The sequence below is a fragment of the Hylobates moloch genome, unplaced genomic scaffold (assembly GCF_009828535.3).
Source record: "Hylobates moloch isolate HMO894 unplaced genomic scaffold, HMol_V3 SCAFFOLD_5, whole genome shotgun sequence".
NCBI classification, from domain to species: domain Eukaryota; kingdom Metazoa; phylum Chordata; class Mammalia; order Primates; family Hylobatidae; genus Hylobates; species Hylobates moloch.
In genome coordinates, this window is record NW_026652280.1 from 92,533,009 (window position 1) to 92,604,351 (window position 71,343).

A 71,343-nucleotide genomic window follows, 5' to 3' on the forward strand; every position below is an offset into this window, starting at 1 on the left:
CTGTGAATGTACCACTGCACTCCAGCCTGGGTGACAGAGTGAGACTTGGTCTCAAAAAAAAAACCAAACCCTCAAAACCCATCAGTTCCCAATTATTTTTCTACCTCTTACTATTATCAATGCTCTTGAAGTTATTTACATATAGTGTATCTGTATGGTAGAAATATCACATAGTGGTGTGCTACTGTGCATGTCTTTCCAGCTACACATTAGTGATTTCACAATGGTAGCTTGAAATTAGTCATAGCGTGTGCATTTACATCATGGAAATTGACAAACACTATAAATTGGAGCTTGATTTTTTGTTTTGTTGATTGTCTAAACCCTAGGCTTAAGAAAGGGATGGAGAAAACGTTAATAATGCAGATTAAACATTAAGGTATGTCCTGTCTGTGGCCATTACATTGTGAATGGAAAAAAAGGAAATGTCCTTCCAGTATTGAAAAACTGTTACCTGATTCAGCAAAGAAGTCATTCATGTCACTGCGATTGAGTGGAGTTTTGACTGTGTCTTCATTGTTTCACTTTCATCTTATTCATTAATATAAATGAAAACATCAACCAATGTTCATGACAAAACTACACTCACTCATTTGATGACCTGAGAGACCTCTTCGCTAAATGGGAAACTAAGCAACCACATATTCACAGTCTACTTTTGTCAAATCATGGTTAAATTGCAACTACAGGTTGGCTAATTCAAGAAGCTGGCAAAAATGAGTGAAAGTATGCTGTAGGCCAAGTGGCTGTGTGGAATTTACAGTGGGTATTGTATATCTTATTACTATTTAAATTTTAAGATGTGTATTCAATACCAGTAAAACATAACCCATTTATGTATGTACAGACAAGTATACATTTTTTTTTCTGGAGAGTTAATTGACAAACATTTCTCAGCCCAGCACTGGTGGAGACAGATAGAGGACAATCAGTGAGTTAAGAGCAAGCCTCAGGGTACCCACAAAGTCCTGCGGGAGTGGAGGGGCATGGTTTCTGGCTCACACCGGAAGGGTCTGAATGGGGTGATTTCTGACCTGGGTTTTGCTCTCAATGACATTGGGAGGATGTGGTAAGACACTGGTCCTCGACATCACCCTGTCCCTGGTCTGGTCACCAGCCAGCCCCATGCTGGGCCTCCTTGGATTTGGTTGAGGAAGGAGGCATTTGGAGAACAGCATCAGTCATGGTGTTCCCTTTGCTGCTCCCTGTCTGAGTCCTGGTTCCAGCACCCTCCACAGCCCTAGAGATGCGGGCCCCGCCCCTGAGGCAGCAAGCCCTCCCACAGTGTCAGGACCTCTTGCAAAGGAAGAGGGCAGTGCAGTCAAGGAGAGCACAGGGAAAGACAGCAGCTAAAAGGGCGGAAGCAGTCCCTGCTGAGCCAGGCTCCCTGCTGCACACTGGATCTGCATCTTCTCATTTCATCCTCACAACAACCCGGTGGGGCATCTCTCTTAACAGCCTCATTTTACAGAGGACATCGGGGCTCAGAAAAACAAAATGACTTGCCCAAGCAAGCTCACACTGCTGCTCAGGGTAGGAGCCGGGATTTGAACACAGGCAACCAGACCACGTGCATGCTAAAGTGATGGGTGAGGCTGACTTCCTCCCAGGCATCTTAGTGATGATGAAATGTGAGCATGACAGGGAAGCATGAAGAAAAAAAGAGCCTCACCCATAGCTACGATGATGATGGAGATGACAATGAAGATGAGAGGATAATGATGATGATGATGATCTATGAGAACCAGAAATAAAATCCTTTCATTTCATTTGATTTTCAGATTTCTTTAGGGATGGACTGATTACTCCCACTAGCAGGAAACACATTTTTCATTCTTTTCACACATTTTTATTGAGCTCCTACTATATTCTAGGCATGGGAGACACAGCCAAAAAAAAAAAAGCAAGACAGGCAAAAGGAAACAAATGGCAGCACCCCTCTGATGGTGTTCACCCCAGATTGTACCAGGAAGTGGGTCTACTCTTGCTTTTCCTCATATCCACAGAACCCAGCCTGCTTTCTGGCCCAGAGAAGGTATTCATTAAGCATTTGTCGATGAACAGCTGGACAGAGGAACGCCATAAGGCTTGGTTATACCAGAGCAGCGGCCTTCCCTGCCCCACTCCAAAGGTGCCTGTGCACAACTGCAAAAGGAAATTCCCAGAGGTCCTTTTGGTACCCAGATGTGCTCAATGTCTGCGTTCTCTGAGCTGCTCCCACCCTCAGGCTGCTCCTGGGAGAAGACCCACCAGCCCACATGCCTGGCTGGCCCACCCACTCAGAGCCTGGCTCCTAGGAGGGAAATTCCAGATCACCTACCTTGGTTGGGCCTCTGCCTCCCCTAAGTCACTGCAGAAGAGAGGGCAAGAGGGCAAATTCCAGCCAGCTCAGCTGCCTGGAAGCCAGGGAGGTTGAGTACTCCCTGTTTGAATAAAAGGACAACAGCTGTGAACCCCAATAAAAAAAGCTATGAGGTGCCCATAAAGGCTTCCTTCCAGGATCTCTAAATCCCTGCCCCATCCAGACACTTCCTTAAACCTAGGAAGGCAGTGATGACACAGTAGGAGCTGCCTCTGGTTCACATCCTGAGGATTTCTCGGCGTTGTTAAACCTGTGCCCATGCCCGAGGAGGGTTTGCCCATGGGAAGCTGGGCAAACACTCAGCCGAAAGGAAAGACAGGTGGAGAATCCACATAGAGTACTTATCCTGAACTTTATTATGATGATTCCAAAGTGACATCTGTTACCTGTAGAACAGAGAGAGTAGTATCAAGGAGAAAGTTAAAATCGCCAAAACCCCTCCTCCAGGAAACAGCCATTTGGCAGTTGGCTGCATCTCTTGCAGTCTTTCGTCTCTATGTGGGTTTGTTTATTTACATTGTTTTCATCAGAACCATTCCCAGGATACTATTTTAAAATGCGTGACTATGTGGAAAGAAAAGGAGACGTCCGATCCTGTTTCCACAACGTCACTAAGCCCCCACACCCCCATTTTTTGGCAGCCTTAAGAAGGATCAGAGAAACTCCAGAATTTATGGTTGGCACTGAAGTTAAATTATGGTAGATACCGAAGTTCTCACCTCCACCTGACAAGTGGAGGGTTGGAGTGAAATTTAACCTGACTTAGAAATATAAAGAAATATGATATTTCTTATACCCATGGCAGACAGTAAAATTCATGCCAGCTGATGGATGGCTGCTTGGCCAGCAAGGAAAAAGGGAGAGAGAAACAGAGAAAAACAGAAAGGGAAAGACAAAGAACCAGAGAGAAGGACATATATATGCTTGTGAATGCATAGAAAATTCTAGAAAAATACTTAGAAATTATGAACAGTGGTTCATCTTCAACAGTGAGTAAAGATGAGCATTTAAATAGATATTTCATATAGCTCTGCACTGTTCTGAATATCTTATCATAAGTAAGTATTATTTTCATAATTCTTAAAACATTTGAAGTGATTTTCCCACTTCAAATATTATGAATAAGTTTCATGGCAAAGGAGAATTAAGATTGCAGGTAAAATTAAGGTTGCTGATCAGCTCACCTTAAAACTGGGAGAATCGGGGGAACCTGGGCAAGACGGCTGAGTAGGAACAGCTCCAGTCTGCAGCTCCCAGCAAGATCAACACAGAAGGCGGGTGATTTCTGCCCTTCGAACTGAGGTACCCGGCTTATCTCATTAGGACTGGTTACACAGTGGGTGCAGCCCACAGAGGGTGAGCTGAAGCAGGGCAGGATGTCACCTCACCCAGGAAGCACAAGGGGTCAGGGAACTCCCTCCCCTAGCCAAGGGGAAGCCGTGAGGGACTGTGCCGTGAGGAATGGTGCACTCCGGCCTAGATACTACGCTTTTCCCATGGTCTTCAAAACCTGCAGACCAGGAGATTCCCTTGGATGCCTATGCCACCAGGGCCCTGGGTTTCAAGCAAAAAACTGGGCGGCCATTTGGGCAGACGCTGAGCTAGATGCAGTTTTTTTATCCATACCCCAGTGGTGCCCAGAATGCCAGCGAGACATAACCATTCACTCCCCTGGAAAGGAGGCTGAAGCCAGGGAGCCAAGTGGTCTAGCTCAGTGGATCCTACCCCCATGGAGGCCAACAAGCTAAGATCCACTGGTTTGAAATTCTCGTTGCCAGCACAGCAGTCTGAAGTCGACCTGGGATGCTCGAGCTTGGTGGGGGGAGGGGCATCTGCCATTATTGAGACTTGAGTAGGCAGTTTTCCCCTCACAGTGTAAACAAAGGGGAAGTTCAAACTGGACGGAGCCCACCGCAGCTCAGCAAAGCTGCTGTAGCCAGACTTCCTGTCTAGATTCCTCCTCTCCAGGCATGGCATCTCTGAAAGAAAGGCAGCAGCCCCAGTCAGGGGCTTATAGATAAAACTCCCATCTCCCTGGGACAGAGCACCTGGGGGAAGGGGTGGCTGTGGGCACAGCTTCAGCAGACTTAAACGTTCCTGCCTGCTGGCTCTGATGACAGCAGTGGATCTCCCAGCACAGTGCTCGAGCTCTGCTAAGGGACAGACTGCCTCCTCAAGGGGGTCCCTGACCCCTGTGCCTCCTGACTGGGAGAAACCTCCCAGCAGGGGTCAACAGACACCTCATAAAGGAGGGCTCCAGCTGGAATTTGGCAGGTGCCCCTCTGAGATGCAGCTTCCAGAGGAAGGAACAGGCAGCAATCTTTGCTGTTCTGCAGCCTCCACTAGTGATACCCAGGCAAACAGGGTCTGCAGTGGACCTCCAGCAAACTTCTGCAGACATGTAGCAGAAGAGCCTGTTAAAAGGAAAACTAACAAACAGAAAGGAATAGCATCAACATCAACAAAAAGGACGTCCACACAAAAACCCCACCCAAAGGTCACGAACACTAAAGACCAAAGGTAGATAAATCCATGAAGATGAAGAAAAACCAGCCCAAAAGGCTGAAAATTCCAAAAACCAGAATGCCTCTTCTCCTCCAAAGGATCACAACTCCTCTCTAGCAAGGAAACAAAACTGGAGGGAGAAGGAGTTTGACAAATTGACAGAAGTAGGCTTGAAAAGGTGGGTAATAACAAACTATTCCGAGCTAAAGGAGCATGTTCTAACCCAATGCAAGGAAGCTAAGAACCTTGAAAAAAGGTTAGAGGAATGGCTATCTAGAGTAACCAGTTTAGAGAAGAACATAAATGACCTGATGGAGCCGAAAAACACAGCATGAGAACTTCGTGAAGCATACACAAGTATCAATAGCTGAATCGATCAAGCAGAAGAAAGGATATCAGAGATTGAAAATCATCTTACACATAATCATCAGATTCACCAAGGTTGAAATGAAAGAAAAAATTATAAGGGCAGCCAGAGAGAAAGGTCGGGTTACCCACAAAGGGAAGCCCATCAGACTAACAGTGGATCTCTCTGCAGAAACCCTAAAAGCTAGAAGAAAGTGGGGGCCAATATTTGACATTTTTAAAGAAAAGAATTTTCAACCCAGAATTTCATATCCAGCCAAACTAAGCTTCATAAGCAAAGGAGAAATAAAATCCTTTACAGACAAGCAAATGCTGAGAGATTTTGTCACCACCAGGCCTGTCTTACAAGAGCTCCTGAAGGAAGCACTAAATATGGAAAAAAAAACTGGTACCAGCCACTGCAAAAACATACCAAATTGTAAAGACCATCAACACTATGAAGGAGCTGCATAAACCAACAGGCAAAATAACCAGCTAGCATCACAATGACAGGATCAAATTCACACATAACAATATTAACCTTAAATAGTAAGGGCTAAATGCCCCAATTAAAAGACACAAACTGGCAAATTGGATAAAGGGTCAAGACCCATCAGTATGCTGTATTCAGGAGACCCATCTCACATGCAAAGACACACAGACTCAAAATTAAAGGGTGGAGGAAGATTTACCAAGCAAATGGAAAGAAAAAAAAATTAGGACTTGTAATCTTAGTCTCTGATAAAACAGACTTTCAGCTACAAAGATCAAAAAAGACAAAGAAAGGCATTACATAATGGTAAAGGGATCAACGCAATAAGAAGAGCTAACTATCCCAAATATATATACACCCAATACAGGAGCACCTAGATTCATAAAGCAGGTTCTTAGAGACCTACAAAGAGACTTAGACTCCCACACAATAATAGTGGGAGACTTTAACACCCCACTGTCAATATTAGACAGATCAATAACACAGAAAATTAACAAGGATATTCAGGACTTGAACTCAGCTTTGGACCAAGCAGACCTAATAGACATCTACAGAAATTTCCATCCGAAATCAACAGAATATTCATTCTTCTTGGCACCGCATTGCACTTATTCTAAAATTGACCACATAATTGGAAGTAAAACACTCCTCAACAAATGCAAAAGGAGAGAAATCATAACAAACACTCTCTCAGACCACAGTGCAATCAAACTAGAACTCAGGTTTAAGAAACTCACTAAAAACCCCACAACTACATGGAAACTGAACAACCTGCTCCTGAATGACTACTGGATAAATAACGAAATTAAGGTAGAAATGAATAAGTTATTTGAAACCAATGAGAACAAAGACAGAATATACCAGAATCTCTGCGACACAGCTAAAGCAGTGTTTACAGGGAAATTTATAGCCTAAATGCCCAAAGGAGAAAGTGGGAAAGATCTAAAACCAACACCCTAACATCACAATTAAAAGAACTAGACAAGCAAGAGCAAACAAATTCAAAAGCTAGCAGAAGATAAGAAATAACTAAGATCAGAGCAGAACTGAAGGCGATAGAGACACAAAAAACCCTTCAAAAAATCAATGAATCCTGGAGCTGGGTTTTTTTTTTTTTTTTTTAAAGATTAACAAAATAGACAGACTGCTAGCCAGACTAATAAAGAAGAAAAGAGAGAAGGATCAGATAGACACAATAAAAAATGATAAAGGGGGTATCACCACTGATCCCACAGAAATACAAACTACCATCAGAGAATACTATAAACACCTCTATGCAAATAAACTAGAAAATCTAGAAGAAAAAATGAATAAATTCCTGGACACATACACCCTCCCAACACTAAACCAGGAAGAAGTCAAATCCCTGAATAGAGCAATAGCAAGTTCTGAAATTGAGGAGGTGAAGGACCTCTTCAAGGAGAACTACAAACCACTACTCAAGAAAATAATAGAGGACACAAGCAAAAGGAAAAACATTCCATGCTCATGGATAGAAAGAATCAATATCATGCAAATGGCCATACTGTCCAAAGTAATTTATAGGTTCAATACTATCCCCATCAAGCTGCCATTGACTTTCTTCACAGAATTAGAAAAAACTACTTTAAATTTCATGTGGAACCAAAAAAGAGCCTGTATAGCCAAGACAATCCTAAGCAAAAAGAACAAAGCTAGAGGCATCACGCTACCTGACTTCAAACTATACTACAACGGTACAGTAACCAAAACAGCATGGTACTGGTACCAAAACAGATACATAGACCAATGGAACAGAACAGAGGCCTCAGAAATAATGCCACACATCTACAATCATGTGACCTTTGACAAACCTTGCAAAAACAAGCAATGGGGAAAGGATTCCCTATTTAATAAATGGTGTTGGGAAAACTGGATAGCCATATGCAGGAAACTGAAATTGGACCCCTTCCTTACACCTTATACAAAAAGTAATTCAAGATGGATTAAAGACTTAAACATAAGACCTAAAACCACAAAAACCCTAGATGATACCACTCAGGACATAGGCATAGGCAAAGACTTCATGACTAAAACACCAAAAGCAATTGCAACAAAAGCAAAATTGACAAATGGGATCTAATTAAACTAAAGAGCTTCTGCACAGCAAAAGAAACTATCATCAGAGTGAACAGGCAACCTACAGAATGAGAGAAAATTTTTACAATCTATCCATCTGACAAAGGGCTAATATCCAGAATCTACAATGAACTTAAACAAATTTACAAGAAAAAAATAACCCCATCAAAAAGTGGGCAAAGGATATAAACAGACACTTCTCAAAAGAAGACATTTATGTGGCCAGCAGACATATGAATAAAAGCTCATCATCACTGGTCATTAGAGAAATGCAAATCAAAACCACAATGAGATACCATCTCATGCCAGTTAGAATGGTGATCACTAAAAAGTCAGGCAACAACAGATGCTGGAGAGGATGTGGAGAAATAGGAACGCTTTTACACTGTTGGTGGGGGTGTAAATTAGTTCAACTATTGTGGAGGACAGTGTGGCAATTCCTCAAGGATCTAGAACCAGAAATACCATTTGACCCAGCAATCCCATTACCGGGTATATACCCAAAGGATTATAAATTATTCTACTATAAAGACACATGTACATGTATGTTTGTTGCAGCACTATTCACAATAGCAAAGACTTGGAACCAACCCAAATGCCCATCAATGATAGACTGGATAAAGAAAATGTGGCACATATACTATGCAGCCATAAAAAGAGATGAGTTCATGTCCTTTACAGGGACGTGGATGAAGCTGGAAACGATCATTCTCAGTAAACTAACACAGGAACAGAAAACCAAACACTGCATGTTCTCACTCATGAGTGGGAGTTGAACAATGAGAACATATGGACACAGGGAGGGAAAAAACACACACTGGGGCCTGTCGGGGGGTGGGGGGCTAGGGGAGGGATAGCATTAGGAGAAATACCTAATGTCGATGATGGGTTGATGAGTGCAGCAAACCACCATGGCACATGTATACCTATGTAGCAAATCTGCACATTCTGCATATGTATCCCAGAACTTAGAGTATGATTTAAAAAAAAAAATTAGGAGAATGTCCTGGATTATCAGGGGCCCCAATGTAGTCACAAAGCTCCTTTAAAGTGAAAGAAGAGCCAGGCATGAGGTTCACACCAGTAGTCCTAGGTACTCAGGAGGCTGAGGCAGGAGGATTGCTTGAGTTCAAGAGTTCAAGACCAACCTGGGCAACATAGCAAGACCCCACCTCTAAGAATAAAAATAAGGTGAAAGAGGGAAGGAGGCAAAAGAATGAGCTTCAGGGAGATGGTACAATGGAAGAAGGGCCATAAAGATGCAACCTCACTGGCTTCGAAGATGGGGAAGGAGCCATGAGCCAAGGAGAGCGGGTGGCCTCTAGATACTAGAAAAGGCAAGGAAATGAGTTTTCCCAGGAGCCCCCAGAAAGGAATGTAGCCCTGTGACACCTTGGTTTTAGCTCAGTGAGACCCATCAGACTGGGAACTGACTCAGCAACCCTCCACCTCCGCCCACCCACAGTTGGAGACACACTGTGGACAGAGTGGCTGGTGACCAGTGAGCAAGGCCTCTGAGTGCAGGAGCTCCTTTGCCCACCGCCCACTCCAGTCCTCAGCACCGATAGAAAGGCTTCTATTTCATGGCTTGTTATTGCTGTTGTTCAGAGGAATGGCAGTAGCATTAAAGAAATGAATGGAAGAATGAATTATTAATGGTTGCAAGGGAAATTTGTAACTCAGTTAGTATGCTATCCTCAACTTCGTCTCTTATGCCAAGGCACAGATTTTATTACAAAGCCAATCAGGCCATGAGGCACACGTGGCCACGTTGGATGTGGTCAATTACCGAGGTGGGGGAAACTAAATTGTTGGTAGTTTCTTGCTGAAGCACTTGGCGTAGTCATGCTTTGTGACTTTCTCCCTTGGCTTCAGAGCGCACCCGACTTCCTTTTGTTATCAAGGCTTGTGGCTGCTGTGAAAAATGCTGAAGGGAATGTAAATAAATTACTGCCTGATCTAGTTTCTTCTCAAAGATTAGAACTAGAAAAATTGATGCAACGGTCATTTATCCCATCGGTGAGCCAACTCTTCTGTCTTTGGGCACCCAGAAGGTCAAATACAGCCTATACAGCCACTCACATCTGTGTACTCCTGTGCATACACACGCACACACACACATCTCAGGGCACCCACACTTGGCACACACCCTCAGGCACACACACTGACATACACATACAGTGACTCCGCTCTGCCATTTTGTCTCAGACATGCTGGGGGTGGGTTTTTCTCCTCTGGGCTTTTCCCTTTAAATGAAGCATTCTCATACCCCAGCTCTAGGGAAATAATCTTCAGAGTAGTTTGTCTGCCTGCCAGGAACACCGGACTGTGCTCAGTAAAGAACAGTACATCATTTCAGGAAATGCTGGGGGTCTTGGGGGCTCTGGAGCCCCAGGGAATGCACTATTGCAGTGTTCTGGGGCCCTCATCGCTGATGCCTGCAGCTGTCAGGGAAAGTGTGTGCATGTGTCCTTCCTCAACTTCCCACTTGAAAGCTGGGTCTCCACGAGCAAACTGCTTAACTGCTCTGGGCCTCAGTTTCCCCATTTGTAAGCTCTAGGTAATAATGGTACTCCCCTTCGATGTGGTTGTTAGAATGAATTCAGATCATGAATGTATCTTGTTTAATAGAGTGCCCAGCAGGTGCTCTATAAATGTTGAATGCTGTGGTGGCTGTTATTCCTAGTTCCACCCTCATCTATCTCCCAACTGTTGAAGAACATACACACACACACACACACATACACACACACACACACACTCTCCTATCTTAAACAGGTAGTGCTCAAAATCTGGCCTTGCATTTGGGTGGCTCTTTTCTCCGTGGTTTTCAAAGCACCTTGATATCTGTTTCCTCCTTTAAGCCTCATAAAACCTTGTGGAGTCGGAAGACTGGAATTATTGGTCCCATTTTAAAATTTTTATAGATTTAGGGGCCAAGAAGGAAACAGAGGTGCACAAAGTCACAAGATATGCCTGTAAAGATTCATTGTAGTGTATTTTTAATATACACACACCCAGAAACTAAGCACCCAGGAATTGAGGAAGGGAGGTGAAGACGGTGCTTTGTGACATGTGATCATCTGCAGTCATTAAGAAATCACATTTACAAGTTTTTAACGATCCAGGGAGATGCCCCAGCTGTAACAACAAGTGAAGAGAGGAGGATACCGAGCTGGATGCTTGGGAAGAGCCACATAACACAACCGGGAAAGGAAATAGCCCAAGGCACTAACAGCCAGCCCCAAGGGAGACTGTACTTGCCTGATTTGTTTCCTTTACACTTTTGTTTTCTTCCAAAGTTTTCATGATGGGACTGTATTATTTTTATAACTAAATAAGAGAAATAAGCTTTCTGTGGAGTCCTAATTAGGGAAAGGGAGTCAGGCTGTTGGGACCAAGGGAAAGCAAAAGGAGAAAGCAGATGAGCTACAAGTCTGCCTTTCTTCATGATCCAGGACACAGCCCTCCTGCACAAATAAGTCACCATCTTCCTGCGCCCAGCTATCACCAGACATCTGCAGGTGAGCTCACTGCAAGCTTGGCGTCGTGGTGCTGCACACAGCCCACTTCAGCACACAGCATCTGCACCGTCCTATAAAATCTCCAGCCAGCCTTTGTTTCTTTGCAGTCGGCTTCTCTCATGCAGGCTGCCCCCCTTGCAATGTATTTTTCTACTTTCTCCAATAAACCTGCCTTTATTTACCTACAACTGTCTTGGTAAATTCTTTTACCCCCACACCACCAGGCCAGAGAGTTGTCAGTTCCCTGCAACACTTTTGTGTTACAATAACTTCCCTAAGTATATATACAGCTTGGCTGGCAGCAGAGGCAGTGTCCAAGTTCAATGACAATGAAAGGGCTGTTGGCACTTCCCAACTCCTCCCTGCCACCATGGCTGCCTTTGGCACCAACACCCCAGGGAAAGGATGAATTACCAATTATTGTACTTTCAAGACCTCCTGCCAAGTCATGTATCTAGACTTGACATTGATACCCACTCTGTCAGTGTTGCCCTCTGAGACAGAAGAGAAGACATTCTGGTCTCTTTCACCAGGAAATTCTGATTCACGGGTGATATTACACCAGTAAGAAGTAATGATGATCACAGGCAGCATTTTCTGAGCATCTACTATGGGCCAGGCCCTTCCAATGTACTCTCTTACTTTATTCTCTTGACCACCCTGTAATAAAGGGATTATCCTACTTAATAGAAGAGAAAATGAAGGCTTGGGAAGGGGAAATTACTCATCAAGGTGACCCCACTGGTCGCAAACAGAGTTAGGACATACAAGCAGGCCTGTCTGACCAGGGCCCATGTTCTCCACCTGCCATGGGCTGGGCAGTGGCGGGAGGTGGTAGGGCAGGGGGTGGTGGGGCAGGGGGTGGCATGCCCAGGAACCAGCACCAATGCCAGACCCCACTGATTGCTCCCTGAGTGTACACTGGGGAGAGTGTTCCTCGGATACCTGCTCAGGCTGCTGCTGCCTCAGCAGGGCTTTTGCTATTGGGAGGAAATAAGCGATGACTTCATGACAGCAATTAACTCCTTCAAGATCTGAAGACCTCAGGGTGGCTGCCCTGTGCCTTCCCTTCCTCCTAGGGCTGGGGTGAGAATGCCTGAGACTCAGAGAGGGGAAAGGAAGGCTCCAGGTCACACAACTTCACAGGGTGCGGCGGGGGTCACAGCTCCTGGCACTCAGACCAGTGCTGTCTGTGTTGACTCTGATGCAGAAATGAGCTCAAGCTCAATCACCTGTCCATTCATGCGGTAAGTCTTTGTTGAGCACCTGCTGAGTTCCAGGCACTGGTTTTTGTTGTTGTTGTTGTTGTTGTTTTGAGAGGGAGTCTCGCTCTGTCACTGAGGCTGGAGTGCAGTGGCACGATCTCGGCTCACTGCAAGCTCCACCTGCAGGGTTCACGCAATTCTCCTGCCTCAGCCTCCCGAGTAGCTGGGACTACAGGTGCCCACCACCACGTCCGGCTAATTTTTTGTATTTTTTTGTATTCTTAGTAGAGACGGGGTTTCACTGTATTAGCCAGGATGATCTCGATCTCCTGACCTCGTGATCTGCCCGCCTCAGCCTCCCAAAGTGCTGGGATTACAGGCATGAATGAGCAGCACCTGCAAGGTCCCTGCCCTCTTGGGATTCGCTTTCCAGTAGAGCGAGACAGGTGACAAGTAAACAATAGTCAGGAAATATCATTTCAGGCTGTTAAGTTCGATAAAGAAAAGGAAACAAAATTGCACCTGTGATTAGCAGACTCTTGGCCCCCTAATGGGATTAGGTCTACATCCTGATCCCCGGAGCATGCAAATATATAACATAACTGAGCAAAGGGGAATTAAGATCTCAAATGGAATTAGAGTTGCCAATCAGCTGACCTTAGGATAGGGAGAGTAACCTGGATTATCCAAGTGGGCCCAGTGTCGTCACCGGGTCCTTAAAAGTGGAAGATGAAAGCATAAAAGAGTTAGAGGGAGATGGAAGGAAGGAAGAATTGTCATGGAGACCCAACATTGCTGGCTTTGAAGATGGAGGAAGGGGCCATGAGCCAAGGAATGCAGGTGGCTTCCAGGCACTAGAAAAGACAAAAACTGTTTCCTCTGGAGTCTCCAGGAAGGAATGCAAGCCTGCCAGCACCCTGATTCCAACCCAGTGAGACCCATATCAAGCTCCTGCCCTCCAGAGCTGTTAGATACACAGCTGTGTTGTTAAGCTGCTGGTCTGTGTTTGTTTGTTACTGCAGCTCCTCAAAGCACCCCTCCTCAGAGAGGCCTTCCCTGACCACCTGCTGAGGAAAGTTCTCCTGGAATCACTTTCATGGGTTCTTTCACAGAATGTCTCAATTTTAAATGATTTGCTTGTGAAGGAGTTCCGAAGTAACACCCAAAAATATGCCACTCTGAGACTTTGAAGTCTCCCTTGTGAAGGGGTATACAAGCTTCTAAATCTCACTGGGCGTGGGGAATTCCTTTTCTTTCCTGGGATGCCCCCATGCATGTGATAAATGTCTGTACGTTTTCTCCTGTTATTCTCCCTGCTGTCGGTTTAATTCCTGACCAGCCAAGGAAGCTAGAAGGGTAGAGAAAGCCACTTTTACTCCCCTACACTTGTGTGCTTATTTATATCGGAAGTGAGGGTCAGGAGGGCCCCCCTGAGGAGGTGACACTGCAGGTCAGGTCTGAACAAGACCCAGGCACCAGTCATGGGCAGAACCGTCCTAGCAGAAGAAGGGAGAGCAAGAGGCAAGGAGATGGGACAGAGGACAGGACCAGTCCTAAAGCCAGTCAGAGTGAAGGAAAGCACTGCCTGGCCCTGGGATACATCCTGAGGGGCCCACGTGCCTACCTGGGGATGGGCAGCTGGAACAGCAGAACTGGGGCCACTCCAGGCACCTCATCACACAGGGTCCACTCCCTGCTCCTCCCTTGCACCAGCTCCCTGGGCACACATCTTTATTTCCTGACCAGCTGCTGGACCTCATGCCCCTGAATATTCCCTCCAAGTGGGCCACACAGCCTACGGAAGCATTCAGAGTCGGCAACCAAGGGAGGAAGTCGCCCGGAGCCTGTGTGCCAAGGACCGAGGCAAGAACTCCTCCTAAGAGGAAAGCGCTTGGGAAAGAGACCATGATTTGTGACAAAGACTGGGGGTACTGGATCAGGAGAGGGGGAAGCTGAGCCCCTCTCAGTGCACCTTGGGTCCTAAGGAGAGAGAAGGGAGACAAAGGCTGCATTCACCATTTCACTAAAAGTCTGCCACCGACCAGCCCTTCTTTTCTTTCTCCGTCTTTCCCTTTCTCCACACCCCACCCCCTCCACCTTTAACCTCTAATTCAATATGCCTCACCCAAATCCAGAATCTTTTCCCAAACCACGTCCTCTCCCCCATCTTCCTCACTCTTGACCAAGAAGCCTCCCTTTTCCATCATCCAAGCTCAATATCTTGCAGTAGCCTTTGACCTCCTCCGTCTTTCCTGTCCCGAGTTTCTTGCCTGGGTTCCCCTCTTTCCAGTCAGCCCCTCCAGCACCCCCCACACACACACACACACTGTAGTCCAGAACCTCAGAGCAGGTGATCATCAGCTGCAGTAACTCGCTCTACCAGCCCCACACCTCCCATCGCCTGGGGAGGTTGTTAGCACGGGGTCGGGTTTTTTGTGAGGTTTTTTGGCTGTTTTCGAAGGCAGATTGTGGTATCTCATTCCTGATTAAGTTGCTTGAATTCCCACCCAAACCTCCCTTGCCAAGGCCAGGATAGCTCTACAGGAAGGGAACAGGCATGGCCCTTCTCCCCAGGCCCCAGCCACGCTCTAAGCCACTCCTCAGCCAGGCAAGACTTTAGACTCATTTCCTCCCCCGTGAGCACTTAGAATAAACTTCCTTCTTCCTTGTGAGATTAACAGGGCAGAGAGAGTTGATGGCAAACTTCCTCAAAGGAGGGGCAGAGCCTGCGCAGGGCAGGAGCAGCTGGCCCACTGGCGGCCCACAACACTCCATCTCACCCTCTGGGCCCGCTGCATCTAGAGAAGGGCCGCCTGTGAGGCCACTACCCCTCCAGCAACTGGGAGGCGAGACTGTCAGAAGCTGGCCCAGGGTGGCAGTCAGCTTGGTCAGGGACCCACGGCACCTGCTGGACCACCTCGCCTTCTCCATCGAAGCAGGGAAGTGGGAGCCTCGAGCCCTCGGGTACGTCCCCCCAAGAATGGAAAGGGCTATGGTTCCAGGTACACATGATTGACAGAGGGGAAAATGGAGGTGGGAGGGTGGGAAATAGGAGTGAAAGAGCCTGAGATGGAAAGATGAAAGGAAAGAAAGAAGGAAACCAACCACATAATCGAAGAGATTCCTGAGATCAGACTCAGGAAGGCAAATAGATTTCATCTGAGGCACCAAGCCTGATCAATGAAATTAGACTGTAATAAGAAGGATTCTGGGGCTGGGTTCGGGCTCAGGCTAAAGCATGCTATGATTGATTAGCTATGTCTGCCATGGGCACAAGAAGGAGCTGTAGGGCATGACAGCTAGGGATTTGATAACCCACACTGCAGGGTTTTTTCCTTAACCACGGGGGCCCCTCAACATTTATTCTTTCATTCACTCATCTATTGATTCAAAAAAACACATTCTGATGATCAACAATGAGCCACACAAATATTTGAAAAATGAATAAAAAAGAAAGGAATGTTGTTCTTTGGCCCCAAATCTCATTTTTCTCATAAGGTAATGATCTGAAAAGTTATGACAAAGGTGCATGAACTTGAAAGATTTTCTAGCTATGTAATATTGAGATAGTCCCTTTCACTAAGACTCAGTTTCCTCTTCTGTAAAATGGGAGAGTCTGAATATCCCCTATCAATCGCTGAAGTCCTCATTGTCTATGCAACTATGATAATCATCACTGAAGTACATAAAATAACATGTATGATGTGCTAAGTGCTCTCCATATAATAACACATTTAATCTTCCTATCACCTCTACAAGGAAAGCACCATGGTTATTCCCACTCTGCAGATGGGGAGCCAAGGCACTGAGAGAGATTTAATAACTTGCCCAGGCAATCTGACTGCAAAGCTTTTGCTCCTGCCCACTATGCCACACTGACTCTATGCTGCAGTGGATTCTAAGTCCATGGCTGGAAGTGGGCTGCACGGGTACAAGAGTGTCCTTCTAGATGATTCATCCAGTGAGCATTAATTGGGCAGTTCTTGCGTGTCAGGTAAACAAGACACAATGATTAACAAGATGAGGTATCATACATGGTTCTAACCAGAAAGGGAAAACTTGCACAGTCATTTTCAAAACAGTTTGACATACACCATGGGGATAGCCTGGGAGTCAGGGCAGACTTCTCCCAAGAGAATGCCGGGCCCTTCAGGAGTGAAGGGCAGGGGAGGAAAAGATTGAGTCAGTGGAGAATCTCTGAGAAGGGGGAACAGGAGGAAAGAAAGAGGAGGGCAGAGCAGCTCAGGCAGGAGAGGGGTAGTAGCTGGTGGTGGAAGGTGAAGTCAGTGAGGTGGTCATGCCCAGGTCTGCACAGGCTAGGGAGGAGTTTGCCATTGCTCAGCATCTGCCCAAATCTGCGCATCTGCCTGTCTGCCCTTGGGCACCTGGAGGTTTAGGGGCTTCTGTCTTATGGCCATCGTGTGCACACCTCTTCCTGAGCTCAACTCCATCTTTACACACAGACCCTGCTGCTTCCCATAGGAATGTTGAAGCCTCCAGAACCCAGGGGCCTAACTTCCTCATTGGCACTTCCTTGGGGTGGGGGATGCTCGAAGTCACCATTTGCCAACGTTTCTGGTGCTGGGGCAGCTGCTCCCCCTTGGAGGAGACCTACCTATCTACTACTGGCAGGCCTGGTGAGACTTCAAGTGGGCAGCCGACAAGACTGCCTGGGGGACTGGCAGCCCCCACCCAGCCTGCAGTCCCAGAGGGCAGGTGCCCTGGAGCGGGGCAGACATTTCCTACAGTTGATGCCAATCCCTTGCTTCTGGAGGCTCAAAGGTTTGCTTCGCCAAGGGTGTGGTCTGGGGAGACAAAGACATAGAGGTTGTGGGGAGAGCAACCCTGCCTTTGGCATTTGAATCCCAGTTCTGCCCTTTTTCCAACCATGTGACCTTAGGCAAGTTGCCTATCTTATTGGCTTGTCTGACCCTCCCTTATCTCAAAAGAATGAGGATGGTAATAAGTTCCTTGGGATTTGACAGTGTGCATTTTGAAAAAGACAATGTGTGCAAAGCACCTACCATGATGCTTGCCACATAGTAGGTGCACAATATAGCACAGTGCTGTTGTCCAAGCTGTGCACCTCCTATGCTCCAGGCAGTCTGCATGGAACTGGGCATTCAGAAACGATTAGACCCGTCTCAGGAAGTTCACAGCCTATCAGATAAATTGAGAGTAGAAGGAGTCAGGGACCACACTGTACAAGAGATATGAACAAGTTCTACGTGATCAGTACAAACAGCAGTCCCAAAATTGGGCAATGTATATGGAGGGTTGACTGTATAGAATGGTGCCAAGTACTGTACATGGATTAGCTGGCTTAAATACAATAACTTTGCATGGGAGGTCTTATCATCCCCATTTTGCAGTGAACTACTGAGGCCTAAGGAGGTGAGGTAACCTGCCCAAGGTGGCAAGGCTATGAACGGTAGAGAGAAGCTTTATGGCCAGGCAGTCCAGCTCCAGGATCCATGCTGTTGGCCACCACACTCCTCTCCCTCGGACGTGCACACACATCGCAGAGGGAGTGATCTAGGCCTGCACAGACCACAGAAGGGGGACCTCACAAAGGAGGCCACATTCCACAAAGTATGGGATTCCTCTGGCGAGGAGAGGTGAGGGCAGCCCTGGTGGAGAAAGCCCCGTGAGCAGAGGCATGGAGCTGGGAGCTGGGAGTGACCCAGCAGGGCCAGGGAGAGGCTGGGAGCCAGGCACAAAACCAAGGCCTTGGACCTTTCTGCAGGTACAACTGGTTCTGTGCTGGAGGAATGTTCTGGTGAAAATGTCAGGAGCAGTGTGGCTTCTGGTATGGAAGCCATCAGGAAGGAGGTTGTTGCTGAAGACACAGAGAAAAAGCCAAGAGTTGGCCTGATTCTTAAGGTCCCATGAGGACTGAAGTGTTCAAACCTCGGGAGGGAAGGGTAGGGTGGGAGTGTAATCCGAGTCTTTCTTGCAGATGTAACTGTAGTTTGAAATGGGAAAATCATGTTTCAGGTAGGACTTTTCTGGGTGCAAGTGACAGAAACCAACTCAAACCAGCCCAACAAGTAAAGGATGGGTATTGACATACACAACAGAAAAGTCCAGAGATAATTCTGACTTCAAGAAGGCAGATCTGGGGACTCAAATGACACCCCCAGCACTCTGTGTCCATCTCTGGGAGCCTTTTCTCCATGTTGTTCTATGCTCAGACAGCCCGTGCTCATGTGGTGGCAAAGATATACATAACATCTCCAGTTCAGAGTCATCTCAACTTAGCCACTCCAACAGAAAGGCAGCTCCTCTCTCCTGGAAAGTCCTTTGAAAGTGGTAGGAGGAGACCAGGCATGGTGGCCCATGCCTGTAATCCCAGCACTTCAGGAGGCCGAGGCAGGTGGATCACTTGAGGTCAGGAGTTTGAGACCAGCCTGGCCAACATTAGCTGGGCATGGGGGCGGATGCCTGTAGTCCCAGCTACTGGGGAGGCTGAGGCAGGAGAATCGCTTGAAATCGGGAGGCGGAGGTTGCAGTGAGCTGAGATCGCCACTGCACTCCAGCCTGGGCAACACAGCAAGATTCCATTTCAAAAACAAACAAAAAGTGCTAGGAAGGCTCTGGTCTTCTCGGCTTGGGCCACCTGCCCCTGTCTGACCCCATCTCTGCAACCCAGAGATAGATCATACTCATCTGCTAAGCCAGAACCACAGAGTCACCCCTGGAGCCAGAGAAAGGAGTAACCCCCACCAACTGCCTCGGAGGGAGGGGTTGATTCACAAAGGAAAATTAGGGTGGTCAGCAGAAGAAGGGGGAACAGATATCCACCACCCCAACTCCAGCTGCCCCTACTTTATTAAACTACTGTTAGCAAAGTCACCGATGGCAGTACCACATAAGTCATTCTACTTATGTGACTCTGGACCAGCCACTTATTCTCTCTGAAGCTCTTTCTTCAATGGTAAACGCAGTTAAGAAAAAGAATCTGCCAATAAGATTGTTGGGAAAATTAAATGAAAAGACACAGGGCTTAATGTTGGCAGAATACTAATAATACTTATTAGAATTATTATTGTGATTGTTATTAAGATTATTACTTCTTCAGTGAGATCTCCTGATCCCGTGCCTTCCTAGGCAAGACTTATCTCCTAATGGCTTCCCAAGTCACCGTCGACTTCGTTGTGGAGGCCGCCACATTGGTTAATTAAAGAGGTCAAGACCCAGCTGTCTCAGACAGAAAAGAATAAATTACCCACTGGGCGGGAGGTGAATCTCTTCATGCTTCTTGCTTGGCCTGCTGAAGTGATTTGGATAGGCCAGCAGCAGGCCTGCAGGGCCAGAGGGTTAACCCAGATACTCCACGCAGCCCCACCCTCATCCAGTTAGTCCTCTCTGGGGACACACGCCCAGCTCTCAGCAAAGAGAAATTCTGGGCCACAAACTGGCCTCTGGGGCTAATGGACCTGAAGATGTCCAGTATCCTGATATTTCTCCCATCCCCTCAGACACTGGAGGGAAGGGAAAGGGCTGTATGTCTGTCCAGATGGCTTCCTCTCTCTCCAGCTGCCCTGCTGGGACCTGGAGGAACCCATTTTCCATGTGGAGCACACCCTCTTCTTCAGCCTATTTCTGCCTCCTTGAGAAAGGGGATGGAGGGTGCCAGGAGCATCTCCAAGGGAGAGGGCAAGAAGGCCTGCTTGATTCACAGCTGTTACTTGCAGAGCACTTCCTCTGTACCAGGTGCTGGGTTTTGGGTGCATTCTTGCCTTTAATCTTCACTCAATTAGAGATCGTGATGGCCATGTGAAAGGAAGCTAAGGCCGAGAGAGGACTGTGTCCACACTCCCATGGCAGGACATAGATGGGCACCAAAGCCCCCACTCTTAGCCACCACATTACACAGACTCCCAATTCCCAGGCCACACGAGGCCTCTGCAAAGTCGAAAGGTGCAAATATGACTTGAGCTGCCACTTACTGAGGATGACCTGGGTGCCAGGTACTGAGCGTGGCACCTTCAGAGGATGATCTGTCAGGTGAATGGGAGGAAAGTCTCCCTAAAACCTATCTGAGGAGAGGGGAGAGGTGGCTGACCCCTGCCAAGTAAGCAAAGCTCGTGGAGCCATCCCCCGAGGAGGGTACTTGCTGGTGAGGGACATGGGGGTGGAAGAACAGAATCTTAGAAACTCACTCTTATCCCATGGGAGCCTCCTTTCTCCCTCACCTTGGCTGAGCCAAAGCCAGGCAGGCTGAAGCTCAGCAAAAGGAACACCTGAGGCTCAGGTCCACCTGGAGCTAAAAGAGGCCACACCTAGGGCAGAGGTGGGCAAACAACAGCCTGCAGGTCAAATGCAGCGGCCACATGTTTTTATAAATAAAGTTTTATTGGAACACAGTCACATGTATTCATTTATACATTGTCTGTGGCTGCTTTCCTCCTCCAAAGGCAGAGTTGAGTAGTTGTAACAGAACATATGGCCTGCCAAGCCCAAAATATTTGCTACGTGATCCTTTACAACTTGTGCTTGAGTTGGGCAAAGTGGTTAAGAATGTGTGGTCTCCTGACACACATCGCCTGGGTTTATTTCTGGGATCTTTTCTATCTTTGACTCTCACCAGCTATGTGACTTGACCCCCATGCCTCAGTTTCCCTTACTTCTTCATTGAGCTGTTGTAAGATTAAATTAGTTACAATAAGTCAGAGTCTCAGGGTAGTATCTGGCATGTGGCATTTGTTGTCTTATTCTGGGAAGCACCCCAGGAACTTGAGGAGTAAAAACCCTCAGAATCCTGCACCTTTTCATGTCTTCTTGCATTTCCTGCCATGCAGCTCTGATTGGCCCAATAATTCTACCATTGGCCAGAGCTGGGAGAAAACCATTAACACCAATAAATAAAATTAAAACAGGGCATAATGGGAATAATGGGCTTATTTCCTTCCAAAATAAATGTCACTGGAACAAATTGTTCAAACCACCAGTCTTAGTGTTTATGGATTTATTCGCTGTTTATCTCCCCCTCTGTATTGGTGACATGATCAATAATTGCCCATAAATATTGGGTGTTTATAAAAAGGACCATTTAGAGGATGAAAGGGGGCCTCTGGTTATTTTGATTCCTTCACACAGGCCTGGGCCACAATTGCAGGTGTTCAGGACGGCTTTTGGGGGTGATGGGAGACTCATAGCAAGGGGCAACTGGGTCTAGGCAGGGTTGCTCACCCCCTGGTTCAGGGCAGGATCCATGGCAGTGCCCTGACTCACGTGCATGTATGCCTACAGGTGTGCCTGTGTGTCTGTTAATATGCCAGCCACTTCCAGTCTCTGAGTGTCTCTGTTTCTTTTTCATTCTGTTTGTCTCTCTACCTCAGTCTTGTCCCTTTCTTTTGGAGTCTGTCTCCCTCAGCCCTGTCACTATCTCTGTAGAGTTTCCATCTCCCACACTCATGCACACAGAATTCACCCCCTGCAATGAATCCTTGCCCAAGCAGCATTGCTGGTAGAGACAAGTGGAGCAGAAAGAAGCCTGAAGAGGAAGAACTGATAGAACCCCTCTGCCCCTGGTGACCACACTCTGTCTGCAGAATTTCCCAGGATAATGAGGAAAATAGCTGGACGTGGATTTCCAGAAGAGACTAGTTAGGTTCTAGAGTCTAAGCATGTCTTCTGGGCAGACTTCCTTCGGAGAAAAATGTTAGGAATGAGATGAAAAAAAAAAAGGAAGTTATTTAGATGGAGGGAGCAGCTCCTAGTTTTTTACCTCCCAGTTTCTTTTCCCAAACGGAAACCCACTTCCTTCCTTCCAACAACATTTACTGCACACCTACTGTGCGCCTCGGTGCTAGCATCAGGCCAAGGATGAAGAAGGCCTTAGAGAGCCACTCCCTGGAGGGGAAGCTGGCCTGAAAATCAGGGCTGACTGTGAAGGCTGACAAGGTGCCTTCACGGAGAGATTCACAGAATGCCGGGGAAGGGTCAGAAGCTAGGATTTAAGCAGGGAAAATAGCCACTTATTTCTCCACCGGGGTGCACTGCTCCACCTTCTCAGCCTGGAGAGACAGCATCTCTTTCTCTGTCCATCTTGGCTCTGGGACAGGTCACGGTTGAGATTAAAGGCCCTGTGTACAGAAGGCCGCAGGCAACAGGAAGTGCTGACATCCTGGCTCCTGTAGGGCCTTTAAGAAATGTCACAGACCGGCAGGCAGAAAGAAGCTGTGATGGCATTTTGGGTCTGCAGAAAGAACAAACATCCGTATAGGAATCGTGCCCTGGAGGTGCACTAGCGAGAGGCAGCAGAGTGAAGGGGGCCTGTCAACAGGGAAGAGACGAGTGGACCCTGCCAGGCCGGCGGACCCCTTCCAGACAGGTGGCCTCACTGCCCAACATCCCTTCCAGGACAGGTAGATAGCATCACCTTCTTTTCACAAAGGAAGAAATCAAAGCCTGGAGAGATGTGCGGAAAAACACACAACTAGTAAGTGGCAAACCCAGGTCTGTCTGATCCAAAAATTCGTCCTCTTTTCCCAGTATCACAGGCTTTCACTGCCTGATTCTTTTAAGACCAAGATCACATGCACTGCCCCAGCTGCTCTGCCCCTGTATTTGCGTCTGCTGGCAGGACACGTCTACCACAGGAGGGATGCACCGTAGTGATTGAGGATGGGACCTCAGTAGTCCCAGACTTATCACATCTAGTTTAGCATCTCCAGGGAGAAGAGAGCCTCTCTCTCCCCAGTTTCCCATACATCAATCGCAGGGAAAAGTCTGGTTGGCCTTGCTTGGGTCACATGCTCACTCCTGAACCAATCACAGGGAAATTGCAAAGCTCTGATTGGCCAGACCCTTATGACAGGGTGGGCTGCCATGATGGATGTGCTGCCATCCAGGACCACACGTAGGTGTTGAACCTTGACTCAGAGAGTCAGGGAAGGCTCCTCAGAAGTGATTTCTCCACTGAGACCTGAAGGATGAGTAGGAGTATTCCAGACAAAGAAACAGGCGAACCGTATTCAGACAGAGGGACTCGCAAGTGCAAGGGCCTGAGGATGCTCCAGAACTTGTCTTGCTCACAGCCCTATCTCCGCCAGTCTTCCCAGGGATGCTCAGAGAATGCTTTGGAAATGAGCTCCACAACTGACTGTGTGACCTTAGACAAGTGACTTGCCCTTTCTGAACTTCAACTTCCTTCTCTATCTGGTGGTTTAATCATTCTAACCTTCCAGGACGATGCAAGAATTCAATTAATTCAGTTTCCAAATATTCATCCAGCACTTCCTCAATGCCCCGCATCCTAGGCCCGCCATTGAAAAGAGAGGCTTGGGGCTTACACACACGGCTGATCTGCAGCCAGAAATGAGAAGGGAGCTATGGGGAAGGGCAGGACAGAGGAAGAGGTCCAAGGACAGTGAGGATAGATAATGGGAGGAATGGGGTGGCTTGCGGTGATTCATGCCTTCACCACCCCCACCTTGTCCCCAGCCCTGCCCCCTCCCCTTCCACTGCCACTTGCACACACACCACCTCGAAACTAACTTAGCCATGCTAGGCTGGCTAGGTAAGCATCCAGGGCAATAGAACTTTTCTCCTCGTTCCTTTGCCGGGCAACTTTGTAACCTGAATAACAGGTTGGGACAATCTCCAACAGGAAGAAGGAGAAAACACACTCTTTTGGGTTTGGGTGGCTACAGAGGGATTCTTGCTCCACCCTGTGTACCTGCTCCGAGTGTCTTTCCCCCTCCCCACCCCAGCAGGCCAGTCCTGGGCCCCAGCTCCAGAGCACTCACTGGCTGCCAGGGTGAGCAGGCTAGAAACTCACGACACCAGGTAGCCCTGCAGGTGTTGGGAGGGCAATTCAGCCCAGAGGAAAAGCAGGCTGGGGAGCCCTCACCACCCAATGGGGACTGGCCCCTGGCCCCTGCCCCTCTCCACCCCACTGCCCTGAAGCCAGATTTCCTGCTCAGCATGGACAGGACAGCAAGAGGCTAGCCCTCTGCCCAGGTGTGTGTCCCCTACCTCTGTCTCTGTCCCTATCTCTCTTGTCTGTCTCTGAGTGTTTCTCTTTGAATCTGTGTGTGTGCATATTAAAAGCACTTGTTGTGTCTCCCTCTTCTCATTCTCTCTCTCTCTCCCTCTCTTTCCCATCCTCCCCTTCTCTCCCTCTCCCCCTTCAACTCTGTCCCAGACTGGAATGTCTCTGTACACACCCTCTGTGAATATTCATGTCTGTCTGTCTGTCCATCCAACCCCATCTCTCTGACCCTGTCCCTGTCCTTCCATCCTGTCCAGCCACCAACTCTCCTGGCTCCTCTAACGTGGGGTTCCTCCAAATGTCTTTTGAGTCTCATCCAGGAACCTAGGTTCCTGGACTGTAGGTCGCATCCAAAGTGTAGTCGTGATCATAATATATTTTTTATCTGGAAAAAAAAAGCTGGTAATCTAAATTTCAGGAAGTTAAAGTTCCACAATTTTTCTGTGGGTAGAGCCAGGTGACAGCTTGGTTTTCTAACCTGGAAGGCCCTAGAGGAGTAGGATCAGGGTGGTGGGAGGACTGTTACAATTCACAAGAGGAAGTGTGGTTTTGCAGTTGCTGTTGCTGTTATTGTTGCTTAAATGTTAAGGACTGGTTCAGCCCGAGCACCTCTCAGTGCACATATGGAAGGCCAAGGAGGTGAATAGACTTGCTCAAGGTTGAAGAGGGTGTTGGGGGCTGTGCCAGGCATGAGCCCAGTCTCCTGTCTCAGGTCTGAGCCTTTGGCAGTTGAACTTTGGAGACCATGTCTGTTGAGATGGATTTTTAGGATAAAGACTCTGGGGTGGGGAGGGGGCAGGAAGAGTTGTGGGAGAGGTCATCACAATCAGAGAAGGTTACCTGCTGCCTTGGAGCTAGTGTGGGAAGTCTGGGACCAAAGACCTCCTGTCCCCTAAGTCTCCGCAGACCTCCTGGGGGTTTCAAAGCTGCAAATCACTGGTAACTGCCCAGCACCTGGAGGGTGACACAGGGGGAGGTGGAAAGAAAGATGACCCTTCCCTGCTCAGAACTGAATAAGGGAGAAAACTTTGGTTTCAACCCTCCTCTGAGATAAAAATTCTTGGCAGTGAGACCCCAGTAGGGCGAAGGAAGAGGGGTGTTAGGGAGTGTTCAGCAGCCAGAAACCTGCATCCGAATTCTGGCTCTCACCCTTGCAAGCTGAATAATCCTGGGGTTAGCCATGGTGGGTCTTGCTTACTCATCCCTAACATGGGGGTTGTGAGGATTAAAGAGATAATGCATAGATGGCACCTGGCACAAAGTCACCTGTAATATGTGAGTTGTGATTACTGTTTATCTTGGTACAATAAACAAAGATCGCTTGGGCTTCTGCTCCCTGATGGTTTCACTGCAGCTAGCTAGCTCAACCTCCCTGGCTGGCTGATAGGAAGGAAGGAAGGGAAGGAGGGCCAAATAGACAGCTGAAAGGATGGATGGACAGGTAGACAGGATAGAGAGATGGATGGAAACGTGAATGGATAGAGGATGGATGGATGGATGGATGGATGGATGGATGGATGGATGGATGAATCAACTGATGGGTTGATGGATGGATGGGCGAACAGATGGATGAACAAGTGGATAGATGGATAAGTGAATAAATCAAATCTCCCAAAAGACAGTGGCTTACCAGACTACACCTTCCTCTACTTTCTAATCTCTGCACTTCAAAAAAACATGGAGAATTGAATATAAAACTCCAGGGGCAAGAGTGAAGGAGAGGTGGAGGCAGACAGGAAAGGAGGAAAATTGCCCTCTTGTTCATATGGCAGGTGGTGAGGAACCCAACTGAAAGAATTATGATCTCCGCAGTTAGAGGTCCCTGTCCCTCATCTTCAGGCTTGGTCACTTGCAGACCTGATGCCAGTTTCCAACTGGATTTTCTTCTCTCCATAGGTGGAAGCTGACCCCAAGCCACCCTTCACCTGGACAGGATGAGAGTGTCAGGTAGGCTCTGAAATTGGTTTTGGAGTCATTTTTCTGTCAGCTCTGTCCACCCATCCTGGGCTCACAGTGATTTGGCTGTATCTGTTCTCAAATGGTCAGGCCCAAATTCCAGGAGAAAAGCAATCCAGGAGAGGCTGGAAGAGTGGAAGAGGCAACTTCCTGTCTCTAGGCTGAAAGGCAGGAGGAACTTTTGCACAGAAGCCCCACCTGGCTGGGATCATTGAAAGTGCCCATCTTGGAAACACTTGGCCTGGTTGGAAATTAGAGGCAAAAATATTTACCTCAAGGAGGGCTGTTCTAGAATTTTTATACCATAAGTCTGGGCGCGAGGGAGGCAAAGGCCTTCTAGACCACAACCTCATACTGTACCCCTTTATACAGATAGGGAAACTGAGGCAGCAAACAGGAAATGCACCTGCCTTATTTACATTCCAGAACAGCTGTAAGGAGTCAGGGGCACAGGGTTTTGAAGTCAGCTTACTTCTCTGGGTTTAAACCCCACTTTTGACACTTACTAGCTAAGTGACAGTGGGGAAGTGACCGCCTCTCAGTTTCCTCATATGTAAAATGGGAATAATCAATAGTATCCAGCACATAGCGTTACTCAGAGAATGAACTGAGATAATGTATTCAAAAGCTGCTCACACAAAATTGAGTGCTGTGTGAACATGAGCTGATACCCAAGAGGAATTCTGGGTGCCTAGATCCATGCTGTGCTGTTGAAGACCAGGGATCCCCACAGACCTGCATCCCACCCCACAGGACCCAGTGGGCCTTCTCCCCAGCCGGAGTAGTCAGAGACTAGTTCAAGGCTCTAGAGCTGAATTCAGGGCTGAGGAGCAGGGGAGATGCCAACAGGGAGGTCAGAGGGAGGGGTGCCACAGCTGGGCCTGCGCCTCGAGACTCAGAGCAGAATGGGTGGGTCTGATTCAGAAGGTAGCAGGGATGTGAAATGGAGCCTGCTTTCTGGTCCCTCTAAAGAAAGGGAACTCCAGGTGGCTCGTCCCCATGTGTGGGGTTGTTCCCCAATCAGATGGGGAATCAGAAAGCAATCTGGCCATGAGACGGGCCAGGGAGCTGTGGCTTTTCTGGAAGCTGCATAGCAAGTCCACTGTGTGGTTATTTGTGGAGGACTTGAGGGAGAATTGATGGAAACTGTGGCTTGGGCAGCCCCAAGCCACCTGGAGGCTGCCTACTTTTGACAACTGCAATATCCCTGCCAACAAGCTCAGGGGCAAGGGTGTCACCATGTCTGCTCTGTGCCTGAAGGACTCCAGCTCAGAGAGGCTGAGCTCCTGCTCAGAGTCACACAGCACTGCTGGCTGCCCTGAGCACTGGCCACAGCCTTCCTGACTCCTGTTCCAGGGCTCCCCTTCCAGAGTCCTGCCCTCCCACTGCAGTTCTCAGGCCTCCCCTTAAGGGGCTACAGAAAGGTCCAGAATGCTGGCCTCATTGCTAGAGATTCTCTCTCTCTGGAGGGCTAAGTGGAGCCCAGGCAGGTACATTTTTAACTTTCTCTCCCAGGGGACCCACTTGGGGGAATGTTGCCACATGACCTGGCAGCACAATCTCACCATCTGGCCACTGGAAAAATTCACACATGTCTTACCACATGGTCCCGTGGTCTGGTCCCCAGCGTGGATGTGGTCTGAGCCTACAGCATGGGGTCTATGGGATTTGGGAAGAACTCACACGTGGTCTTGCGATGTGGTCTTGGCTCTGTGGTCTCCTGGCAGCATCCCCTTGCTCAGCAGGTGTGATTCGCCTCCTGGCCCTCATCTTTGCCATAGTCACAACATGGATGTTTATTCGAAGCTACATGAGCTTCAGCATGAAAACCATCCGTCTGCCACGCTGGCTGGGTGAGTGGGGCTCACTACTGGGGGCAGGAACTGCACACCAGGCCTGGGGGCCGAAGACATATTCTTCCCTCCATCCCTAGGTGGCCCAGGAGACATGACAAGCTGTGCTGCCTTTGGGACCCCAGCCATTGCAGGGAGAGGGGGCACCCCCAGACTACCAGGAAGGGTGGAGTCCATGGGGAACAGAGGTGCATTGCAAGGGCCTGGGCAACACGTGTGCCCACACCAAGGACCACTTTGAAAAGGTGACCCGAAGAAGGAAGGAAAGAAAGGAGGAAGGACAGAGGGAGGAAGAACAGAAGGAAGGGAGGTGGGAGGAAAGGAAGAAGGAAAATCATGTATTGAGTGTCTTCACCTGCACCTGCTGCTCCCCCTTCCTGTATCTCCTCATGCAGATCCCCTCCACCTGCCCTCCCATCTGGCTCATTCTCAGCCTTCGAGTTTCAGCTAAGGTTGCCCTGCTAAGGTTGCACCCCTTCCTCCTAGTTTAGCTTCTCTCATGTCAGGCTTTTTCCTTCAGAACACCATCATTTTCTGTCATTATGGTTTTTATGTTTCATTGTTTGTTGCCTGTCTCCACACCCTAGAATGTGAGCTTCCTGAAGACAAGGATTTTATTTTGTGTGCATCCACCTCTCTAGTGCCTGGCACAGAGCAGATGCCTAGTAAACATTTGATGAGTGAAATAGAAAAAAACAGATGGATGGATGGATGGATGGATGGATAAATGGGTGGGTGGATGGATGGGTAGTTGGAAGGATGCTGGATGCTAGCTGCTTTACATGCATAGTCTCATTTAACCTGCACAAATGTCCCACAGAGTGATCTATGGTGTGGTTGTGGAATGGACTCAAGCACAGTCCTTGATGTGGTTTCACATGTGTTCTGAGAAAACAGAAGCTCAAGGAGATTTAAAAACTCACCCAAGTTCCTCTCGGAGATATTAGAACAAGAACGGGAACCCAGGTCTCCCAGATTCAAATCCTTTCTGAACAAAGGAAGAAGCGAAGGGAAGGGATTTGTATGTCTGGATTCATCCCGCTTGAAGACCAAGAACCACGTACACTGACATCATCACAAACATCAGTGACCTGAGCCTCTCCCAGCTTCCTAAGGCAGCAAGTAAACCAGTCACTCCTTCTTGAACATGACCCCACAGTGGAGTGTCTGCGATCCCTTACCTTGTTTGCTTCTTGTCAAGCATGTTTCACAGCCCATGTTGAGATGATTTATAAGTTTATATAGATGCTTAGTGGCCACCGTGTCCCCACCTCCGTGCCCCCCCACCGCCCAGGATCGCTGCTTTTACAAACTAGACAGTGATGTGGCTGCACTAATGGCCTCAAAGGTGAGATGCCCAGGTCAGTGTAGGAGGCTCAGGGGTGTCCTCTAGAGGAGAGTGCCCCAGTCCGAGGTGGGAGAGCGGCAGTAATTGAAAAGAGACCCAGTAATTATTTCTCTCTCAGTACTCAACTGCCTGGGGTTTGACAAGTCAACACCTCCAACCAACCATCCTCAAGTGACTGCTGGGTTTTGAACTCTGTGTTTGGCCCCAGGGATCCTCAATGAGGAACACGTGGCCCTGCTCATGGTCTGAGTCAGAGAAAGAAACAGACCTGATTACAGCGTGTGGAAAAATGAAAGTGCATTAACATGAGGCAGAGTCTCAAGAAATGTTTACAGCGGCAGGAAATGTAACCAGTGGGAAAGACGGCCAGTAAAAACCATTTGTGTTTCAGCACTGAAGGGGGTAATTTTCATTTACTTCAGAGGTTCCTAACCTCATTTTATTATTTAATGCACTGATATAGAAGCACATATATGACTAGAGCACAAATTTGGTTTTTGTTTTTACTATTATATTGATATATAATTGGTTTCCAATCTATTTTACTTTATGCATTTAATAACACAGTCTGTTGGAGTATAAAGTGATAAGTATCTCAAGGGAAGTGAGAATAATTTTATTCTGAGGGGAGTTCATGGGCTTTTCCAAACCACCAAAGGGAATCATGGCACAGAAACCAGATTAAGAACCCCTGTGCCTAGAAAGTTAGGCAGAGTTCTTTCAGATGAGAGTGACCAACTCAACTTTAACTGGTTTCAACAAAACATGATGTCCTGATCGTCCACTATGGGCATCTTGTGGCTTCAGGTGTGGCTGAATCCAGGCGTCTCCCATGCAGGCCCCAGAGCTGGTCTCTCTTCTTTCTACATCCCTGGGCTCTGCTTGTTGCTACTTGACCTCAACAGATTAGGGCCTCATTCCATGGGCAGGTTTCTCTCTAAGGCAGGCATGATGGCTCCTGTCCTGATGCTTATCTTCTCACTTAGCTGAAAAAGCACTTTCTCTCTCTCTCTCTCTCTCCCTCTCCCCCCACCCCCACCCACTATATATCAACATAGGGAAGTAGGAAAGGGCTCTGTCTCCAGAGGAATGTAGTAATATGATTGACCCAGCTTGGGTCTCATGCCACTTCTGGGGCCTTGGAGGCAAGGGGTAGGGACATTTCCAGATGGACAGCCCCTGAGAACCAAATGGAAAGTGTGTAAGTGTTGGGAGGGGTTCCCCCCAAAAAGGAGAGTTTCTTCCCCTAGCATTTCTGCTTCCTCTGGAGGCCCTGTCCTCCAGGCGTCACTGCTGGCATGGTGGGAGATACGATGTAGAACCACAGAAACAACTAGGACATGGTATAAGATGTCAGGAAGTGGCCAAGGGCCCTAGAGCCAGTGCAGACAATATGCACTGCGGGCAGTCAGGAAAGAGACACCCCAATATGGGCCAAACACCCACAGCAGCACAACTCTACCCTTCACTGGGGCCCAGGGGCCGGGCACTGGGCTTGGCCCTCACAGAGTGATCTCACTGGGTCCCCTCCACGGCCCTGTGAGGGTGGCTGCCGTCACATGTGCCATCTCCATGTGCCGTCAAGGAAACTGAGGCCTGGGGAGGTTAAACGTCTCATGCGGTCATATACTAGGAACTAGGGCACAAACTCCAGTGGGTCTCAAACAGCCCAGCTTCTTTTGAACCAAGGGAGAGTCATATGTGTGTCTTGTACAAGTGTATGTGTGTATATGCACACACGTGTATGTATGTCTGCCTGTGTGTACACATGTCTGTGTGTGCACACGTGTGTGTCTGTATATGTGACCATACCTGTGTGTCTGTATGCATACATGAGTGTCACATATATCTGCATGCATGTGTGTGTGCATGTGTATGTGTGTGTGCATGTGTATATGTGTGTGCGGGTGTGTACACATGTGTATCTGTGTATATGTGTGCTGTGTGTGTATGTATGTGTGTGAAGGGGTGACAGTGGCAAGGGATTTTTAGTTCATTTCAATGGCGCCAATTTAAAGCCCCTTCTTCCCACTCTCCAGCCCCCAGCCCCCAGCCCCCAACCTCCATTCTGCAGGAGGGTCCGAAGTGCTTTTCCTCTAACCAGATTCTGTCTTCTCTCCAGCAGCCTCGCCCACCAAGGAGATCCGTGAGTATCTGTGCAGCTCCACACCGCCCCCCACCTCTTCCACTCACCCTCTGCTCCCATTTGCCCTAGGGCAACAAGGCCCAGGGCCCCTGCTCTGAGCCCTGCAGGTCCCAGAGAAACCTGGGCTTCCTGATTCTTCCCAGTCCTCTCCTCCCATGGCCCAGTGGTGCCTTCTGAAGCCGCTAAGCCCTGTGGCAGGGGTGACCCCCTCTCAGTCATTCAGACTGTAGAGACACAGTTCAACTCTGCCCCTTCTCCAGTACCCCTACTGCAGTCTGAACCGAACCCTGCCCCTGCCCCCTGTCTCTGACAACCCCACACAGCTGGGAGCCCGAGGACCAGGGCTGTGCTCCTTAACCCCATTGCAGTGACCCCAGGCTTGGCTCAGGGTTCCAAAAACCATGTCAGGCACTACAGGGGCCCCAGAGACAAACAGAAGTGGGTGCTGATTGTCTGTTGGGGTGGAGATGCCAGACCTGCCTAAGAGAAGTGGAGAAAGTGCTCTGGGTTCCAGGAGGGGCACCCCCTGGAAGGCCTCAGGGAGGAGGTATCCTCTCTGCAAAGGCCTAGAGGCAAGAATGCTCCAGTGGAGGCCTTGGCTAGAGAGTCAGGACAAGGAAGGGGAGGGAGAGCTGTGATGATGGCACTAGTAACGATGATTGAGTGTCTATTATGTGCCAGACACTGGATTCAGAACTTCACAGGCCTCTCATGCAATCCTACGTACAAACCTATGTTGGTGCCATAAGTAGCCCCTTTTATAGATAAGGGAACTAAGGCACCAAGAAGTGAAATCTTTTGGCCAGAGTCACACAGCTGTAAGTGGTGAGGCAGAAGTCAAACCCCCTCCACCACCTAGTCCAGAGCCCACCCCCTCGACCCCTCTTTGCAAGAGGCAGCACTTCCAGGCCGTCTCCATTTCCTTCTCAACATGGTGGTGACTCTGAAGAGGGCTGTGGCTCCCAAACTAGGATTTTACCTGGCTAAGAAGGACATGGGTGCCCCAGTACACTGTGAGATTACAGAAGGCAAAGACAATATGAAACAACACAAATCATTCACCCCACACCCTTAACCCTAGCTCCCTGAAGTCTCCTCAGTCATATTCTGAAGTGTACACAGAGTGTCACAGCATCTTGTTGCTATCAAACACTTAGACATCACCTGCTGGGGGGATAACAAATTCAAGCACACATGCTGCTTTCCACCCTGCCTGTTCCCATGGCAGACATCACCAATCAATCCCAGCATTCTTTCCCTCCAAACCCATAGGCAGCCTTGAGAGATTTATCATTAAGCCTTTAACAGGAGGTCCACACTGACATTTAAGAGGAAACCTGTTCAACAACCCTGATCTAAACCAACTCCCTGATTTCACAGTTGGCAAAGATAAAGGGAGCAATTTCTGGCAAGCCACAGAGCAGATTAATGAAAGAGCAGCCTATTTCCTGAATGAACCCGTGCCCCAGTGCTCTTGGTGGCACACCAGTTCCGTGCCCTGAGCAACAGCACAAGGGTTCCCAGGGGGGTTGGGCCTCAGGGATTGAGGCAGCTGATGGGAACAGCCTTCTATGCCAGAACCCAGGGAGCAAATCACCTGCCTCCCAGAGGCTGAGGCCCCCTTGGCCTCATCTCCCTTCATCCAGCAGCATGACTGTGAAGGCTGGATGGTCAGAAAATCAATGCTGGAAAAGTCTGCTTAAGCTAGCCTGTTGATATCAGGTTTATCAGCCTTAGCTGCAATTGATTAGGCTCTGGGCAAACTCCAGAAGTGGCCCCCAGGGCTGGGAATGATCTCCGTGCATCGGTGAGATCTCTGGGTGAGGGGTGCACGTGGCTGGAGGTGGAGCCTCAAGGCTGTAGGAGACCAGGAGCCACGCCCTGGCTTCCCTCCCCAGCATCACTCCTCAGCCAATCCCATAGGTGGGGGCTGGGCCCCTTCATAGGGATCCTGCCCAGAAGGAGGAGAAGGGGAGTTTGTCCACCCCCAGCCCGGCCCTCTCTCCCCTAAGCCACAGGCTTGGATACCCACTCTCTCCTGAACAGCCCTTCACAGATGCCTCTGCCCCCTGCCCACTCTCTGGGTGACAATGTCATGGTTTGAGTTCAGCCCCACTCATCACGTGTGTGTGCTGAAACCAGGAGAGGGGGAGCCCCGGACAGGCATTTCCTCTCAGATTCCCAGGGTTGCCTGCTCAGTGGAGGGAAACCAAGCCAGCAGGGCTCCCTGGTGTGGGCTGCATTTGCTCCTAGAAGGGGCACCTTTACCTACTCAAAGGTGCTCGCCAAGCCTGGCACCAGTGGGTTGTGCCCCTCCAGAGGGGTGCATTTTCCTGATTCACCTAAAAGCTCCCTATAGACCAGGGAGGGCCCTGGAAACCACATGGTCGCTTCCAGCCTCAGGTGTAGCCTGGCCCAAATGTTGTACATGTTCTGCAATGAAGACTATCCAGTGCCTACTATGTGCCAGGCACAGGAGTTTTCAGGATGAGTCAATAAGATAATAAACATAAAGTCCTGGCCCCAGTGCCTTGCATGCAGCAAGATCTTGGCATGTGCAAGCTTCCTTAAGGAGCCTGCAGCTTTGCTCCAAAGCACACACTGGCAGACCTTGGCCAGACACCTGGCACAGGGGCTGGGGAGGGAAAGGCTGCCCAACCCCCGTTTTCCCTTTGCAGATGAGCATTCTCCAAATCCATGTTTACCCAATCCTCCTTAATGCTGCCTTCCAAACTGTCAGCTGGTGCTAAAAAGCACACATTAGGATGAATTAGAACATGCTAGGCTACAAGGGCGGATGTCATCCCAGAACTCAAAGAGCACGTTGAGGGCTCAGCTGCTCAGCCACATCTTTAGGTCCCACCAGCATCTCTCCCCAGGCATGGACCTCCCCAATTTACCCTGTGAAGGCTGCATGGAGAAGATGCAGGTCTTAGGAACAGCCAACATCACCAGAGGTGCCACTTAGTGAGTACCCAGTGGGCTCCCAACACCGTGCTGAGCTCCCAGTGGGAGAACCAGAACCGTCTGCCTGTTCTCTGTTGTATTCCAGCATCAGGCACTTAGTAGATGCTCAGTAAATGAGTGATAAATGAATGAATATGAGAAGAATAGCCAGTGTGTACTGAGCATTAAACCACACTCACGTATTCCTCACAAGAACCCAGTGGGGGAGGCACCACAGATACCCCATTTTGCAGATAAGATGAGGTGCAAAGAGGTTGAGGATTTGCCCAAGGGAACCTGGCTAGAGAGAAGTGCTCCCACTCACCCCGCCAGGGTCCCTGGGAGTTCTCAAAAGGGGCCTCTGGGGACTCAGAAGGCTGCCATAGCCCGAATGAGAGGTTCTCAGGAGAGTCCCTTCGACATGGTGACTCAGGTTTACTCTGGCTACATTTACCAAGGGTGCCCTGCTGTGGCTGGAGCTGTGATGGGAAGCCCAAAAATTAATTCTGGGCTGGTCCTGTGTGCTCTGGTGGGGGGCTGTTGGAGGCACCGTGGAGCCCAGAAGGGCACATCTCCCAGACTTTGCGGTCAGCGAAGTCTCCCCCAGAAAGAGGCTCTGAGCTTCGTCCCAAGCTGCGCCCTGGCCCTCCCCTCCTTCTCCCCCAAGTACCTCCTGAGCTGCTGCCCACCAAGGCTGGTCTCTTTCCTCCCCAGAGGTTAAAAAGTACAAGTGTGGCCTCATCAAGCCCTGCCCAGCCAACCACTTTGCGTTTAAAATCTGCAGTGGGGCCGCCAACGTCGTGGGCCCCACTATGTGCTTTGAAGACCACATGTAAGTACCTAAGATGCAACTATGTTTATTTTATTTTATTTCATTCATTCATTAAAAAATTCAGAGGCTGCAGGGGCTGGCCTGTGAGACCAGCCCACAGCTTCCCTTTCACTCTGGGTGTGTGAGGCACAAATAACAATAATTGAAACAGCTCCCACATCCGCCAGCACCTTGCCTGGTGCTTCACAGCATCTCTCATTCATTCCCCCGACATCCTGGGAGGTGGGGCTATTACCCCTATTGTAAAGATGAGGATAGTGGGGTGCAGACAGGGTCACCTGCCCAGTGGCAGGGCCAGGATTTGACCTCAAGTCTAACAGCCAAGTTGCTGGGCTTCCCATGAAAGGAAATGCCTGCAGAGAAGTTTCAAGATCCTGACCCAGGCATCAAAGCCCAGATATAGCAGGCACCAGGGCTTCCACCCCAGTACAGGAGAAAGGCTGTGTACCCATCATCCAACCTAGACAGTAAAGGCCATGGGACAGCAAGTGCAACCTAGGAAAGAACTTAGGGACAGGTGTTTAAACCAGGATTCTGAACCTAACCACAGTTTGTTTAAGCAAAACAAGGAACTGATGGGTTCAAATATCTAAAAGACCAGGGGTGGTAGGCAGGCTTCAGGACCACCTGGATCCAGGGATTCAAACAATGTCATCAGGGCTGTCTCTCACCCCATCTTCAGCTCTACCCTCCTCTGTCTAATAGCTTTGCTTTTTTCTTTCTACTTGTAAGGAATTTCTCCATATGGTTAAAGAGAGAGACCGCCAGCTGGTTTGACATATTAGCCCAGCCTAGCACCCTAATGGGAAAAGAGCCTTCCTGTCTAAATTATCCCTGCAAAAGTCCCAAGCCTGTGTTTCATTGACTGGCCTGGGTCACATGACCAAGCCTAGCCCAGTGTATTAGTCCGTTTTCACGCTGCTGATAAAGACATACCCGAGACTGGGTAATTTATCCAGGAAAAAGAGTTAATGGACTCACAGTTCCATGTGGCAGGAGAAGCCTCATAATCATGGCAGAAGGCAAAGGAGGAGCAAGTCACATCTTACATGGATGGCAGCAGGCAGAGAAAGAGCTTGTGCAGCCTCTTTATAAAACCATCAGATCTTGTGAGATTTACTCACTATCATGAGAACAGCATGGGAAAGACCTGCCCCATGATTCAATTACCTCCCACTGGGTCCCTCCCACAACACGTGGGAATTCAAGATGAGATTTGGGTGGGGACACAGCCAAACCATATCAGCCAGTCACTGTAGCTGGGGACGTAGGATGCTCTGCTTGTCCATGCCTGGGAGAGAGAGGTCAATCCCAGGAACCACCTGGCCTGTTCGTGGAGAAAGACAATTCTCCCATCGCACATCTGGAGACAAGGGTGTGGATGCCGGGCCAGCAGGAACACAGCTGGGCCATGTGGGGACTCAGACACCCCAGGATGGCAGCAACCTTCTGGGTTCTGCCTCCTCCCAGCAGGCAGGCCTCATGGCCTGGGGGTGGGCTGGCCCCACCTCCAACACCTCAGAGGCCCAGGCAGGGACCTCGCCTCTTCTCTGAGCAGGTTGTTCTGGTCCAACATGCCTTGAGAAACTCTTCAGAGAATCCACCCCACCACTAGTTTTCAGGAGAAAACAGATGGCCCCAGTTATTCCATGTTTTTCCCAACACGTCCACATTGCTTATGCGGGCCCTCGCAGAGTTCCCCAGGTGGGAGAGCAGAGTGTTCATTACACGCTCGGGACCGACTGTCACATTTCTTCTTCATTGTCTTCAGGATCATGAGTCCTGTGAAAAACAACGTGGGCAGAGGCCTAAACATCGCCCTGGTGAATGGTGAGTTGCAGATCCCTCCCCCAGACAGTTCCCACCCTGCACCAGGGAGGGTAGGGGGTAGCGGCATATTCATTCAACCAACATTGGCTCAGCTCCTACCTCATGGCAGGAATGCCCATAGAGCTCAGGAGGGGAAGCGTGGCTGGCCTGGGGGAACAGAAGATCTCAAAGACCCGCAGAGCTGTAGAACCGCAGAGCTAGCCAGGCCCCTGCCACATGCTCCTATCTCAGGAGGACACACTTCTCCTATGGAACATGAGTGAAACATGACCCCAACCTCAAAGCCACTCTGCTTAAACCAACACAAATGAGGATGTGGGGACAACCAACGACAGTGCAGGATCACGTGCTGAGTATACACCTTCATTCATTCATTCAACAAATACAGGCAGCAGCTACTGTGGGCCAGGCTCTGTACAGGACACTGGGGGTCAGCCAAGAACTAGAAAGGCCCTGGCTTCACAGCCTCCGTAGGTATCTGTGAAGCTCACAAACAATCTCCATGTGGTGAGCCTCTCTGGAGGGGCAGGAAGCACAGCTATGGGAGCTGAGATGCAGAGCTGGGATGCAGAACAGGGGACAGACCCAGGGTGGTTCAGGGGAGGCTTCCAGGAGGAGGTGATGGCCAGCTGAGGCCTGAAGGACTGTGGGCGCTGGCCAGGAGAAAATTGGGGAAGGCTCTTTCCAGGCAGGGGCAACACAGTGCAGGGAGGAGAAGGGAAAAGGAGGGAGAGAGGTTTGCAGGGCAACATGGAGAGGCAAGGCTGGGGAGAGCAGCAAGACCAGAGGATGAGGAGCTAGCAAGCCTGCTAAGAAGTGTGATTGGAAGCCGAGAGCAGTAGGGAGCCATGAAAAGGATTTGAGCAGGGTGTGAGGGGCCAGGCCTGCATTCCAGAAACCTCCCTCCAGCTTGGAATAGGGGGACTGGAGGCAGGGAGACCACAAGGGAATCCATGGCCTTGATAACCCATCTCCTGCAGGACACACACTTAAACAGGAGGCCAGAGGGCCACCAAGCCTGAAGTAGGGACATGTTTCAGGAGAGAGTGGACTTACAGGGTCAGGTAAGGACCAGGTGGTCTAGCCCCAGCCAAGACCTCCTCTCTGCCTCTGTTCTTAGAAAACAAGGGCCATTCCCTGGCTGTAAGGGCCACTTCTGGGACAAAGGTCAGGGCAGGCATGGAGAAAGCTGTAAGGGATGCTCAGGAAGGAACCTGTCGAGCTTGTGTATGGCAGGACCACATGAGCACACTTAGGAAGGAACAGGGTAGGATGGGAGCCCCGGCCTTGCTGCTCCAAGCCCCTGCACTTCACTCCAGAGAAAGCCTTTTCTCGCTCTAAACCCTGCTGGGTCAGGGGAGAAGGTGAAGCCTGGAGCAGTGATGGGGCTGTTCCTGGACAGACGGGAGTCAGAGGACAGCCCTGGCCAACTTCCTAGGAGCCCAGGAAGGGCCAGGGCAGGGAGAGGCAGGAGACTGAGTGGAGCCATTCCTCTGCAGGTTTGAGGAGGGCCCAGGCCTGTTCCACTCCAGCCTCAGTGAAGTGGCTGCAGGGATGGTGGCTCCCTCCTGCAGGGAGGGAGTGCCCAGGCTGATCTCAGAGCGCTCTTTTGTGCACGCCAGACCCCAGAAGACTGTAGGAGCCTCAGCTTACATCAACACTCCCATCCATCTGCCCTCACCCCACAGTGAGGGCAGACAGGAAATGGCGCAGGGGGCAGCTGACCTGGCTGAAACCTGCTGACTTTCTCCCCTGAATGGGTCCCACCTGAGAAAAGCTTTTTGAATATTCTCCAATGAGATGGCCCCAGACTAGCCCTCTTTCCTTGCCTCTCACAAAGCCAAAGGGATGAAAATAACCATCAATGGCAATAAGAACTAGCATTTATTGGGCACTTACTGTGCCTTTTCATTTAACCCCTTCACTGTGCTAGGATAGAGCTATGCTCAATATCCCCATTTCCCAGGTAAGAAACTGAGGCTCAAAGAGGTTAAGCAGGCTGGGTGCAGAGGCTCATGCCTGTAATCCCAGCACTTTGAGAGGCTGAGGTGGGCGGATTGCTTGAGCTCAGGAGTTCAAGAACAGCCTGAGTAACAGTGAACCACCCCCCGAATCCGCCCCATCTCTACAAAAAGTAAAAAAACTAGCTGGGTGTGGTGGTGCACACCTGTAGTCCCAGCTAAGGCTGAGGTGGGAGGATTGCTTGAGCCTGGGAGGTCGAGGTTGCAGTCAGCCAAGCTCACACACTGCACTCCAGCCTGGGCAGCAGAGAGAGACCCTGTCAAAAAAAAAAAAAAAAAAAAAAAAAGGTTAAACAACTTGCCCAAGGTCACACAGCCTGTAAAACCACCTACATTTGAACCTGGATCAAGTTAACTCCAGGTCTTAATCATTCACCTGAACTACCTCCCTAGACTGGAAATGTCTCAGCCATGTATACGGCACCTACTGTATACATGTGTGCTTTGTGTGCCAGATGTGGGGAAGCCCAACAAATCATGTAAGGGGCTCAACGTCCTCATCTATATGACCAAGAACAACACAAGGATTGCTAAGGAGCCAGTAGTCTTTAACCTTTAGTGGGGCAGAGAGTCCTCAGGATCTTCCAGCTATGCTGGCCGCCACCCCCACCCCACCACTCTCCAATTGCAGAAACATTCACGAGCGCACGCAATCACAAAAGCAGCTCCATGGGTTCATAGACTCCTTCCAAGTGCCCCAGGTGAAGCATTCCGTTCACGCTACGTGGCTCCCGAGAATCCTGGAGGGGCTGCTAAGAGAGCCTGCTCGCGCCACCTGGACAGCCTAGGCCTCGTCCCCACTCTCCTCCGTAAGCCTCGGAGCTGCCATCTCCTCTGCAACACTTCCATCTAGCGGCGGAGAGCGCGAACTGTAACGTTCCTCCGTAAGACCCGGTTCCCTGGAGGGCTGGGCCTTCGGCCACCTCCTCCCACAAAACCCACAAACGCAATCCAGGTTACTGGACCCTGGGAAACTGAGTACCACTTAGCCCAACACAAATCCCTTTGCCTTCAAGAGGTGGAGGACTCCAGTTGTAGGTTTTCTATTTAGGTGGGAATGATGATGACAACTGTCATTTTGATTTTGATTTTGTAGCTAAAATTCGTCTTGTATGACTAATATTAATATTTTAAATGTATCTCCTTTAGTTCCCACAACCCACTGTATAGATGCAAAATTGAGGTCAAAATGCTAAGTCCTGCGTTAGAAACTGGTAGGACAGAACACAGACACAGACTGAGTAGACTCAGTTCGATTCCAGAGATGTCCTCAGCCATTACGTTCTTGAACCTCTCAGACGAGCCCAGCCATTCCTGGACACCTGCTTTAGTCCTGCGTGCTCTTTATAGGACCTGATTTCATTAGATTCTTATTCTGTTTTTAGACCTTAGACTACAGATTAGCCATTTTCAGCAGAACGACAGGCAGAACAACACGTGTTACAGAGGATAATCCTTCTCCTTTTAACCCCTAGGAACCACGGGAGCTGTGCTGGGACAGAGGGCATTTGACATGTACTCTGGAGGTAGGTGCCTCTGCTGACACTGAAGTCACAGTGGAGGGTGTGGTGCAGAGGGCTGAGCCTCTTCATGTAGCAAGGGACCTGGTGGCTCGAGGTGCCTGGTGCTTCTTTTCACAGGAGGCACCCAGGAAGAGGTGCGGTGGGGGGTTGAGGGTGTCCTGCTGCTTTCAAAACTCCTTCTGGCCATCTCAGTTGGGATCTCCCAGGCTCAGATCCTGAGACAGGGATTCAAGTGCAATGCTTTATTTAAGAAGTGAGCTCAGGAAACGTCGGATGGGCAGCTGGAACCCTGTCCTGGGCCCAGGGCTTCATAAGACCCCACCCGGCCCTCCTCCATCTCCATCCCAACTCATGGGTGAGGAGTCCGCAGAGCTAGGGGTGTGCTGACCTGGAGTCTGCATCAGGGCCCACGCAGGTCTCTTACCAGGTGTGCCCCATCCCCAGGCTTCAGACACTCACCCAGGATGGAGGGTGACCAGAGGCTGGCTGTTGCTTGATGGGAGGGTAGTGTGGATGGAGCTTGGATAGGCACACTGAAGTGCCCACATGCAGTGTGCAAGGTCCCTCCTGGTACAGGATAGAGCTGAGGACAGGGGCAACAGGAGATGGGGACAGGCCAGGGGCTGAGGACCAGACATCCTGCCTGGTGTCCTACTGATGTTCAGCGTGGCCTGGGGCCAGGTTTATGGAAAAGGTCCAGTCTCCGGAGTCAGAGACTACTGGCAGCATGACCTGAAGCAAGTGGCGCCTCTTGAGCCTCAGTTTCTTCATCTATAACATAGAGGCAGCTATAGTTTCCACTCCATAAAATTGATGTGAGGATTAGATGATAACCTGAAATAATTGGTGGAAGGGTGTCCAGCCTGACTGGTGGAGGGGTCCAGGCAAGCTATGTTAGTCTTCTCCCTTCCTCCTCTTCCCCTTCCCTCCCCTCTTCCCTCATTCCATCCAGATGACCCAGAAGCAAGGAAATCATCTGTCACAATGAAAAGAAAAAAAAGTGTAAAGATGAAACTAAGCTTTAAAATGCCTTATTATAAACTTGAATGTAGCCATGGCTGATGGGGACCCAGAAACAGAAGCATTGTGAGCAAGTAGCCCTTCCCTTCAGGAAACAAAAGGGGATGATGGCTTCTTAAAGTGAGGTGATCATTAGCAGAAGGCATGCTTTATTTTTTCCAAATACCCACCGTCCATCCAGACAAGCACCAGGCCATAATATCTGCTAACAACACAAATTAATGGTGCTTTAAGAGCTTCCTGCTTTTGTCATAAAAGTTCAAGGGCCATTTCTTTAGAAGAGCGACTGTGGTGGTTGACCGGAAACCTCTGTCACTGAGCTGGCTGGCAGCTGGCCTTAGCTGGGAGAATGGCTTCTTCCCCAAGGTCCTAGTGGTCCGCACTGGAATACTAATAATCAAGGCCAGCTTTGTGGGCCTATGACCGGGGGACAGGGCAGTCACATGGGGCCCATGCTTGGAAGAATCTCACACTTGGCTTGATGCTCTGCCATTGTGGTCTTGAAATACTTAATAATTTTTTATTAAAAGGCCCTGCATTTTCATTCTGCACTGGGTCCTGCAAATTATTCAGCCAATCCTGCTAATAATTTTTGGTTCCATTAGAGTACACTTACTGTATGCTCAAAGTTATTGTCACATTTGCACTTTATAAAGATGCTATGAGCAGGGCTATTACTCATCCTCATTTGACAGATATAGTCTCTGCTTCAACCACTAGTCTGCTTGTTCACAAACTTGAGCCCACTCGAGTTGCACCATTTCTAGAATAACATCTGCATTATTAGTATTTTCCTTTAAATTGGATCACTTTTTTTCTTACCTAAGTAAATATATCTTAAAAGGAAGCTATATTACTGCCTTAAGTGGAAAGCTATTATCATTTGTAATGTAGGGAAGGTGAGCATAGAAGTAATCACAATGGAGGGCCCTGGGACAGTGGCTTACGCCTGTAATCCCAGCACACTGGGAGGCCGAGATGGGCGGATCACCTGAGGTTGGGAGTTTGAGACCAGCCCGACCAACCTAGAGAAACTCCAATCCTACTAAAAACACAAAATTAGCCGGGCGTGGTGGCGCACGCCTGTAATTCCAGCTACTCGGGAGCTGAGGCAGGAGAATCGCTTGAACCTAGCAGGTGGAGGTTGCGGTGAGCAGAGATCACGCCACTGCACTCCAGCCTGGGCAACAAAAGCGAAACTCTGTGTCAAAATGATAATAATAATAATAATCATCATCATCATCATCATCATCATCACAATGGAAACAAATCAGCCTCTTCACAGTGAGCTGGATGCTGATGCCTCTCCCAGGAGCTAAGCCTAGAGCTATTCTCTGTTAAACAGAGAGCTTGGCAAGTTAGGGAGGCGTTAAAGACACATGCAGAGCCTTGCTCCTTGACACAGCAGGAGAGTTGTATTCATAGGAGACTCGAGTTCTCTCCCAGGGATCTCAGTTGTCTGAGGCCACGTGCTATACCATCTAAAGTCAGCACAGATAATCTGGCCATTCTCCAGTGCAGAATGGGGTCTGGGGTATGCAAAGGGCCCAGAGCACCTGAGAGATGATGGCACTTGGTCCCCAGAGGGGTAGGCACACAAGGGCCCTTCTACCAGTGGTGCTCACCCTCAGGTGCAAATCAGAGTCACTTGGGGAATTTCTAAATTCCAGTGTCCAGAAGCCACCCCACATCACCTGGATGAGTCCCCCTCACTCTGCTCACTCTGCCCTCCCCTAGGACAAGGGCTACAGGGAGCTCCACCCGGGATGCTCCTCCTCCTGGCTTCTGAGCTCAGCCCAGTGTCCACCGGGCCTAGCTGACTCCTGCATCATGGGGCAGTAGACAAGCATGAGAATGACCAGGGCTCATTTCCCCTAAATCACCAGCACCTTTTCCTTCCTCCCCCAGATATTACGCACCTAGTGAAATTCCTTAAAGAAATTCCGGGGGATGCACTGGTGCTGGTGGCCTCCTATGACGACCCAGGGACCAAGTAAGTAGAAAATTCTACCTGCCGGGCCACACAGTGATGCAAACTGAATACCTTCAAACCCTGCACACCCTTTCCTGCTCTTTTGCCAGCTCCATTTTCTGGCAACTTACCTCGAGGAAATTATCAGACAAGTATGCAAAGAAATGTTCTAGGAGATTCATCACAGCCTTCATTACCACAGTGAAAAACTGGAAACCCTCTCCCTGTCCAATAATAACAGCTGACTGGCTACAGAAACTATGACATACAGTGACATAGGATATGATATATACACAAATGAAGATAGACTGCATCAAAAATGATGCTGCTGAAAGTATTTAAGGATGTGGAAAATCGCTCACCCTCTAGTGCTAAGTGAGGGGAAAAAACACACTATATGGAAATATATACACTGATCACGCCAAGGGGAGGAGGGGTGAAACTGTATTTCTTAGTTACTTCTTTGTGATCTTCCATATTTTCCAAATGAATGTGTATTATATTTGTAAACAGAGCAGTACTGTTTTAACACATCTCCAGCCCCATCTGAGGCCCTTTTGGAGAGGAAGTCTTGAAGCCCTTTACCCTGTCCTTCCTGAGTGCAGTCACGTTCTCTGGGCACCCCCAGGGCAGATGTTGAATGGGGAGAAGGGTGGGAACCTCACCCCATGGGAATCCCACCACCTGATGCCCCTGCGACCCACCCCTGCATCCTGACCATCCTCTCTGGTCCTCTGCAGAATGAATGATGAAAGCAGGAAACTCTTCTCTGACTTGGGGAGTTCCTACGCAAAACAACTGGGCTTCCGGGACAGCTGGGTCTTCATAGGCACCAAAGATCTCAGGAGTAAAAGCCCCTTTGAGCAGGTGGGTTCTGGGCCACAACCCGGCCCTAGGAAGGATGGACGAGGAGCTGGGTGGTGGTAGGAAGGACAGTCACCCAGTCACCTCCCAAGGGTTTTAAAATTGAGAAGATTGTCTGCGGAGAGGCCCCTGGTTTTCATTCACTCCAAAGGCCAGGGTGGTCTGATTGGCCAGGAAGCTGCCTTGGCCATTTCGCAAAAGCTGGGTCATATATAAATACGCAGGTATACAGATAATTATCAGAAAAGGAAGAGGGAAAAGGAGAAAAGAAGGATGATGGGCAAGTGAGGCATGAAGGAACGAGAAAGAAATTGAGACATGGAGCTGTGTGACGGGGAAGGGGAGCCCGGGGAAAGGAGCAGGATGCCTGTCCCCATCCCTTCAGCCTCCCTGGCTAGGCATGGAGAATACGGGGAGGGAAGTCAGAAGGCAGGGAGGAGGCCAATGCCATCATCAGACAAGAGGTGCTGGAGCAGGCAGGTGCAGGGAACCGTGTGCTGAGCTCTAGGAAGGGCACCATGATTGGGATGGGAGGATTTTTTTCCTAAGCTAGAAAATGTGGTCTTGGTCTGTATGTGTGTGTTTCTAAGAGGATGTATTCGGGTAACTAGAAATGACCTGAACGCAGCGAAGAACGCAGGAGGCCGGTGGGCGGGGGCGGTTGGGTGTGGTTCCCGAATGTCCTGTGGGGGTGCTGCAGCAGGGCCCTAGCAAGAGGCCTGAGGCTGCATGGGCAGGTGGCGCTGTTCTGCCCCGAAGCGTGGGCTCCAGACCCAGGGGAACTGGCAAGACAGAGGAAGTGCAGGAGTACAGGAAGCCCAGCACCACCTTCACCCATCTGCAACCAGCTGGCCGGGATCCAACACACAAAAATGAACCCGGCACCCTGATGGGACTAAGCTGGTCTGTTCTTAGTCCCCACACTTGGGAAACCCGGTTTTAGACAGGTAGCATCTAGAATCTCTTTTTTAATTCCTGAGAGTCAGCCACAATGTTTCCAACGGCAGATTTTGCCATTTACGTTTTTTTCTTTCATAAACTAAACCTGAGCATTTTAGACACAATCCTAAGTGATTTTATTCTTCTTACATACTTATTACTAGTATATATATTTTTTGAGATAGGGTCTCGCTCTGTCACCCAGGCTGGAGTGCAGTGGCACAATCTCGGCTCACTGCAGCCTCAACCTCCTGGGCTCAAGCGATCCTCCTGCCTCCACCTCCTGAGTAGCTGGGACCACAGGCATGCGCCACCACACCCAGCTAATTTTTTTATGTTTTCTAGAGACAGGGTCTCCCATGTTGCCCAGGCTGGTCTTGAACTCCTGGCCTCAAGTGACCCTCCTTCCTTACCCTCCCAAAGTGCTGGGATGATAGGTGTGAGCCACTGAGCCCCATCCCTTATTATTAGTACTAATTAATATTATGTGGTGGTTCTGCCACTTACCAGTCAGTGACTATGGGCAGTGACCCTCTGTGCCTCAGCTTCCCCATCTGTAGAATGGGATGTAAACAGTGCACACTACCTAGGGCCACTGTGCAGATTAAATACATAAGGCACTGCAGAACAGCACCTGGCATACAGCAAGCGCTCAAGACGTGGTCGGAGTCTTCTTTCTATTTTTGCTATCATTATTGTTATTTGAGGTATCCTAGAGGGACACAGAGAATTTGTGGGGAGGGGCTAGATCTCTCCAACAACTAGTTACCCTTCAGGGCGTGAAAGCAGTAACTGGACTCTGATCCTATCTCTGAGACCTTGGGCAAGTTGCATCCCCTCTCTGAGCCGCAGTTTCCCCATCTGTGAAGTGGGTTAATAACATCCCTCACCCCCATTTAGGTTAGAGCACAGTGCCCATGTGGGCGTGAGTTCTAAACAGCCTCACCCACTGCCTGTATTTCTCTGTCTTCTCTCTCTCTAGTTCTTAAAGAACAGCCCAGACACAAACAAATACGAGGGGTGGCCAGAGCTGCTGGAGATGGAGGGCTGCGTGCCCCCGAAGCCATTTTAGGGTGGCTGTGGCTCTTCCTGAGCGAGGGGCCTGAAGAAGCTCCTGCCTGACTTAGGAGTCAGAGCCTGGCAGGGGCTGAGGAGGAGGAGCGGGGGGTGCCGCCTGGAAGGTGCTTCAGGTCCTGGCACGCTGTGTCACGCCTCTCCTCCTCGGAAACAGAACCCTCCCACAGTGCATCCTACCTGGAAGAGCAGCCTCAGAGGGTCCTTCTGGAACCAGCTGTCTGTGGAGAGAACGGGGTGCTTTCGTCGGGGACTGCTGACGGCCGGTCCTGAGGAAGGACCAACTGCCCAGACTTGAGCCCAATTAAATTTTATTTTTGCTGGTTTTGAATGAACTTTCTGACCACTCCAGTGGCCATGTTTCTCCCTGGGATTAAACTGCTCCAGACTCAGCATGGGCCATGGGTTCAGACAGGTCGGTGACAGCTTCAGGCTCCCCCTTAGGCAGCTGGGAGGGAGCTGTGTTTCTGGGATTTCCCGTGGGCCTGAGAGAATCCTCGGTTCCTGCATAACGTGTGGGATGGATGGGAACAGAGGGAGCTGGGGACAGGATGCAAGAACTACTGTCATCACCCTCTGTCTCAAGGACAGCTGGAGCAAGTCCAGAGCAGGAGAGGGAGAGGAGGGGCAGATCTGAACCTGGCTGGAAGGAGCCGCCAGGCTGTGCTGCAGGCTTCAGGGAAGACAGCCGGGCTGTCTCCGCCCCAGGAGCAGACCCTGAGACAAGGACTCAAGGGCAGCCAGTATATTTGGGAGGTGATTGTGGGAAACACCAATAGAGAAGTAGGGAAGTGAGATGGCGAAGGGAAGGAGTGGAAGGCAGCCAGTGAAGGGTGTGGTTTCAACCCAGCTACCCCTGTGGGGACTGGAGCTGACTCCTACCCGAAGCTCTAGGAATCGGAGTAGAACATGCACCTTGGAGATACTCCACCCGGGAGTGAGGGAGCTGGGGTATTTACACACTGACTCCCACCAGTGGTTTGTTGAAGGCTTCTGGTGTTGGGGATGATATTAATTCCTAGGTGCTTCTTGTCTGCCCTGCCTAGGGAATAGTGGCCCTCTGTGGCTTCACAGCAAGCCCCCAGCCAAAAGATGGCAATGCCAGCTGCTGGCAGGCCGCAGGAGCACACTGAAATGGGAAGGCCCAAGGAATACAGTGTCAAGACCTGCCTGAGGTTTCTGAGAAGGGCCCAGTTCCCAGGCTCTAGACTAAGTCTTGAAAGGAGGTCGTGGGGGCAGAAAGCATTGCTACTCAGCCTCCCGGAGCATGTGCTGGGGACACTACACCTCACGGAGAAGAAACCCTCTGCCCAAGCACAGATGCCCACCAGTGGGCTGAGACTCACAGCTCCCAAGTCCTGGGGCCAGGGAGCACTTCAAATGTGCCAAGATAGCCTGGGGTAGAGACAATAGTGTGTGTGAACCTTCCACCAGGGGCCACAGCAGGTGGGACATGGGCTACAATTGCAGTGATATCAAAATCAAGGTCCAGGCCAGGTGCGGTGGCTCACGCCTATAATCCCAGCACTTTGGGAGGCCGAGGTGGGCGGATCACCTGAGGCCAGGAGTTTAAGACCAGCCTGGCCAACATATAAAAGCTAGCCAGGTATAGTGGCACTGACCTGTAATCCCAGCTACTTGGGAGGCTGAGGCAGGAGAATCACTTGAACCTGGGAGGCGGGGATTGCAGTGAGCCGAGATTGCAGTGAGCCGAGATTGCAGTGAGCCGAGATTGCAGTGAACCGAGATTGCACCACTGCATTCCAGCCTGGGTGACAGAGCGAGACTCCATCTAAAAAAAAAAATTCAAAGAGCCTGGGGGGAGCCGTGCTCAGGGTTGGCTGAGGACATCGGAAGGTGCCCATCCAGACATCCTGTCAATTCCGTCACTCCCTGCCCAACCCACCCCAGCTCACCCTCAGGGATGAAAGCGGGAGCATGCTGGCAGGCCCGAATAACCACTTCCAACCACATCAGTAAACTACCTGGAAAAATATGTGCCCAGAAACCTGCTCTGGGAATGAAGGTGGCAGGAAATTTTCATGATGACCATAAACACCTTTGAGAGCTTGGAAATTTCACTTTACAACAAGCAGGAGTACCTTGTAAAATTTTTAAAGAACATATAAAGACCTCTAAAGTGAGCTCATGAGCAGGGACAGGGCTAGGCAGAGGGCTCTCGGCAGTGGCCACTATTTTAAGACATGGGGTAGCTGCCTCGTTGAAGAGAAGACACATGGACTTTTCCAGAAACTGCACTGCACAACACTTCAAAGAAGACTGAGAACATGTCAACTGGCTCAGTCAGAGAATGCAGGGAAGAGTCCCAGGTGCCCGTTCCCAGATTTTGTTGCTAATGGTCAGTCTGAACTCTTCTTTGGGGAATTGCCCTTGGGCTACTCATACATTCTTTGAGCACAAGTGCAAAGAAGACAGACCAGGAAGCTCGGGGAGTATACACCACCCCAGGATGGTCCTTAGCTAATGACTGGCGGGTGTGGGAACGTGAAAGGCCAGCTCCTTATCTTGGGGCATGACGACCACGAGGTGCAATTTACACTCCAGGATTCCCAGAGGGATCAGGCGGGATCTGGGACTTTGCCTGAAAGTGTCCCTTTGCTTACCTCCTTCCCCTTTCCCATCCTGCTCCTCCACTCACTTACCAGTGTCCCCAGGGGCCAGTCCTTAACAAATCACCTACATGACAATCCCTATCCCAAAGTGGGATCCTGGGGGACTCATCCTAAGAGAGGCGGTGGGCATGGCCAACTGGATGGGACTGAGCCCGAGCCTGGGCTGGGAGATAAGACCTCCAGGTCTGCAGGAATTGTTGTTATAAAAGGGATCAGTTCTCAAGGAGAAAGAGCTCAGAGTTGGGGAGCTGCACTTGCCACTGCCACGTGGAGCCCATGGAAGAGGCAACGTGCTGTTCCACACCAAGGAACACAAGGCAGAGATTAGGGATCATGCCCCCCTCCAGCCTCCCACTCCTTGACAAGACGTAGGCCTCAGGGGACACATCCTCAGATGCCCAGAATAAGTCAGAAGATAAGCCCAAGTGGCCATCGCTGTACCCCCATAACCCACCAAGGAGACTGCATTCTCGAGCCAGCCACACTAGGCCCCCCTTGGGTGGGTGTCACAAAAGTGGCAAACACCTGTCAGACTCTCAACGTCATTTTCAGGACATTGTGGCCACTATAGGGACCCCCAGGTCAGCTCGAGCTGTAGAGAGTTGGGTCTTTATCGCCAAGATTTTCATCACTCAGCAAACCTGATATGCATCAAGAGTCTGGTAGGCTTGGGGATGCTGCAGTGAAGAAAACCCAGCACCGTTCCCACTCAGTCTAGCAGGGGATACAAATCCAGAGGCGACATGGCTTGGTAAGGGGAAAGACTGCAGGATCCCTGCCCCAGCCTTGGGGGATCCAGGAAGGCATCCTGGAGGAAGCAGCACCCATGCTGAGCCCTCAGGAGTGTGTAGGAGCGCACCAGGCAAAGAAGGGAGGGAAGAACATGTCAGGCCAGGGAACAGCACGAACAAGGCCTGGAAGGGGCAGAGGATGGGTGACAGGGCTGAGTGGGAGGTGAGAGCCTGAGAGGGCTTGTGAGCTGGGCAGAGGGCTTGGACTTTGTCCCAGGGCAGGGGACAAACTGGGAGATTTAAGCTGGGGGCAAGGTGACCAGATCTGTATATTTTGAAAATTCCTTGCTGCTGTGGGAAGGAGTGGAGGAAGGGAAGCCAGTGAGGAGGCTGCCGTATCATCCAGGAATAGAGGGTGTTGGCCCGGACCAGGGGCCTGTCCCAGGGATCATCAGAAAGTGAAATGGATAAAACTTGGGACACATTTTCTCACTGGGGTCGACAAGCCTTCAGGAATCTCTGCAAGCTAACCGTGGCCTCAGAACTGGGGGCTTGGATTTGCCTCCCCACTCCCTGCCAATGTGCCTCCCACCCATCCCAGGAGTGAGGATGGAGCTGTGAGGGGTGGGGTCATGGGGAGAGCTTTCCAGAAGCTGTAATTCTGGTCCTTACCAGTAGGTGGCAGCACAAGCTAGAAAGGGAAGGGTGGCAAGGTCTCCCCACACACCCAACTCTTGGGAAAGGCTGTTGCGCCTAATGAACTCGTTATCTGGGACTTCCCAATGGGCACTAGACTTATCTTCAGCCTTGCTGATAGTGTAACAATGGCAGCACCTCACTTCTACAGAGAACTGCAGTTTTCCAGACGTTCTGCTCAGAGCTTTACATGAATTACCTCATTTCATCCTCATAGCCCCCTCGTCCACGGGGTGGGAACCATTGTTATCCTGTTTTACACAGGAGGAAGATGAGGCTCAGAGAGGTCAAGTGACTTGTCCGAAGTCACATAGATAAGGAGTCTCAGAATAAGGGCCGGAATTCCAGGCTGTCTCCAACATTACATGAAACAGATACGTTTGCCCTAAATCTACTCTCAGGTAAACAGTGTTTCTCCCATCCTCCTTCTCCTCCTCTCTTCCTCCCTTCCACTTTTTCTCCTCCCCCTCCTGCCCTGCTCCTGAATGCCTCTGAAGACTTTTGAAGATTGCACAGAACCTCGGAGTTAGCATTCTCAACACCTGCCTTCATTGCTTTGGAAGAGATGGAGAGGAAGTGGGTTCAGGGGATTTAGAGCTCCTCTTTTTAAAACCCAAAGCCCCCCTCACACTTTGTAAGCCTTACTTCCTTCTATAAGGTTGTGGGTCAAGAAGGAACAGATGTTTACTCTCATGTTTTAGATGGAGAAAGAGAGTCTGAGGGATGTGCGCAGCCCACAGAGTGAGATAGGGCAAAGATGGATCTAGAACACCTGCTCCTTGGTCCTGCACCACCAGCTGTCACTTCATAAATCACCTGTTCACGTATTCCAAGTACATCCTCTGTGCTAGGCATGGTGCTGGGCTCTGGGGCCTCCACCTCCATTCCTCCTGCCCATGCCGTGTGGCCTGAATGTTGCATTTTGGGCTGTTATCCTGCCAGGGGCTGGACTTCAGAGCCCAATCACAGGTTCTGTCAACCAGGCTTTCACTGCAGCACTAAGCCACATTTCAGCAGGGCTCCAAACAGATGGAAAAAATTAATAAATGTGTAAAATTCATTTTCTTTCCTCCCACCCCACCAAGAGTCAAGCTGGTAGATAATTATGTGATGGCTGCCAAAGGAGTTTGATCTTCAGCGTTGACTTACAGCATTTTTACTGCTCCATCTGATGGCCAATTTAGTCACTTCCCTTTACAATTTTGTGGACTCTCTCCTTTCTGCAGGAAATCCGAAATTGTAATCAGGCCACGACTGGAACAGGGAGAAAAGGAGTGGGGAGCAGCCGAGGAAGGCAGGGGCTGAACCCAAGGGAAGGGGCAGAAGGAAGAAGCCACATGTTTGCTTGGCTGGAGGGGTCATGGGTATTGGAGGAAATACAGTAACAACAATAACAACAGTATCAAGCAGTGCCATGCAGCGAGCACTTTCGATGAGTCAGGACTGTGTTAAGCACTCGACCTACTTAGACTATTTCGTTTAATCCTCCATCATGGATTCTTCCACTAACATTGCTCCAGACTCAGGGTAAACTGAGGAGCAGGACAGACCAGGCCCTGGCCTTTGTGGAACTGCCATTCCAGGGGCAGAGGAGACAGACAATAAACACAGAAGTCATATCATTTCAGTTGCTGATGAGTGCTACGACAAAGTAATAAACAGAGAGCCTGGGAACTGCTTTGCAGAAGGCATCGGAGAAAGCTTCTCTGAGGAGCCTGAAGGACAAAAAGGACAGAATCATGCAAAGATCAAAATATGGGGAGTGGAGGGGAAGTGGGGGAGGGAACATTCCATGCAGAGAGAATAGCAAGTGCAAAGGCCCTGCGAAGGGGGGAAAGGTGCTGTGACCCAGAAACTACCAGAGAGAGGGAGGAGAGGGAAATGAGGTCCTAAAAAGACCGTCGATCAGACTTGCAGACCATGGGGGATTTCATTCTGTTGGCAAGGCTGGATCTAGAATACCTAATTCTTGACCCTTCACCAGCTGCCATTCCGTAAGTCATCTGTGTATGTGTTGCAGGCACCTACTGTGTGCCAGGCACCGTGCTAGAGGAAAGGAAAGGGTGGCAAGGTCTCCCCAACCCCCCCCCACCTCTTGGGAAAGGGTGTTGTGCTTAGTGAACTGGTTATTCGGGACTTTCCAGTGGGCAGTGGATATCATTTGTGTTCTTAGCAGCATGATAGCAGCAGCACCTAACTTCTCTGAGGAATTGTTTGCCAGATGCTCTGCGCATCCCCACAGCCCCATGCAGTGGGGGCAACTGTTACCCCACCTTTGGTGAAGTGACAGATAAAACGGAGTGACACACTCTGATTTATGCTTTCACAAAACAATGGCTTCAGCTGTACACACACACCTTACCCCATTTAGCTCTGCAGTATGAGTGCTTCACACACACACACACACACACGACATCGTGCCCCCAAGGCCACACAACTATCAGAGACAGAGCTACAGTTCAAGCCCAAGGTCTCTTTAGCCTTAACCTCTGCCACAAGCTGGCATCACGGAGAAGGAAGGGGCTGGCAAATGAGGAGGAGAGTAACTGCCGGGGGCACTTTGAGAACTTGGCCCCAGGCCTGGAATCCGGCCTTCAGATATTTTCTTGGCCTGAGCCCAGACCAGCCGCCCTCCAGCCCTCCCAGGCAGCCTGCTGCCCAGTTGAATGAAGGAGTCTGCTCTCAGAGTTTCTGCTGTGGGAGAGCCCCGGACCCCAAGCGTCTTCAAAGGTCTATTATTAATGGGGCTGTCCAGCTGAAGCTGACATCCCCACACAGCCCTCCCAGAGCTCTGCACCTCAGCCAGCCCACGGCCTCCACTGTCTGGCCCTGTCTGCTGAGTGGTGCCCAGCAAGGCGAGAAGGCCAAGTCCTGCCCGCTGGGCCAGCCAGAGGTCACCCGCCGTGCCTGAGCTACCGGTGTGTGATGAGAGGACTGACCCACGTCTTCCCTCATTTCCCAGCTGCCTCAGTTTCCCTTCCTGAGAGAGGCAAGGTTCTGGGAGGTGAGGAGCTACGGGGACCCAAGAAGGGCATGGAAGCCGCCTGGGGACACTGGCCCCTCTGTCAGGATCAATCGCCCTAAGCCTGTCTGAGGCGCTCCGGGCTTAGGAGCAGCTGTGAAAGCCGCCTTTGTGCCCGGGAGAATGAGCCGCAAGAGGACAGGGGGCCCTGGCCCCAGGAGCCCCTTGGGTCCTGGCTCCTGAGATCAACGCCAGCAGGGAGGACCCCAGCCTGGCCCCTGCAGCCCACCCAGGCCTGGTGCCCACTTCGTGCCATGGGAGCAGCCCAGGGGAAGAAGGTAGGAACCCCTAAGTGTCTTGTTGGGGCCCTGGACATGGGAAGGGAGACTGGACCTAGCAAGTGGGAGCCCCGACTCACCTACCCTGGAGCTTCAGCTGGCACTGCCCACCAGCCCTCCTCCTGGAACTCACAGCCAAGACTTGCATCTAGAAAGCAGGCAAGGGCTCAGGGAAGAACTAGTGTCCTATCTCTCCATCTCCAGGACAGACTTGGGGGCAGCCAAATCTCTCTGGCTCCCTGGTCTTAACCACACACATCTATACTTCCCTGAGTAAAAGCTCCCTGGGGACCCCTTCCCCATACCCCAGGAGAGTGCCTGACACAGGTGGTTACAGGGGAAAGATCTTACAATTATTATTATTGTTATTATAAAGTTGGCTAAACAGCTGTTACCAGTTGTAGGGCAATGTGCAAGTTATTTAAGCTTTCTGTACCTTATTTCCTCACCTGTAAAACAGGGCCAATAATAATCACTACCTTGGAAAATCATTGTGAAAATTCAATGAGTGAAAGTGTTTAGAATACTGCCTGGCACTGTGTAGAGGCTTTGCTCCATTATCATGAGAATTCTATTCATGTTATTATCCCTCACCTTCTAAGCCTGAGCTCTCAGCTGGGGGTTTGTAGACAGCACTGCCTGAGCAGCGTTTCTGGAAATGTGCTCTGTGGACCCCTGCATCAGTATCGTGGGGTGGGGAGTAGGAGGAAGCTTGTGAAACAGTCACTTTCTCATGGCCCATCAGACCTCCTGGATCAGCCTCTTAGGGGCAAAGAGGGGCCTGCATTTACTCACCAGCTCTCGGGATTGTCCTACGTGCTCACTGCTCTCCGCCCACAACGACCCGGCACTGCCATCCCAGTGGCATAGACAGGCTGCCGTGTCCCAGCTCCACCACCCACCTACTGTGGCGATGACTTGAACCCCTCTGGACCTCAGCTTCTTGTTTATAAAAGGGGGCTGGTAGCTGCTTCGTGGTAGGTTCAACAAGATGATGCCTGTGAAGTGCTTAGTGCGCTACCCCAAGCCCAGAGGCTCCCCGATAAACAGGGGACTCTAATCCTCAGACAACCAGTGATGACCTGTTCCATCAAGGTTGAGAAACTCAAGGAAGAAGTAATTTCTTAGCCAGGGTCATGCAGCTAGTGGGGGAAAGAGCAGGGTACTGTTGTTGTTGTTAATTTGGAAAGAGGAGCTTTGTTTCTCATAAAGGGTTGCAGCCTGCAGGGTGGCCATTCCGAGAGGCTGGGAAGCATGGCCTCTGGCCAGAATCCAGAAACTGACACTTTGAGGAAGAGGCAAAGGGAATAGAAATGTATGCTGAGCAGCATGGCCAAATATACATATTCAATAAGCTGTGGGAGGAGTCATGAATATTTATGAAAGGAGAAACATCTGCATGCATAGTTGAGCTTCATGCCTCTTATGGGCCCCAGGTACAAAAAAATGTTGGCCTTAGTGTGATCTGAGGGTGGAGTTTTCAGCCCTCTGATGTCAAAGGTGAAGCGGGGGCACGAAAACCCTCACTGTGCATCCTCTGCAGACTGGCTAGAACCGCTCCATGATCAGTGGTCTGTTATCAAGAAAGAATGCTGGTTGGTTTTTGTGTTAAAACCACAAAAGGGAGGGGCAGTTGGTTGAAATCAGTATGGAGTCTTTTGAAAAGGCCTGTTTCTGTTTAGCTCTTAGGGAATTAGGATAACGGAGGTTATCAAGGGATGGAGCACTACGGGGCACGTGCGACCTCCCATCCCGTCATGGCCAGAAACCCGGTTTTCAAGATTTCTCTGGGGTCTCCTTGGCCAAGAGGGGGTCCGTTCAGTCACTTGCCAGAGTGGGGGGGGAGGTTGTTTAAAGTTTTATTTTTATTTCTCATTTTTATTGGGTAGGATTTTGACCCCATTCTGCTTGACTCCAAACATCCCAGCCCATCCCACACTTCCTGGTCCATAGCTCTGTCCACAGCATCTTCCTCAGCCCCACCCCAACCTCCCACAGAAGGCTGTTGATCAGGCAGACACCTGCTGCCCTATGCCAGGGCCTATGTGGAGCTGGAGCCAAGGGTAAGGAGACACAGCCCCTGCCTTTGAGGCTGTCCCTCTCAGTTGCAGAGACTAATAGGCAGGCAAAACATAGTTGGGAGTGTGTGTGACAGTTGAAGCAGAGGTGACTGGGCACATGACCCCTGGGCCAGGAGTCAAAACACAATGTTGTTGCTTCTATTCCTCTTAGGCAAGGTCTGGACTTTGCTTTTAGGTGAAGTCACCTTTGTCCCCTGGGGAATGTCAGGGGCATAGGCTTTGCCTAGAATCCTAAACCCACACTGGCAGGGGATGGAAGGGATCACGTGGTTGGTTAAGGCCAACCAGAGCCCACCCTTGGAGCTGCAGATCTGTCTCCCAATAGCATGGCTGTTACTCAGTGGAAGGGAGGGTGGGTGCTGGACATTTCATTGTAATGGCCCCCCAGGAGGAGAGACAGTGTTCTCTCCAGCTGTGGGGTGGGCAGAGAGAATGGAAGAACACTGAAAGGGTCGAGGTTGTGACAGATAGACCACTGGGCCAGGAGTTAAAACACGGACATTGTTTCTGTTCTTCTTAGGCAGGGCCTGAACTTCCCTTGGAGTTGGCATTTTTTAAAATCTGCCCCTATCAAGGGCACCAAGGTGGGTACCCTGGCCTCTATCAGGGTTTTTGCAAGAAGGTGTTTTAACACACAGAAGCAATCTCTCTAACACTGTTTGGAACATTCCAGAAACTTCAACATTTGACCCGTTGGGCATGCATTGATACTAGAGAGGTGAGTTCAACCCAGATATTTGGATGGGAGCCATGTTTTAAGCCCTTGCACTACACAGCAAGGCCACAGGCCCTGGGGCAGCAATGGGTTCAAGAAAAGCACCCTCCATGGGCCTCAGACACCAGCCAGTTCATAGACACCAACAGAGTGTGGGCACCCCGTCCTCCACCCCAATCAGCAGTGGCCATTGCCCTCGCCCAGGATACAGGACACAACCACAAGCTTCCAGAGGCTGCCCCTGCACAAGTCCAGCTCCCCAGGCTGAGATCGTAATGCCACCCTTAAAGGGGCTGCTAAATGGAAAATGTTCCTGAGCACAGCTCCCGTGCACTGCCGCTTCTGCACCAATTTGCTCATTCAGTCTTCAAATAGCTCTTGGATGTGGAGAGTTTTATCACCCAGAAATCCAGAGACATGGAGAGGTTAAGCAAGAGGCTCAGGGTCACCCAGCTAGTAAGGGTGGAGGTAACATTTGACCCAGGCGGCCCTAAGAGGCTGGCCTCTCAAACAGCAAACCCCACTGCCGGCGCTTCTGAAGGTGGAAACACAACAGTGCTCACATCCCACCTGGAGCCCCTGTCGGGGCATCTCATTTAACCCCTCTGAGCCTCAGTTTCCTCAGCTGTCAAGCAGCATGATGATTTACCTTCCACAGCAGGCTGGGGCGAGGTGCCCGGCACTCAGTGGGTGCTCAGGGAATGGCATGTGGTCCTGTTGCTGCTGCTCTAGAGACTGCAGGTGGAGCTTCTGCAGGGCAGGAGGCGGCAGCATAGCCCCCTGGAGGTTTGGACACTTGGCTTTCATTCTCTAAAACATTTCTCCAAACCCAACACCACCCAGGTTTTTTGTGGCCCTGAAAGAGTCCTGTCCTCTGACCCTGTTGTTTACCAAGACACTCATTGCTTTGCATTCATCTCCATTAAAAGAAAGTTGCCTTGACTGAAACAAAAGGGGAAAAAAATAGAAGCACTATGGCTAAATCTGATGAACAGCCTGAAAGGGTGTGTTCATTCTATCAGAGCCCAGAAGGTACACATCTGGCTGGGTACCTTCTGGCTCCCTGAACAATTTTCCCCGCCGATGATGGATGGGCCTGCTTGGTGCTCAGGGCCGCCCAGCCCAGCAGAGGATTCCAGCTCATTGCGCCCAGCTCAGTGACGTGTGAGGACCTCATCAGAAGGCCCTCACAGCATGCCATCCCATCACCCTGACTCTGCCCACAGCCTCAGACAGCTTCTCTGAGGAGAAAGGGGTCTCGCACCTCACTCCTAGGTGCTATTGGGACTCCACAGCTGGGTTCCCAAAGGACTCCTGGGCCCACAGTGGGAGGCTCGAGGACAAGAGGAGAAATGTGTCAGGAGCTCATGGGGGTGAGGAAAAAATATCCCTCCAACGAAGGCAGAGCCCCCCTCCTGCCCAGCAGCCTCCCCACTGGGCCCTGGTCTCCGGGATCATTCCAGCCTCTCCACCTTTGCTCACTCCATTTGCCTGCCTGTATTGCCCTCCTGATTTCTATCCACCGCCAACGCTTCTCTGCATTCCAGCCCCAGGGCTTGCCCCACCTGCTCTTATAAGTCTCTGACAGCATGTGAATTGAATTCCAATTGCACTGACAGATATTCCATCCCGAGGTGTGAGGGAAGATGATGGAAAGGAAGAAGAGGAATGTCAATTGTCAAGCTCCAACCCCACCAGCAGCCACTATGCTAAATGCTTTCTTTTGGGGGGGGTGGGAGGGGGTACAGGGTCTCGCCCTGTCACCCAGGTTGGAGTGCAGTGGCACAATCTCAGCTCACTACAACCCCCACCTCCTAGATTAAAGTGATTCTCCTGCCTCAGTCTCCCAAGTAACTGAGATTACAGGAGTGCATCACCACACCCAGCTAACTTTTTTGTATTTTTAGTAGAGATGGGGTTTTCTCATGTTGGCCAGGCTGGTCTCGAACTCCTGACCTCAAGTGATCCACCCACCTCGGCCTCCCAAAGTGCTGGGATTACTGGCGTGAGCCCAGCCCTAAATGCTTTTTCATGCTGTCCCTCCAGCACATCCACAGTCCAGCAAAGTAAAGGCTGCTGTACCCACTTCATGGATGGGCACCACTCAAAGCTGCTCTGCCCTTCATGCCAATTCCAGTCATTACTTGCCTGGGCCTCAGTGCAATTCCCAAGACCTCTCCCCCACCTGACACTGAGCTAGGCATATAATTCTCACAAATGCCCCGTGAAAGGGCTAACATTCTCACGCCCATTTCACAGGTCAAGACACTCAGAGGCTCAGAGGTCACCAGTAAGGAAGTGGCAGGGCTAGTGTTGCACTGAGCTGTGCCTAGCCAGGCAGCACTCTCTTGGGCAGGCCAGGCACATTGCATCCTGAGCTCAAGTTCTCCCCACCACCCTGCAACCCCCGTTATGCAGATGTTTGGAAAGCATCCAGACTCAAGGAGAAGAGGCCTGGGGCCAAGTGAAGCCTCTAGCACTCACTCTCTGGGTGATGTTTAACTTTTGCTTTCCTCATCCCTAAAATGGGGATAAAAATAGTACCCACTTTAGTATTATCAGTGTGAGAACTAAATGAGAAAGTTCTTGAAGTGCCTGGATGCATTCTTGCCCTTGGGTCTCAGTATCCCCATCTGGGAATGGAGAGGTTTGCATTAAATGATTCCCAGTGCCCCACCCCCAACCATGGTAAAAATGAGCTTGTCATTTTGTCCATAGCAAGTCTCAGTGCAAAATGAAAATGTGGGGTCCTTTGTTCAAAAATCATTAAGAATCTCAAGACAGCAAGAGCAGAGCATTAAACCAAGCACAGGGCCCTTCTGAGCTCAGAGCCCTGTGCAGCTGCACAGGTCACAACCCCAGAAAGCTGGCCCCAGTCCTTAGTGCCAGCCAAGGGGACATCTGTGCATGGAAGGCCACATTCCTGAGGGCTCTGGTCAGGTGCAAACACGCTTGCTGGGATTGTGAGCATGGTTTCCCAAGCGCTAAAATTTGTCATTTAGTTCCGGGTTCCCCTTTTACTCTATCTATTTACCCGCTAGATTTGAAAGTCCCTGAATGGTTTCCTCCCCAGCCTGAGCAAACTGGTAAATGCACTGTCCTCCCCTTCCCTGGGAACCATGCCGCCACCTCCTTCACTCCCACCTTCAGGATGGCCTGGGCTGAAACTCCTGAAAAAGTTAGAGTTGACATTTCTCCCCTGGGGAAGCCCAGGGGCAGAAGGTGGGTGTAGAGGAGGGGTGGGGACTGCACTGGCTGCAGCCAAAAAGGGCATTTGAAAACAGACAGAGTGACCTTTGGAGGCAGGAAAGGGCACAGTTTTCCTGCTCTCCAAGGCCTCCTAATGGGGCCTTTATTTCCATCTGTCCTTGGCCTTCCCCAAGCTGGGTTCAAGGTTTGAATGCCCAGGGCTGCTTCAAACAGGTGTACAGGTCGGGCACTGCACAAAGGCAACCAGAGAACGGGTTAGTGGGACATCCGGCCCACCCTCTGCCAGTGGAGCCACATGCCCAGGTGCTGGCTGGGTCTGCCCAGGAGGAGTGCGGCTCCGTCATTCCACAGCGTCATCCCTCAGAGCCCTGGAACCGCCTCTTCCAAGACTAAAACCTTCCCCATCCAGTCTTATGCTGGAAGCCCAGCTTAGGAGGGAGAAGGAATCAAAGGAGAAAGAAAGGAAAAAAGATATCGGCTCAGCCAAGACCTCTTCCAGGAAGCCCTCCCTGAGTGGATCTCAAATATCTATATGGGGTGAGGGGCTTAGACAAGCGGACAAGAACAGGGCAAGCTTGTCTCAGGACCACATGTGCATTACCAGGCCTACAGGTTTTGCCAAGCCCGTAGGATTACCAGGGGTGGCTGGGAAGGTCAGAGAGATGAGAAGGGAGTCAAGCTCCTCAGGGACCCCGTGACACCATCACTCTCCCCACTTCCCCGGACTAGGGCAAACCCCATCACACTCACAGAGCTGTGGTCTCTCCTCCACGCTGACCACTCTGTGATTTCATGTTTAGTTTTGTGATTTATCCATGAGGGAAGGGAGGCCATTTGATTTTTGGCTTACCATTGTGACATAGAACGTGCTCCATTAATTAACTAAGGAAGGGAGGGCAGGAGAGAGGGAGGCTGATTTCCCAAAAGCTTCCTGGAGTTGAAGGCCAATCTCATGGAAGGATCTATGCAGAACCTCAGGCTGGGGGGAGGGACGTAGACTGAATCCCTCAGTTTCCTCCGCATGTCCCTCCTTTCCCTCCAATGTGTCTAAGGCTCTGATCCAACTTCTCACATTCCCCACTCTGCCTCCAGCTCCCCACCACACACACATACACACATTTACACACACTTTCCACCCGCACAATTTCCTGGCCAAATGCAAAAGCCCTCGTGGCTTGTTCATCATTTATTCAACAAATGTTGACTGGGCACAGGGACCCAGGCACTGGAGATAGATGAGTGAATGGGACTTAGGCTCACCCTTGGGGTGCATGGCCCCATGGGAGAGAAAGAAGCCATCCCCAGTGACAGAGCAGGTGCTGGGTACTATGATGAAGGAAGCAGATAGGACCTGGGGCACTGAAGGGGGACCCACGAGGCCGAGAGGTAAAAGACGAAGAAGGGTTAATCAGGTCAGAAGGTGGGGAGAGGTTTCCAGCAGGGAACAGCATCTGCCAAGGCCTGGAGGTATGAGAGGCTGCGGCATGTCCCAGGAACTGAAAGAACTTCTTGGTTTTCCAGCTCCTCTTCACCCTCGTAGGGGCCCCCAGATTCCTGGTTCTGGGGTTAGGGACTGCCACAGATTTGGTTTGGTGGCACTTTAACTTCTCCCACCTATCCTGCACTTACCCTGCCATGCCATCCTCTCCTCTCAAAAAACAACTATGTAAAGTTCTGGTACAGTGGCTCACGGCCTGTAATCCCAACAATTTGGGAGGCCAAGGTGGGAGGATCACTTGAGCCCAGGAATTCAGGACCAGCCTGGGCAACGTAGTAAGACCCATCACTACAAAAAAAGAAAAATTAATTAGCTGGGCATGGTGGTGCACCTGTAGTCCCAGCTACTCAGGAGGCTGAAGCAGGAGGATTCCTTGAGCCCAGGAGGTCAAGGCTGCAGTGAGCCATGAGAGCACCACTGCACTCCATCCTGGGTGACAGAATAAGATCTTGTCTCAAGGAAAAAAAAATCACAACTATGTTTCTGCCTCAGACTCTTTGATCAAGAAGAACATTCTTTTTTTCTCTCTTCTTTCTTTTGCTCATTATTCAAAATAGAGATAAGAGAGAAAGACAGAGACACAGAGACAAAGACACAAGAGGCAAAACACAAAGAGAAAATCCCCCAGAAATAGAATTGAAGAAACCCCAAACCTGTCCCCCTGACTTCGCCCCCTGCCCCAACACCACCCTCCAGGTGCCCACCAGGGCCCTTCTTCACTCCCAGATATTCTAAGACCTCAGGAAGAGGTCACAGGGGGCCCAAGATGGCCACCTTCCCCCCATCCTCGGGCCTTGGGGCCAAATCTCATTTCCAAGACAGTAGAGAGAAGGAAATTATTTTAATTCTTTTTAAATCCACTTTAATCTTAGTCCACCTCCTCCTAATCCAATCTTCCTCATTCATGAATAAGAATAAAATATTCACCTCGGAGGCCCTGAATGAGGGGCCCTGGGCAAGATGGGCTCCCTCTCTGGGCTCCCACTCTAGGCTCCATGTCGAAGCAGAGAAGGTATCTGTGCTGCCCACTGGTTTAGGGGTAAAGTGAGGCAGGGGAGAAAAAGAGAGGGCAGCAACAGTCATTCTTCGGAAGGCCAATTCTACCCGAGGTGCAGAGCCAGGGCCTCCTGTGAGCAGCATCACTGGCTTCTCTGAGCAGCCTGGCATGGGTAGTTTTCCCCATTTCACAGCCACAAAGGGCTCAGACAAGATTACACTGTGCAAAAGCAGGCTAGTGTTCAGATTCCTCCACATGCACCAAAAGCCAAGGCCTTGAAGAAACCTTGCAGAAAACAGCCAACCTGGGCCTACACCCTTGAGCCTTACTCAGTCCTTCTCATCTGCAAAATGGGCACTTCCTGAAGATAAATAAGAATGCCTTCTAATAATTGAGCTTCCATGGAATCCTCACCACAAACCCAGCCACAAAGGTGTCGATGTCCCCATTTCATCAAAGCAGACACTCAACTCAAAGAGGTTGAGTTCACGTCTCAAGATCACAGAGCCAACAAGTGCCAGAGCTGGGACTTGAACTTGGATACTTCTGGCTCCACAGCCCACATTCTCATCGACTTGTTTTTCAAGCGTCAGGATTGAAGCTGTTCATCTCAAGCCAGAATAAATCTTCACCTTGTGCTAGGCAGAGTTAATAGTAGGTACTGGCTCCACTCCCCTGGGAGTAGCACTGAAGAGGGGCCTAAAGTTCAGGAGAATTTAATTTCTATCTTGAAAGGGTTTGGAGGTGGGGCAAGAGGGGCCAAATCAAAAGCCGGCTTTCTCGAAGGCAGAAACCCAAAAACGCAGCTCCCTCCCTGGGCCCCAGGGATCAGCTTTCAGAACACTGTGTCTCCCAAACTAACATAAACAAGGGGCTTTGTGTAAGTGAGAGATCAGATCTCAGGGCCTGGGGCAGAGAGAAAGGCAAGGAGCTGGAACTTTCCTTTTCATCTAAAATCTAAGATGACAGAGGCTGCCACAGGGAAGCTGGAAGAGCCTGGCTTGGTCTAGGTGACATCCCGCTCCTCAGGAAGCTCAGGACGGGGCCTGAGGCGTCCCATAGGGATGATGTCACACCCAGAACCTGCAGGAGCTCAGCCAGAAATGGGGCAGTGTCTGTCCTTTTGAGGGACCATCCGGGGATTTTTCTCTACCCACCTGAGCTCTGGGAACAGGTAGAGGTCATTCTGAGGTGTATGATGTGGTGCATGTTCAGGAAGAGGCCTGCCATTGAGACCTGCAGGCCCTGAACCAGCCAACGTCTCTGAAGGTCCCATGCTGACTCTGCCATCACAAGCAGGCACTGTGAAGTGACACAGGAGTTTCCTGGGGTGGCCATAACAAACGATCAGAAACTGGGTAGCCGATGCCAGGCGTGGTGGCTCGCACCTATAATCCCAGCACTTTGGGAGGCCGAGGCCGGTGGATCACGAGGTCAAAAGATTGAGACCATCCTGGCTAACACAGTGAAACCCTGTCTCTACAAAAATACAAAAAGTTAGCTAGGCTTGGTGGTGTGTGCCTGTAGTCACAGCTATGCGGGAGGCTGAGGCAGGAGAATCACTTGAACCCAGGAGGTGGAGCTTGCAGTGAGCCAAGATCGTGCCACTGCACTCCAGCCTGGGTAACAGAGCCAGACTGTCGAAAGAAAAAAGGAAAGGAAAGAAGGAAAGGAAAGGGAAGGAAAGGAAAGGAAAAAAGGAAAGGAAAGGGAAGGAAAGGAAAGGAAAGGAAAGGAAAGGAAAGGAAAGGAAAGGAAAGGAAAGGAAAGGAAAGGAAAGGAAGAAGGAAACTGGGGAGCCGAAAACAACAGTTTATTCTCGCACAGTTCTGGAGGCTGAAAGGTGAAATCAGGGTGTTGGCACGGCGTGCCCCTCAGAAGGCTCTCGGAGGATCTGTTCCATGCCCTTCTCTTAGCTTTTAGTGTTGCCTGCAATCTGTAGTGTTCTGCCCTTGTCATCACGAGGTGGTGTGTGTGTGTGTGTGTGTGTGTGTGTGTGTGTTCTCTTGTAAGGACACCAGTCAGATTTGATTAGGGCCTACCCTAATGACCTCATCTTAACTTCCCTACATCCGCTTTCCAAATTACATTTGGAAATAAAGTCACATTCACAGGTAGGAGCTAGGACTTCAACATTCCTTTTGGGGGATACAGTTCAACCCATAACAGTAACGCCTGGCCCCCTGGACCTCTGTACTTGGTGGACATTCTTCTAGGGCACCTGAAGTTCTACATTCCTCTGGCTGAGACCCATCCATCCTCTGCCAGCTGCTCTCCTGGGGCCTCAAGTCCAATGTCGCTCCTGTCCAGCTGCAGTGCGTTCCCATATGGCAGAGCCAGAATGGGCTACTTTAATTCTGAATCTGATCCTCTCTTCTCTCCGGTAAAGCCCTTCAAGAGCAGTTGCAAGGCACTCCACAGGCCCTGGCTGATCGTGCTCTGGGCTCCCTACTCTATACACACTGGGCTCCGCAGGTATCTCTGACAGGCCAATCTCTTCCCCACCTCAGAGCTTTTGTCTCCACTGTTCCCTCCACCTGTGCACCTTTCCCTAGGTCTCCTCATGAGTGACTCCTGGTTTCAGCTCAGAGACAAGTCTTTTTTTTTTTTTTTTTTTTGAGACAGGGTCTGGCTCTGTCACCCAGGCTGGAGTGCAGTGGCAAAATCTTGGCTCATTGCAACCTCTTGGCTCATTGCAACCTCTGCCTTTAGGGCTCAAGTGATCCTCCTACCTCAGCCTACTGAGTGGCTGGGATTAGAGGCACACACTACCATGCCCAGCTAATTTTTGTAATTTTTGTAGAGACAGTGTCTCACCATGTTGCCCCGGTTGGTCTCCAACTTCTGGGCTCAAGGAATCCACACACCTCAGCCTCCCAAAGTGCTGGGATTACAGGCATAAGCCACTGCGCCTGGCCTTCTCTATCTTCCCTCCAGCTAAAATCCCCCCATCTTGGTCCCAAGTCCTGTAGTTCCTTCACAGAGCTTACCACCATCTGAAATTACCTTCTTTGGTTATTTCTTTAACTGTCTCAAATCTAGCTTTCCCCGTCAGCATGTTGTCTCTGTAAGGGCACAAGAAAATCTTTAGATTCAAATGACAATGAAAATACTATATATTGAAACTTGGAGGAAGCAGCTAAAATGGTCCTTAAGAAGAAGGTTATAGTTTTAAATGCACATTGAAAAGAAGACTGAGACTTACTGAGCTAAATGTCAAAGTTACGAAGTTGGTGAAAGAACAACAGAAACAATCTAAAGAATGTAAAAGTCATGAAAAAATTAAAATAAGAACCAAAATTAAAGAATAAAAATACATGATATTAAAGATGGCCAAAAGTTGGTTCCTTTAAAAAGGCAATAGAGAATGATGTAGTTGGCTTTAAGAAACATCTAGAAAATATTGTTGAACAAAATTGGCTTGGGCCAGATGTGGTGGCTCACACCTGTAATCTCAGCACTTTGGGAGGGCGAGGTTGGCAGATCACTTGAGGTCAGGAGCTCAAAACCAGCCTGGCCAACATAGTGAAACCCCATCTCTACTAAAAATACAAAAATTAGCCAGATGTGGTAGTGTGCACCTGTAATCCCAGCTACTCAGGAGGCTGAGGTGGTAGAATCGCTTGAACCCGGGAGGCGGAGGTTGCAGTGAGCTGAGCTCGTGCCATTGCACTCCACTAGCCTGGGCAACAGAGTGAGTTAATAACAGTTAAAGAAATTGAATCGTCCTGGTGTGGTGGCTCACGCCTGTAATCCCAGCACTTTGGGAGGCCAAGGTCGGTGGATCACTTGACATCAGGAGTTCAAGACCAGCCTGGCCAACATGGCAAAACCCTGTCTCTACTAAAAATACAAAAATTAGCCAGGCATGGTGGCAGGTGCCTGTAATCCCAGATACTTGGGAGGCTGAGGCAAGAGAATCACTTGAACCCAGGAGGTGGAGTTTGCAGTGAGCCGAGATCACGCCACCACACTCCAGCCTGAGCGACAAGAGCAAAACTGCATCTCAAAAAAAAAAAGAAAAGAAAAGAAAAGAAATTGAATCATGAGTTACTATCAGAACAGCAGTTTTATAGGTGAGTTCTTTTAAACTTTAGAGGAATTCATCAGTTTGGTTTCAGGTAGAGTCTTCTAGATAATAGAAAATGAGGGAAAACTTCCCACGTCATTTTATAATAATAAAATAACTGATATCAAAATTAAACAAGGACAATGAAAGAAAAGTAAATTACAGGCCAATTCACTCATGACATAGTTGCAAAAAACAAAAAAAAACCCTAAGCAGGGCTCCAAAATCCCACAGCCAGGACCTGGCGGCACAGAAATTCTTTTTAGCCACGTCCCACTGACACCTCCTGTCTGTGAGTCTGGCCTGGGACAGCATGGCGAATGGGCTCAGCCCTGAAATGGCTACGGGCTCTCTTTCCTCTGGAGCCAGAACCAGGCCAGAGTCAGTGGAAAGTTTCAGTGGCAGTTTTTCCAGGGATCTCTCATCCAGGCTCAGCCAAGTGAACACTGGAGAGAGACTGACTTCCCCTAGTGACTGATGCTGATCCAGTCCAGCCCACTGGCACTTCCCAGGTACAGCAGGCTGCAGGGAGTTCTGGCACCTGCAGGAGCCAGAGCCAGAAGGCTGTCTGAGGCAGATGTAACATATAGACCTTGGACAGGCCATGAGGGCTGGACTTCCGCCTTCTGCCTCCTACCCATCAGTCTCCACCATTCCAGAGCAAGGATTTGGCAGCTGTGGGAAGCTGAGCACTTGGGAGGGTTGAGCTTCCCCAAGACTCACCTCTCCCTGGGAGATATGGCCCTAGGGTACCCAATCCTAGGGAGGGGAATATCAGGGAAGGCTTCCTGGAGGAGGTGCCATCTAAGCAGAGTCCTGAAGGAAGGAGCCGGGCAAAGAGGAGGGCAACAGCGTTCTAGGTAGAAAGATCTGCTTGCACAAAGGCCAGAGGAAAGAGGCCTTGCTGGCACTCAGGGCACTGAGAGCAACTTGGTCAGGCCAGAGCAGCAGGCAGGGGCTGGGCAGGGCAGGACAAGGGGTGAGTGTTGTAAGAGAGAGGACAAAGGGGCCAGAGGTTGATGAAGTCAGGGGAACCAGGCCAAGGATCTTGGCATGGGAGGGCTGAGGTCAGCTCACTGGAGTCAGCTCTAGCACAGCATGAGAAGCCTGGGCAGTGAAGTCAGACAACCCGCAGTTTGACTGCTGCTCCCCATCTTGCTAGCTCTGTAAACTTGGCCACCTCCTTGATCTCTCAGCCTCAGTTTCCTCATCTATAAAATAGATCAGTAATAGAATCTACTGAGCACAGTCCTTGACACACAGTGTGAGCTCAACAAATGGCTGCTATTTTTGTCGGTGTTATCTGACAAAACAGGCAGTTGGCTCCCTTGGGCTAGATTTCAGGGCAGAGTCACGGCTGGCGATACGGAGGTGCCGACCATCAGCAGTACAGGTCCTTCCAGAGAGGTGGTAACTGAAGCCCCAGTGGAGGAGGTAATGGGGAGGACAGCAGTAGAAACTGTTCCCTGCGCGCCTCAATTCCCGCAGCGTGGGAGTGGAGAGTCAACTAGAGTTGCCTCCTAGAAGGGAAGAGACCCACATGGCTGCTGGTGCAATAAAAATAAACGTGACTCCAAACTGTGCGTAAAGATGACTGATAACAGGCAAGGTGGGAGGATGATAGGTGATTGGATTTTTTCCTCTTATTTTCCAATACTTTCCACAATAACTTTATTTTTATTATTTTTAAAAGTGAACTTAGCTCTGTCATTTTTCAGACTTTTCTCATTTCTTTATTTCTCAAATAATACATTATTATTGTAGAAAAATCAGCAAGTATAACCACTGTGACACTGTGGCGGGAGTCTCTGCAGATTTTCACCCCTCCATCTGGTTTCCTAGGTCCTTTTTTTTTTTTTTTCAGGGTCTCTCTCTGTCACCCAGGCTGGAGTGCAGTGGTGTGATCATGGCTCACTTCAGCCTCGACCTCCCTGGCTCAAGTGATCCTCCCACCTCAGCCTCCCAAGTAGCTAGTACTATAGGTATGTGCCACCAGGCCTGGCTAATTTTTGTATTTTTTGTAGAGACGAGTTATCGCGATGTTGCCTAGGCTTGTCTCCAACTCCTGGGCTCAAGTGACCTGCCCCCTTCAACCTCCCAAAGTGCTGGGATTAGAAGTGTGAGCCACTGCACCCAGCCTAAGACATTTTTCATGGATGCATAGCATTTCACTGATACCAACATGTCACAGTTTTTTTGACCAATCCCTGATTTGGGGATATTTAGGTTGTTTTCATTCCATCACATCTTAGTAGATATATTTTGGTGCACATCCTTTATTCTTTCTTTGGGATAGATTTTACTTTTAGGATCATGGGTGGGTTTCTATGAAGTTGGATGCAAAATGCTATGTGTATGTGAGGACATGTAGACTTTCCAAAGAGAGAGAGAATGTGGCCTTGTCAGATCCTTAAGGAAGCTGGTTTCCCAGAGTTAAGAACCTACTGCTACAAAAAAAAAAAAAAAAACCACAATCTGCAGTGTGTGACTCATCTCTTCCCTGTCTTCATTCTCACCCAGAGCAGTTTGGCAACAAACAATTTCATTTCAAAAAATAACTTACCATTTAGTTAGTAATTACTATGTGCAGAGCTCTATCCAAATACTTCACGTGCACCATCCTACAACAACCCCATGAAGTCAGCACTATTGTTATCCCCATTTTACGGAAGAGAAACAGCTCAGAGAAGTCAAGTGCCTTGTGAAGGCCACACAGCAGGTCAATGGGGAACCCAGGAATCAGACCCAGGCAGCCGTCCCAGAGCTCTTTCTCTCTCTGAGCCACCCACTTGCCCAGGTGTCACTGCCCAGTGCAGTGGGTGGGGTTCCCAGAATCCAGGAAGCAATCCCTGAAGCAGCATTTCCCCAGCTGCTCTCAACCAAGTTGTCAAGGCTCCCTGGTCTGAGTTTCCATCAGGGACCTGCCCATAAACAGATGCTGCAGAACATCAACAGTACCTGCCTGATTGGAGGAGCCATCCAGGTTGGGCAAACATCACACTGGCTGGGCTGAGCCTGCTGAAGCCACACCAGTGACACCCCCACCTGCTCATAATGACACCCTCTCTGGGAATACAGGGCCAGTTGTCAAGATTCTGCTGATCTTAGACTGGGAGTGGGGAGTGAAGGGGATGGAGCTGATGTTGGGGGCCCCTGGGCAGGGCCTCCTTGCACATTGAAGCTTGTATTAGTTCATTCTCATGCTGCTTTGAAGAAATACCCAAGACTGGGAAATTTATAAAGAAAAGAGGTTTAATTGACTCACAGTTCCATATGGCTGGGGAGGCCTCAGGAAACTTGCAGTCATGGCAGAAGGCAAAGGGAAAGAAAGGCACTTTCTTCACAAGGCGACATGGAGGAGAAGTGCCGAGCAAAGGGAGAAAAGTCCCTAATAAAACCCTCAGATCTCGTGAGAACTCACTCACTATCATGAGAACAGCATAGGGGTAACCACCCCCATGATCCAATCACCTCCCGCAGGGTCCCTCCCCACATGGATTATGGGAACTACAATTCAAGATGAGATTTGGGTGGGGACACAGCCAAATCACATCAGGGCTTATGTCTGCAGCAGCCCAGACCAGAGGCAGCATTATCTGGCGTGAAGCAGCCAAGTCCAAATGCCAGAAGAGCGGCCAGACTTTCCTTGAGGTTAACCAGCCACTGCTCTGCCCATCCACTCAGGTGGGTGAGGGTGGCCCTTGGAAATTTGAAAGTTCTTCTAGGAATATCAGTGATAAAGCTTTTAACAGATGGATTTATTGAGCACTTACTATACACCACCTATGCTAGCAGCTTCAGCTATCTCATTTCATCTTCTCAGCAACACTTTTGTTATCCCCATTTCTCAGATGAGAAACTTAGGCATGGAGAAGTTAAGGGGGTGACAGAGCTAGGAAGTGTCAGGGTACAGATCTACACCAAGGCAGAGCCCACAGCCTTCTCTCTCTATCCCTCAGCAAATCCGGGATACTCAGGGTCAAGTTCCAAATTTGGACTCTACCACTGACAGCGAGCTTCTCAGGGGCAGGGCCTTCGTCATCCCTGCAGGCTCAGCCTCATGGATGGGGGTAAGGGGTCTGGCATGAGACAAACCTAGGATGCCACTTGCCAGCCGTGTGGCCTTGGGAGAGTTACTTACCATCTCTGGGCCTCAGTTTCCTCATCTATGAAAGGCAACTAGTAACCCCCATTTAGTCTGGTGGTTGTATGTGGGTAATGAGATGACTTAGCACGATGCCTGGCCTGTGGTGCTGTGTCTGGTAGATGGAAGTGGTTGTCATTGGTGCTGTTGTCATTTCTATCCTGCACGTGATTCAGCTGCTGTCTCCTCAGGTCCATTACAAATCAGTCTCCAGAAGAGAATGGCCTCACGTGGCCTATCTGCAACTGTAATGATCATGATGTGCTGGCCATCTTGTCAGTAATGTGCACTTCCTGCACACTGTATGCCAAGTGCCATTCTAAGCACTTTACATATTAACCAGCCAAGAAATAACCCCAGGAGAGAACAGCTGCCTCCTGCCCCGGCCCTCTAGGTTGGAGACAGGGGTCAAG

At 49.9% G+C, this 71,343-nt stretch overlaps 1 protein-coding gene across 1 annotated transcript; it reads left to right on the forward strand.

Moving 5' to 3' along the window:
- The first annotated feature begins 15,296 nt into the window (after positions 1-15,296).
- Positions 15,297-47,187, forward strand: FAM3D (FAM3 metabolism regulating signaling molecule D). Its single transcript, XM_032151890.2, has 10 exons — positions 15,297-15,495; positions 26,429-26,479; positions 28,234-28,341; positions 31,812-31,835; positions 35,496-35,613; positions 37,385-37,443; positions 40,940-40,990; positions 43,916-44,000; positions 44,720-44,846; positions 46,765-47,187. The coding sequence occupies exons 2-10, from the start codon at positions 26,467-26,469 to the stop codon at positions 46,852-46,854; spliced, it is 675 nt and encodes a 224-aa protein (XP_032007781.1). The 5' UTR covers positions 15,297-15,495; positions 26,429-26,466; the 3' UTR covers positions 46,855-47,187.
- The last annotated feature ends 24,156 nt before the right edge of the window (positions 47,188-71,343 follow it).

Bases quoted from the DNA above. Each gene is read 5' to 3' on its own strand.
- FAM3D (XM_032151890.2), top strand. The intron at 28,342-31,811 runs GTGAGTGGGGCT...TCTTCTCTCCAG, and splicing joins CCGTCTGCCACGCTGGCTGG to CAGCCTCGCCCACCAAGGAG. The intron at 44,847-46,764 runs GTGGGTTCTGGG...CTCTCTCTCTAG, and splicing joins GTAAAAGCCCCTTTGAGCAG to TTCTTAAAGAACAGCCCAGA.